The following is a 68,292-nucleotide window of genomic DNA, read 5'->3' as shown; positions in this document are numbered from 1 at the left end:
AACTGAGGAAACACTTTTTACACACCCAAAAAGTTCTTCTTCAGATAAAAGAATTTTTCTAAGAAGATACTACCTCTCCATGCAAGTCTTGCAGCTCTTTAACTACCAGAACTATGAAGGTATCATTATTACAGATAAATTCTTTTTATATTTCTGATGGTATGACTCAGGAAGTTCAGGATGTCGCTCCTGGCATTACAAAGTGTAATGATTCTGCTTGAATCTTTGCCATGCTGGATCTAAGTCACTTGGAAAATAGAAAGCAACAGCAGGAATTTCATAGTGAAGTTTTCAGAAAGTAATCTTAAACCCAGATTAAAAAAAAAAAAAAGCCAAAGCATGCATTTAGCATACAGTTGTAGCATGCATATTAATGGACACCTAATTTGTCCCTAAGCACAAAACTATTTCTGTTTATCAAGAACTATAACTACCAGTAATTATATGTGAGCAGTTACACAGCTTGATGCAGATTTTTCACATTCTTCATCTGAGTATTTTCCCAATATGTAAACCTGGCCTTGAAATTGTGCTCAGTTTTTTAAATCAAGATTTGTTGATTCCTAGAAACAAATGATTGACGATCAAGTGTTAATTTTGTATTACAATGTATTTACTTTATACAATCCACTCTGAAAAGGATTGCACTGATGACTGAAAGAAAAGACGGCTTTTGTATTTGGGAGATTAGATCAACATGCAGGAGGTTGGAATTATATCCAGACTTCCAAAAGATAAAATAATGTCTCAGGTTTTTAAAGTTTCTGGTGATGAGAAACACATGAAAACCATGAAGCTGGGGGGTGCACTTTTCTATCCCCCTTCGGGGCTATATGGCAATGGGAAGCAGGCACGCTGAAGGCTCCAAAACCCTCCCTTAGATGCCTCTGTAATTTAAGTTGGTTTTTCTCAGTTTATCTAAGTGATTATACTTGTTAAAAAATAACTTGCTCCCCACGCACCACCCATGCACACAGCCCTTCCGAAGGTGGTGGCTCTTGAGCAGCCTTTCACCAGCAGCAGGAACGGCAGGGCACTCCGCTAAGCACCAATACATCCCTCATCCTGCATCCTCCTCTTCCAGGAAAAGCCGGAGCAGAGCACAGAGCAGGGAGGCAGGTGAGCACACGGCTGGTCTGAGGGCAACGGAACACGCTGGCCTTGCACAGAACACAGAGCAAGCAGAGGCCGAGCAGGAATCCCTGCTGTCCCTGTCCTCTGATCTTCCCAAGACGCCTCCAAGCCCAGGTAGCCCTTCCGACCCCTGGCAAACTTTGGACTTTTTCAGCACTCCTTTCTGCTCCTGTTGCCCTGTTGAGCAACTGCCCAAACACTTCACCAGCAGTGCAGCCCTCCTGGCTTTTATCTCCTAAGCTGCAGGATTAGCCGAGGGACACAGGCTTTCGAGGACGCTGCTGCTCAAGTGGTTTCGAAAGGGACATGAACAGAGAGAGGGACGAGACAAAAAGCTAATGTAGATACAAGGGATTTTTGGACCAGAGCTTGCTGCTCTTTTGGGGCGAGGGAGCCTGAGAAGAGAGAAAGATAAATTTGAAGAAGTAAAGAAGTTTATAGTACAAAAACCTAGAAATGGAATAGGGTTTGAGGAGAACTACACAGATATTTGCAGGGAGGCCCCAGGCACCGGGTCTGTAAGACGCAACATGTGGAGCTGCTTCGTGGTGCCCTCCCCTCAGGCAGCTGCAGCCCTCAGTTACGGTGGAGGGTGGCATTTGGGCTGGCCATTAACCCTGCTCTGGCAATGGAACAACGTAAGGGGCCCTGTGTCTCTAATAGTCTTCATGAGAGCAGATCAGCCAAGCGCAATTGGTCTTACCGATATCTCATGAAAACTGATGCAGAAACAAGCACTCAGCCCGCAACATGAATTAACTTCTGGCCAGAAAAGGCATTCTCGAAGTGAAGGTAAATCTTTACTTCAAGATGTTCTTGAACTTTATTTAGCTTCGGTTTTGTTCTTGTGTGATGAATTTGATGCTGGTAGCAAGCGAGGAGGATGCTGAAACAAAACTTAGGAATCCAATCTCAGCTTCTAAGACTAGGGAAAAAGTAAAAAAGTCCTCTGAACAGGACTTATTTTTGTCACAGGAAAATTTACTAATGTTGCTATTAAAGAACAGGCCAAGCAGTCTGTTACAGATGTGCTGTTCTGCAATAAAGATCACTTTTATCAAAGAAGAGCATCCGCACAAGGGCAGGTTCTATTTCTGCAGCAACCACTCAAAACTGGACTGCAGTGCTACCCAAATGCCAGTTCTCGGCACTTTTTCAGCTGTTTTCCTCACCCTTTCTACACTCCATGCTCTGTGCGAATGCAAATGTTTGAGTTCATGAAGTAACCTGCAGGAGGGAACCAACCCAGCTGAAAATGAACCCAGCACAGAAGATCCTTTAGCCTCATTTAGCCTCATTAACCCCCTTGATGCAGCTCATAAATAGTCTGTTTGCATTAGCATACGCAGCTTCAAAAATGGAAGAGCAAGAAACAAACAAACAAAAAGAGCAGAAGGCAATGAAAATATTTTCCATGAAGTTTTGCAAGTTTCCCACCAATAAGGTCAAATTAGAAAGAAGTTTAATTTAAAAATAAATGAAGAAGCTGGGTACGGGCTTAGAGCAACGGGGTGACACATGCGTGTTCTTAACACACAGTGGCCAAACACCGGGTGAACTTATTCAATACTAAAATATCCCGATGGCCGTTTTGCTATAATTTAATATTTCAATAGCCTTTTCAGGCTGTTAGCAGCCTCCTGAGGCGCTGGGGAAGCTCTTGCGAAGCGGCCGCTCCGGCGGCTCCTCGGGGCTGCCCCGCCGCCCCCGCCGCCCGGTCCCGCCGCCGCTGCCACCGCGGTCCCCGGCGCGGGTGGCGGGGGACGGAGCCCCGCGGGGCGATGGCCGCGCGGGGCCGTGGGGCCGGGACGGGCGAGGCTCCCCCGCGGGGGCTGGTGCCGGGGAACCCGTCCGGCCGGTCGCGCGGGCGGGCGCGGAGGGCGGCGCCGCGGCACGAGCAGCGCCGGGCCGGGCCGGGCCGGGCCGGGCCGCCCCCCGCAGCGGAGCGGAGCGGAGCGGAGCGGTGTCCGCAGGCAGCGCGCGGGGCAGCGGCCCGGCCCGCCCGAGCGGCAGCCGGGGCTCGGCTCGGGGCTCCGCTCGGGGCTCCCCGCGGCTCCGCGCTCTGCAGGGGCAGGGGCTGCTCGGGCACCCCGTGCCGCTCTGCCCCGCTGCTCCCGCCGGCTCCGAGCGGCCCCGTCCGCGCGGGCAGCTCCGGGGGTTCCTGGCAGGAGGATCGCAGGGTTCAGCGGGGACCGCAGGGTTCAGCGGGGACCGCAGGGCTCAGCGGGGACCGCAGGGCTCGTGCTCCGTGTAAGTAGCTGGGGGGAACCGGAGCGCTCCGCGGCCGCTCGCTGGCCGCGCTCCTGTCCCGGCCCTGACTAGTCCCTCCTCAGTTCCTCGCGCTTAGCGCCTTGCCTAACGTGTCTGTGCCAGCTCACACTTACTAACAATTTTCTGCTCGGCTCTCGTGTTTTTTGTGGCTTTCTTTTCAAAGGGTATGGTTCAGACGTGTCAAGCGGTAGTAAAATTATTTAGTAATTAGTGGTAGTGAATTTGCATCAGCTCTGCTTTTGTGTGGCAGTTTGCGCTGCTGTTACGTAAACCCACATTAGAATACGGTTGTTTTGCACCGGTGCCAACCCCCTGCTTGCCCCTTTGTCAACTTCAAATACTGCGCAGCCCATTTTCAGTAACTCCCAAATTGTTCCCTTCCTGTAGCCCCCTCTCCTGAGGGAGTGTTCCCGGGGAATATGCCAGGCTCTCCTCTGCAGTTTGATGAATGCAATGAGCCACCTGCTTGCTTTGCATGGAAGGCCTTGATTTAAATCCTCCTTCAGGTATTTATGGTCTCCTTTTGCCCTTGCAGCTTTTGTTTCGGGGTGTTTTTGGCTGTGTTGGGCCCGAGGGCGATGCGCTGCCTCCGCTCAGGAGCGGAGCGATTCTGTTGTGGGGTTTTGGTGCTCCCGGGTGGGCGACGCTCCGGGTGGGCAGCAGCAGCCCGTGGAGCCGCGTGGCAGCCCCGCACGCTGTGGCCGTGTCCCCGCGCTGGGCTCGGCGCCCGCGGCCCTGCGCTCGCTCTCCCGGAGCCGCGTGCTCGGGGCTCTGCATTTTTCCCTCGCGTGTTGAGACATGAGTTAGAAGCATCGTTTTGATCTGAGCAGATAGGGCCGGGCGGGCTGGCGGAGGCCTCGGCTTGCAGATGGTGCAGGGCTGTGCACGGGGAGCTGCAAACAGAGCGGCGTGCGGAGGGATGAGCACCGCAGGGAAAACCGGGAACAAACCCCACGGAGCAACCGGGTCGCTTGGTGAAATAACTTTGTGCCTGAGCGTAGAAAGGGGAGGAAGAGTTAGCGTGAGAGTGGAAGAAGAGGCAGCACGAGAGCGTTCGGAGTATTTAATCAGGAATGTCTTTTTCTGTCTGCTAAAAAAGCTGTACGGGGAAGTTCACCTTGCTGTCTGCCTGAAATAATTTCCGTCACTGGTGGTGAGCGCACAGCCCCACGAGGCAGAGGTCCTGGAAAGCCCCCCATCTTCTGGGGGTGTCTCTTTTTATACCTAAAACACTTGCTGGTTTGGATGGGAGAGGAGAGCACTAGGCAAGAGAGTCCATGTGGAACTCCAGAAATCCTTCATCTCAAACCACGCAGCCCGTGCGTGCCCACAAATCCGGATCGCCTCCTCACTCGGAACCAACCCACGCTGCTTTGCGGGATGAACGGGGGGCAGGCGGTGGTCGCTGCAGGGTGCAGGTCGCAGCCGCCCCGAGGACGCTCGCGCGCGGTTGGACAAAGGTCACCGGTTGGTTAACGTCTCCAACAACAACCTGTCGTGACACGGGCTTTGAGGGATGGGAAGTCTCTGTATCCCTCTGTGATGAACCCCAGAGCAGCTAATGGGTAAAGTTACTGTTTTGTTTCTGCTTTTATCTGAATTTCTGCCCCGTCCTAGCTTTGCGTGATTCTGGCACGTGTTTTCCTGCTTCAGACACGAGCGAGTTCACAGACACGATGAGGTTTTGAGCGAGGCCATCGTGGGCTGCAGCGTGTTGGTGGGTCGCTGCGTTCGTGCCGCTGCTCTGCAGGTGCCTGTGCTGAGGCCGGGGTTCTCCGGCTTTTATCCTGGAGCAGAAAATCCACAATTGGTGATGAGGGGAGAAAAGGACAAAATAAAGTAGTCACAAGAGTTTGAGCTTTCTTCCTTTCTGGTGGGCATAATGCTAAGGTTATTGCTTATGCTAGCAATGCTATTTTGCTATTGCTATATGCTGTGCTATTTTGATTTTTGTGCAGAATGCAGTATTTTTAACTAGTAGATTCAACAAGATGCTAACATTACTGACACTAATGTTTGTGAAAAATGAAACAACCTTTCAGCTATCCAGGTATCTTGCACACGCTCTGTGGTCAAAAATTGCCTGAAATGGCTTTTTTTTTTTTTTTCATTTTTATTATTTAGAAATACTGTCTGTGAGACCAGGTAGCCTTGTGAATAAACTACAGAAACACACACATACCGTATGTGCACTGTGGATATATCCACACATGTATAAGCCGTGGGGCTGGGTGAACAACAGAAGCAGAGCGATAACATCGGAGCGGACTCGCGGGGAGACCCGTGGGCGCCGGAGCAGGTTTCCCGGGGCTCTCCGAGCCTGCAGCGACCGCCCGAGCGATCCTCCCTCCTGGCAGGATCCGGAGACCCCGGATGAAAAGGCACCTGCTCTGATCTACTTGTTCTTCAAGAGGTGTGTGCCGGTGGTTTTTAATACTTGGTTTTGTAGGAAAAAGAGATGCTACAAGCTTTCCTTCCTCGGAGACTTTTAATCCTTCTCAAGCATTTGTTCCTTTCTGTCATCAGTCTTTCATTAGTTCTTGTTATGCCATTAAACAGCATCTCATAGGTTTTCTTTAATTATCGTTTAACACTTTTAGGCAGAGGAAGGAGAACCCTATCTGGGTAATAAGGAATGTGCTAGCTTATCCCACAACAGGCTGGTCGCAGCGGGGCTCTCAGTGTCTGTCCCACTGCGGAGTCCTCCTGTTGTCAAAACAAGTGTGTTCAACACACAACAAAAGTGTGTTCTTTCAGGAGTTATTTTTTAATGTCTTGAGGATTTGAAAGGTTGCTTTGTTCAGAAGATTCCTCTTTCTCTAGTGTCCCTATATATTCCATACACACCTTGTTACTGCTAAAATTTCATACCTGATCTGAATAATATATGATCTTTCTCTCAAATTTTGGAAGCAAATCTAGTTTTATTCTCTCCCTGTTTCCTTGCAGAAGCTCTTATTACAGGTAGATTAGTTAATTAGTGCATTATTAATGAAGGGTGATACTTTGTTAAAGCATTTGGCTGGGATCGTTGACCAGCACGAAGTGAGCACAGAAAAACACCATCCTGTCCTTGAGGGGCGTCAGTGGTGACGGTGCCCCGAGCAGCTCCCAAGGGTCAGTGGTGACGGTGCCCCAAGCAGCTCCCCGGGGCAGTGGTGACGGTGCCCCGAGCTGCTCCCCGGGGTCAGTGGTGACGGTGCCCCGAGCGGCTCCCCGGGGGCAGTGGTGACGGTGCCCCGAGCTGCTCCCCGGGGTCAGTGGTGACGGTGCCCCGAGCTGCTCCCCGGGGTCAGTGGTGACGGTGCCCCGAGCGGCTCCCCGGGGGCAGTGGTGACGGTGCCCCGAGCGGCTCCCTGGGGTCAGTGGTGACGGTGCCCCGAGCGGCTCCCCGGGGCAGTGGTGACGGTGCCCCGAGCGGCTCCCTGGGGTCAGTGGTGACGGTGCCCCGAGCGGCTCCCCGGGGGCAGTGGTGACGGTGCCCCGAGCGGCTCCTCGAGGTCAGTGGTGACGGTGCCCCGAGCGGCTCCTCGGGGTCAGTGGTGACGGTGCCCCGAGCGGCTCCTCGGGGTCAGTGGTGACGGTGCCCCGAGCGGCTCCCCGGGGCAGTGGTGACGGTGCCCCGAGCGGCTCCTCGGGGGCAGTGGTGACGGTGCCCCGAGCGGCTCCTCGAGGTCAGTGGTGACGGTGCCCCGAGCGGCTCCCCAGGGCAGTGGTGACGGTGCCCCGAGCGGCTCCCCGGGGTCAGTGGTGACGGTGCCCCGAGCGGCTCCCAAGAGTCAGTGGTGACGGTGCCCCGAGCGGCTCCCCGGGGCAGTGGTGACGGTGCCCCGAGCGGCTCCCCGGGGTCAGTGGTGACGGTGCCCCGAGCGGCTCCCAAGGGTCAGTGGTGACGGTGCCCCGAGTGGCTCCCCGGGGCAGTGGTGACGGTGCCCCGAGCGGCTCCCCTGGGTCAGTGGTGACGGTGCCCCGAGCGGCTCCCCGGGGCGGCGCGGGCGCCGTGCGGGCGCCGAGGGCTGCCCGGGGCAGCCCGGGTTTCCTCGCGGAGGCCTCGTCACCGGAGCACAGAACCAAACGGTAAAGCCGAGCCTCGCGCACGAGTCAATGGAGGGCTAAGAGCTCCTGGAGGGGGCAAAACCTGCTCGGAATTGGGCAGCCGGTCTGTGTGTGCTGGTCAATTTGGCTGTTGGTGGGCACAAGAAAGGTAGTGTTTCAGCTAAGAGATCCGTGACTGTCAGCACGTGCTTTCTTAATGAAGCCCTTGACGGAAAGATGCTCTGGAAAAGGCAAAGCTGTGGTCGCGTGCGCTGCCTAACCCGGCGTGCTCCAGGTTGTTCTGGAAAACGGCAGGGCAGTTGGACTCGATCCAGGGCGTTGGCCCTGGTTTCTTCCCCCTGCGGCAAGCTCGCTCGCTCGCTCGGAGCAGGCAGGCACCCAGGGGAGAGCCTTGTGCGGGTGAACGGCCGGCGGTTCTGACCGTGGCAGTGACCGGTGCCGCCCGGGCCGGCTGCTGGTGACCCCACGATGAGCAGCCGCTCCGAACGCCGTCGGAGGGATGGGCCGCGTGCGAGCCGCGCGGTGCGGGCGTGCGCTCGGTACGGCCACCATCGCCCCGGGCTGCCGCTCCGCGCGTTACCGTTCAGCAGTGTCTGCTCCAGCGCTGTGTTCGTTTAGCAGGTGAGGGACGTTGCTTCCTGCAGCCTTTTCAGCTTGTTAAGAAGCGAGTTGAATAAATATGGAAAGCTTTTCAAATGTGCAGGTTGGTGAATGTAAAAAGTTTAATGAGGAGAGAAATTTCAAAAAAAAATTAACGTTTTCCTGTTATTTTGCAGTGATGTAATTCTTGCTGGCCATAAGGAAGTAGGTATCATTCAACCAGTTTCTTGCTGGAGCTCAAAGCAGAGTAATGACCTTAAAATGCATAATTAATGGGATTGCCCAAGCAGGACTTGAGCATGTTTTGGTCGTATGGAATGGGACATTTGTGTCAGCGTGTCCTGTCACCGGGGCTTTGCTGTTTCGTGAGCGGAGCTCCCTCCCCTCTGCGCTGCGTGCGGATGTGTTTCCCATTCCGGCAGGCGGGAAGCGCGCGGCTCCGCTGGGACGGCGTGGTCAACGCGGCAGGCGATCGGCGCTCAGTGATCCTGACCTCTCAGCACTCCGCACGCCTGCCCGCGGCCATTGGTCGCCCGCTGTTTAGATTTCCCCCGGGACCCCCCAGGCTCTGAGCCAGACTTCATTCGTGAGTGTGAACTGCAACACTAAACCTGGAGGGTTGTTTTGGGATTCTTGTGGTCTTTCTAGAGAGTGGAAACATGCAAAGAAATATCCAAAGATTAGGCTTCTCATCTATTTACTTTTTAAATACATAGTTAAACGTGTGAAAGATCTCCTTCCTGACCTGGTGGAGATCAGAAAGGTCTGTTGGGGCTTGGGTTTTTGAGGTGACTTTTTAACTCTTTTGACTCTACTTAAAATATTCTGTTTGAAATACTTCACTTACTGAAAATACTGCGTTCTATGAGAGCAGCAAGGCTCGGAAAGACGCGTGCCAAACACTGCTGCATATACGCTGCTCTTGTGCAGAGGGTGTCCCAGGGAGGCTGCGGCCCAAGGCGAGCTAGGCGGACTTTGTGAGGGGACTGGTGCTTGATTCCTATCTAGTTGTTGGGCTTGTTGTCCTTTGGGGGCGTCCAGCCAGGCCCGGCTCGCCGTCGAGCTGGGCTGCAAGGGCTTCTTTCCATGGTTTAATTATTCCCAGTCAGCTGGTATCGCCACAGAGCCAAAGCAGACGCGAGTCAAGTGACAAGGCGAGCTCTGTAAAATTCGTACCTGAGCTTTGGGCCATTTAACTAACTAGTTTATTGATAGTCTTAGGCAGGTAATGTTAGATGTGTGCTTAACACTGTTCTTCTCCTCTTTGCGAGGTGAACACCCAGCGGGTGCTAGTTTGCAGGTAGCTGACCCAGGCTAACTTTTGAGGACAGCCGGGCCATAGGGTGGGTTGCGCAGGGCCCAGACCAGGGTGTTTGTCACCTGTCCCAGAGGAAAGGGTGACCCGTCGGCCCCAGGTGACCCATCGGCCCGCGAGATCATCGCAGCGGCTGCAGGTCAGGGTGGCGCTTTGGATGCCAGGGCTCAAGGTTCCCGGGTCCCGATGGATGGAACCGGAGTTCTGCTTTCGTGGCTGATCTAAAACGGAGCAAAACCCCCATCTGCAGCACCGACGGGACCTCTTGCCCTGGAGTTTTATTGTAAGGCAGGGATTGTAGTAAGACCTGTATTTGGGAATGCAGAAGGTTAATTTTCCACTCTGTAGTTAGATGTTAACTCTGTCCTTCCTCATGCTAGGTTGTCTAATTAAAATAAAGTTATGAATAATAATTTATAGAAGAGTGGAAGATTTGGAGGTCCCTGTAGAAAGTAGGGAGTTCTCAGCAGCGCAGTCCAATCTCAGTAATGAATGGGAATGCTGCAGATGGTGTAGGAATTTATATTTTTAAGAAAGAGAAGACGGAAGACTCTTAAATTCTCTCTGTATTTTATATTGGTGGGAAAAGGGAAAAAAAAAAAAAGAACAGTCTGCTGGATACTTTTCCCAGTATGTTAACCATTAACTACCTCTTAAGTAATAGAATAGATTTTGTTCCAGTGTTACATGTACCTCACCTGCGTTTGGTGAGGAACAGGTTAAAATTAGATTGATGCTCTTCTGTGTATTCTTCCACCTTGTTGTTTAAAGAGAGGCTTTTTAAAGAGGATGCCTATAGCTGAAGTAGGTAAGGACTGATATCAACACCTTGTAGGAATTACGTTTTCTTGCAGTGTTTCCCTAATCTGTTTAAAGTTGCTTTACCATCTACCAAATCCTTCTCACCCAAACAAGTCCAACCTTTCCTCAGAGCTGTTGGCCTTTTTCCTAATTTTTTGTTTGTTTGCTAATATCACCTGCTGTTTCTGTAGTCAAAAATTTTGACAGAATACAAATGAATCGTCATGTTGGAAAATGGCTTTTGTCAAATCACTCATCTCTTTAGTTTTCTCCCCTTCTTCCTGCTCTTAAGTCGTCCTCTGAGCATGTTTGTTTTCTCTTCCCCCGCACATGCACCATGGCCAGACTATTCTGAGTAGCTTGCAGTGAATATAGTGAAGTATATCACATTTTGGGCAATGCTGATCTGGCCTCATGGGAGGAACTGTAGAGTTTTTCTCGTGCTCAAATTGGTTTTGCTGATTATTTTTCCTTCCCTCTGCATATTTCAAACAGAACTAACATTGGTTAAATCTAAGCTTGATAGGAGAAAGATGATGCTTCCAAAAAAACTTCTGAAACCTGTATACTTGTAGCCTGTTTTATCGGTCCCTTCCATGCAAAATCGGTAGAAGCCGCGTTCTTTGCCATTACATCCTTTTGAAAAGGGAAGGAGGTAGCATCTTGTTCAAAGCAGTTTTATCCCCAGCTCCAGCAAACCCAACTCTCTGCTTTCCTCCATGAAAGACCCTTTTGTAGGTGAATGTTATCTCAGCTGAGTCTCAATGAGTGCTGTGCGCATGAACACGGGGTTGTTTGTCTTGAACAACTTTTTTGTTCTCTGCTGAGAGCAGCTCCTTCCTGAAACAGACCTGGGCTTTTATTTCAACACTGGGAAAAAAAATCAAAAGCTGTACACATAAGTCTGCCAAAGATGATAGTCTCAAGTCCACCAGCAGTCTGCATTTGATAATTTGCTTTTACCTGCCTTTTTAGCCTTTTATTTTGTTAGGTGGTGACCCTTTTTTTTTCCTTCTTTGAATACTGGTTATTGGAAAAAAAAAAAAAAGAGTGGTGGCCTCGTATAATTCACCTCTTGCTTTTGCCGCGCCACTCCTCCCTCGTCCCAGCATTCGCCGATGTATTCACCTTCTCTCTTTCCCTCCCATGTTGGCTGCGTATTGGTTGACATCTCTGTTGTTCCTTGCTTTTCAGTTGGGCTCTTCTCCTCTTTCACCACCTAATCGCTCTCCGTCTTCCTCTGACCTTCTGACATCTCATCTGACCTTTTTCAGGCGGACCAGGTGACAAGAAACTTAACCCGAGAGCAATTTGTCAGGTTGTCACCGATGACTCCCTCTCCGCCGGCCCATTAAACACTGCTGTGCTCCGTGCGGCTCCTGCCACCCTGGCGATGGGCCCGGGCGCTTCCCGGGGTCCCTGCGGGGCTGGGACACGATGCAGCGCCCGCGTGCGGCACCGCTCGGGCGCTAACGCGGCCGCGCTGCCTTCCCCGCTGGGCTCGCGTGCTCCCAGCGACGCTCCTGCGTTCCAGGAAGCCCTGCGCCTTCTGGAGGCAGTCCCATAAATCCCTCTCCAGACCCGGGGCAGGAAAAGCAGCATTTTTTGTGGCTCCCCTAACCCATTTTGGCGAAGGCCTGTCCGTGTGTGGCCAGCCTGGGAGCTTTGTGAGCGAAGGGCATTGCTGGCAATGCTCCTGTGGCTGTTCCCATGTTGCCGGGCCGGAGCGCTCCCTTAGGTGTCTTCCCTGCTCCTGAGGACATTCCCTGTCCCTTCCTGGGGAAGGAGCAGCCCTAGGAGCTGGAGCAGCGGCCGTCACCGCGAGCAGCATGAGCGCAGGGCAGCCCACGTGTCTCCCGAGCCCGCCCGGCCCCGCGGGGCTCCGTGGGGCCTTTGGGTGCCCGTTGCACTGGGTGCTCTCGGGGTCACTAGAGGTGCGGGGCCGGGTGCTGCTCGGCCTGCGCCGCAGTGAGGGCTTCACAGCTCTCGTGGTCCTCGTGGGCTAAGGACCTGCTGCGTAAGGACCGGCAGCCATTCCCGGCCTGACACAGGGCAGAATCTCTGTCTTCAGCACTCTTGTAGTCTAAGAATATTATTCTTTTTTTCTAAAATATCAAAGAAAAATAATGGTTGGGATTAAGCATTACTTGCTGTTCCTCCTCAAAAGATGTTATCTAATGTTCAAGTTACTTGTGATTGAAAGCATAATCCTATGCTTTCATACATATAAATGTATAAATCAGGGATTACTTCTGCCTGAAGAGGCATGCAAAGAAAAGGGGGGGAGGCAAAAAATGTAAGCATCTTTTTAAAACCTGCTTCTTAATGAGACCCGTAGGTGAAGAGCTTGCCTGTGCGCACTGCACCCACTGCTAATGTTCCTCTGGCTCCGTGCTATTCCGAAGAGCAATGAATGCCGGATGATGACCAAAACGAGCTGCCGTGCTTGGGAATAGCTCCACGTGGTGGGCTGTTGACTCCAGGTCTGTGGATCAGAGAAAGCAGCCCAAGAAAATAACGTAGCTACAGAATGATAGAGGAAATTCTGCTGCTTCACACAAATAGCTACCAATGTATGCGTGTATCTTTTATTTCAATATTTTCTTAGTGCTTCTATGGTAACTATTGCCAGGGCTTCTTCCTGGAGTCTTTCATGATTTATTGGAACACATTTAGTGGCAGAGACGGTAACAGATGCTGGTCAGAGATAAATTCAGGAAGCTAGTTGGAATAAATATTTAGTTATATTGGATTTTTGGCCTCCGCTGGAAAGGCCACGCCGTGCTCCGGGTGCTGTGTGCGGCCCGCTCGCCGGCGCTGCAGCCGCCGATGCCGAGAGCATCACCGGAGTCATACGAGCTCCAAAGAACCGTACTTGGTTTAGTATTGAGGGCTAGGCTTTGCAAACTAAAAATACAGCAAACTTCGCCCACAACCAAGAACGTGGAAATGTTGGAAGGTGTGTCTAATTGCAAAGCAAAATGTAATACCGTGCTCAGCCTCAGCTTTCCTCTGGACTGAGGAAAGGACGGCTGATGAAAATGTTTGCCTTGGACTGGCAGGTGTAAATTAAACGGGGATCCCTCAGTGCATCATCTCATAAGGCTTCTGGGGTCCCACATTGAAATGGCTTCCCCCTCACCACAGGGAAAATGTCTCCTCGTAGCCTGTTGGTAGAAGAGATTGTAATAGCATCTCCTTAAAAAAGACAGGTATTGCTGATATTTCTATTGATGATACTGCTTTTGAGGACGAGGTATCACATACATTAAGAAAACTAATGTGCAGCAATCACGTCATGCCAGACGTGGTGATTTTCAGAGTGTGTTGGTTTCCTGGATTCCCCTGTCTTTCTCTTTCGCCTCCACACGTTCAGCGTTGCTGCCAGAGTGTGTTGGTTGCCTGTTACCTGGCCTGGTTGCTGATAAGCACTTCCCAAACTCCCTTTCAGCCCCTTAGATTTCCGAATCCTTTCCAGCCTGTGTGAAGAGGCCACAAAACGCTCGTCCCTGCCCCTTGCGCTGGCTTCCTGCTCCGGGAAGGGCTCGTGTGGGCCCTGTGGAGCCCACGGGTGACGGCCCGTGGGCCCGTGCGCCCGCTCGGCTGGGTGGCCCCGCGGGGCGGCCAGCAGTGACGCGCTCGGGTGCGCCGGGCCCCGCGCTCACGGCACCTAATGAGCAGGTTGCTGTGGAAATCGGGTTAGTTCGGATTTCAGGTGTGTGCTTCTCTTCCTCTCTAGGCCGGGTGAAATACGAGAGCTGGTGCCCATAGCTGTCGAGGAAGAATGATGGGGTAAAAAGAGGAGCAAGTGACCCAGAGAGCACAGTGAGGTGTCCAGCTCGGTGAATTTAGGCTTGCGTCTCGTTTCTCGGGTGAATCGCCGGGTTCCCCGCGGCTCAGGAGAGCTGGCGGCCTCTCCGCAGCAGGTTGGGGTCGAGGGCCCGGCGGCAGCGCCTCGCTGTCCCGCTGCCGAGCGGCCTCCAGCCGCTTGAGCGATCCAGGGAAGAGCTGCACCCACTCAGTCAACCGAGCTGCGTCCATGCGACTGCTGCGTTTGTGTCGCTTTATGAACCAGCAGTCCTGAAACATCAGCTTGTGGGGCAGGAGAATACTGCAATGCTGCAAATGATGAGAGAGCGTAGCGTGTTTGGGGCTTTTAGAAGACACTTGTGTTATTTGAGTAGCATATTAAGTACTCATTTAATATTTATATCTCTCTGCTAAGAGGTATTAGGGAGGGGACACCGTTCAGCTCTGTCAGAGCAGCAACGCGGGTGTGGGCAGGGTTTGCCGCCGGCCCAACCGCGGTGTTGGCGCTGCTGTTCCCTCCGAGGGACACGGACACGCACCTGGGAGCCAGCTCGTGTGGTGTTTGTCTTCAACAGTCCGTTCTGCTCCATTTTGCAATCGCTGAGGTTCTGAAGCCGTCCCTCCCACAGCAGTTTTTAATATTCCTTCAACTTGTGCAGTGCCGTGAGCTGACAGGACAGGATCTATGTGGAAATGTTGATCTGTAGAAATAGATGCAAGTAATGTAAGCCTCAGGAGACCTGACTGGGGTGCTAAACAGCAGGAGGTGAGCGGGGCTGGAGATGAATGAGTGCATGTGCCTGGCGCTGGTGCGTGTTTTAGTGGCACTGGTGCCTGCCTGCTCGCCCGGGGCTCAGATTCCCTCCGCTCTCGTCACCCTCGTGGGTTGCTGTAAAGACCAGTGTCATGGCAGCTGTTCAAATTCAGGTGCTCATGGGCTTGCTAATTTCTACCATCCATTAGAGATTTCCTACGTCAAGAAAATAGGATGCTCCTTTAATCTGTCACGTGAGCATTTATAATTACACATAGCAGAAAGTTAATGAAGGACTTGTTGTGCCTCATTGCTTTGAACTGTGTTTGAAAGGTCTGAGCTGCTCATGGAGACCTAGTTTTGAATGCGATTTTGCTGACAGATATTGACAGATTACATTTATGGAGACCTGGTTTCCACCACCTGCTACATGAACTCCTTCCTTTCCCTTCAGGAAAGGACCTTGGAGCGCCAGCAGAATGACCTCCGAAAGGGACTCGGAGACCACGTTCGATGAGGATTCCCAGCCCAACGACGAGGTGGTGCCGTACAGCGACGACGAGACGGAGGATGAGCTGGACGGCCAGCAGCCCGCGGTGGAGCCCGAGCAAAACCGCATCAACCGAGAAGCCGAGGAGAAGCGAGAGTCCCTTAAAAAAGGTAATGCTATGAGAGGCACCTCGTTTGGATAGAAAAGAGTTCTGAACTCATACGCCAAGCTGTGCACAGATCAATTTGGTTTTTGTATTTAATTTGTTAGAATGGGCTTGGAACGGATAGCTTACATAAACCTGCAGGGGAATAATGATGGTAATTCAGTGTAACACAGGTCAGTAAGCATATCAACTTATCTAGTCCCTAATGCAGACTGCGGGTGCCTGGAGAACTGCCTGGAGAGACCGTCCGTAGCCGTCTTCCCCACGGCCTGCGGATCCGGGCCTGCTCTGTTCAGTGCGCGGGTTTCCTTTTCCCAAGTCGTACACAAAGGAGATGTCAGCTCCATGCTAACCTCCAGCCTCAGGATTTCCTTTACCTGTAGGAGTTGCAGAGTAACAGAAAGTCAGACTGAGAAGGTACTTAAATCCACCAGGATCAGCCACCAAAAGAAGAACCAGGAGCCGGATCCCTTTGGCATGGCTTAGCCCTGCCATTCCTGACCTTTGTGCGGGAACAGTCTGCAACTTCCCTAACTGCTTTTTTTGTCCTTGTTCCAGTGCAGTTACTTTATTCCCTTTACATATGTAAGGATTCTTTCTTTCTGTTTATGTGCCAGTGGGGGACAACCGAGGACCTTTTGTTTTGTAACCACCTATTACATATTCATAGCCTTTTTTTTCCTTCTTTTTCTTTTTAAATTGAGGTGATCTAGCCTGTTGGATAAACACAACTTGTTTAGTTTATCATCACCTGGGCTTCTCCTTAAGGCTGTTGTCTTTTTCTACTTTTTGATCAGATACTTTACTTTGTGGGCAAACAGTAACCCAAACTATACTTTGTCACCTACTGTAAGCAGCAAGGGGAGAAAAAAAAAGGAAACCAAAATGCAACAGAACCTCCTACACATTTGATTTCTCTTTCAGAAGTCGAACATGCCCTTTCTCCTTATCCAAGTGAAACTGGAGAGAGTCTAAAGTCAATGAGATGAATTTTGATTCTACCCTCCAAAATTCAATCTAACCATAAAACTCTTTTATCTCTACAGTTAATCTGTTACCGAATTATTATCCAAAATAAGGAAGAGAGGTAGGGAGATGAGGATTCCCCTTGAGCTCCCAGGCTGGTCAAAAGCTTTAAGGAAGTAGGAGCTTTTTGCCACTCCATAAACCACTATCCTAATTATAAGAGTTTATGGACAGTTGGCAAATCTTTATTTTCTTGAGATTCTTTCTAATGTTCTTTTCTCTCTTTTCTCATTACTAGCTAATTTTCTGGCATAAATTCATAAATTGCAGAATTTTCAGACCCATTGACTGTTCAGTGGGTAGTTATCTTTAGGTAGCACAGCAAAAATAGCAGCCTGTTCATTCAGCCAAAATGATCTTCCCCTCATGTTCCTTCGAGGATGATGAATTATTGATCCATCTTCCCAAATATTGGTATTAATATAACTTTTAACTAGTCTAAAGTAATTTTGTGGGTTTTTCTCTATGGAGATTGTATTTTAAAGCTAATTATCTGCTTCTTGATTTGACATGCTGAGGTTTATCAATGCTGTGACATTTTTATGAACACTGAATGAACATTTTAAAGAAATGTTCTTGTAGCAGTTTCTAATATTCTTCAGATCTGCCGTTTTGGTAAAATTTAGTCATTTTTGGGTGGCCCCGAAGCGCTGCCCAGCCTGCAAGCAACGTGGCAGAAAGCAAGGTCGTGCCACGAGAGCCAAGGGCTTGCTCCTGGATCTGCCCAAAGGAACTTGCTTCGCCTGTTGGATGGGGGAAAACAACCAGGCTTGGCCCGGGCTGGAGGTTCCGTTCCCCAAGGCTGGGGGCAGCCTGTGGTCCGCTCCGTGCCGCAGGAGCGGATCCGCGTTTCCTTCCTGGGCGGAAAATCCTGCTCAGACAAAAGTCTCTGCATCCCAATAAACCCCATTTAAAGGCAGCGCTCATGGGACTTGCCCAAGGCACCTTGAGGTGGGGGTAGAAGGTTTGCTGGGAGGGTTTCCAGAACCATCCCCATAGGAATGTTGTGTGTCAAGTCTGGCCTTAAGTGCCAAATACTGAGGGGGCAGGAGGGGACGGGAGGGCTTAGCTGTTTCCAGGGGATTTTACAGCCCATGGTCAGGAACTTCTGAAGACTTTTGCTGGCATCGTTTGTGTAGTTTTATTAAATCTTGCAGCAAAATGCAATTCGTATTTCCATGCTTTCAAGCAATAGAACAAAATTGATGGCTGGGGAAATAAAACAAACTCTTTAGATTTTAACCTTTTTTGCAATTGTAAATGAAACAATTGCACAATAGGATTTTGCAATTTTATTTTTCCAAAGATGTATCCTTACATTTGAGAAAAGCCTGAGAAACCCTGTTTTGGGTACCTAGGGGCTAGCAGGTATTAACAAAAGCAAACCAGAAGAGAGGAAAGAATGGAATTTCATATGACTAAGTGTTACTCTGGTAACTTTTCAGTACCTCAGAGAACTTTCAATTTGTTATCAGTACCTGTGACTGTATTGTAGTTGTTAATAATTGTTAAGCATAATCGCTAATAATTGCTAAAGGCAACCTGGAAAATTCTTGAAAACCTTCTTTAGACAATGTATGAAAAAAGTAGGTAGTCTCATGTACTTTCAGTTGGAAGCGTCTTGCAAAGATGGGCTTTGAAAGGAAATCTAAAATGGGCAAACTTGGTTCGTTCTCTTTAGAGCATTGGGTATTATTGACCCCTTCTGCCTCGTCTCTTCCAGACTGCAGCTGGCAGGTTAGAGCAAACGATCGGCTCTTCCATGAGCAGCCCTGCTTTAAGAGAACCGTGTTCCTGTGCTTCAAAAAAAGCAAATATGCAGTAAGTTTTTTTATTATTTTAAGCTGATCGGGATGAATGCTTTGCTAATCTCCGTGTGGCGCTTTCAACAACTCTCGATTGGTTCAAAAACCACATTTTCCTCAGGTTTGCCACAAAGGTCAGGAAGCATTACTGATTTCAGTTTTATGAGTGGAAAATCAAGATGTCAGGGGAATTTTTTAAAATGAGACAGAGAGTTAGAAGCCAGGGTCTTTTATCCAAATTCTGAATTTTATCTCCTCAGCTATAGGTGTTACGAGCACCCAAATAGGTGTTTTCTCGTTATCTTTCATATAAAAATCTAACATTAATATTAAGCAGTTATCCTGATCGAGCTAGACTGGGAACAGTCTTAAAAATTGGGCATGTCCAGTCATTTAAACACAGTGGTAGCGTTCTGGTTTGGGTTACGTCCCCATTCTAAGGTCACCTGTTTATGATCAAGGCGACGTTTTTATCTCATCTCTCAAGACAAAAGCTTGTGTTAGCTTTTGGTTTAGCCTGTGTTTTCACGTGGTCCTGGCTGGTAGTGATGGGCAATAGCAGCGTGGGGTTCCCTGTGGCCCGGCCTGGTTTCTGGAGGCCACGGCGATACCTGCTCCGAGGAGCTGGAGCAGTGTGGGCTGCTTCAGGCAAAGGCCTGAACATTTAATGATAAAACTTGTACAAGTGCAGCTGTTCCTAGAATGGAAATCCCTTAGGCTTGGACTTGTGCCTTTGTTTCACTGAGACAGCAACCCACATTAAACTGTTCAGGAAAGGAACAACTCTAACTGTGCTAATATAGAAATGATTTGACGAGAAAAATGCATTACTTGGAAATAGGCATTGCACATTTGTGAAGAAGAATCAATTCATGTATCTCTGTTGTGAATGACATTTGATTTTCTTCAACAGGGAAACTCAATTAAGACATACAAGTACAACCTAATCACTTTTTTACCACTGAATCTGTGTGAGCAGTTCAAAAGAGCAGCCAACTTCTATTTCCTTGTTCTTCTTATTTTACAGGTGAGATATATTTTACATGGAGACATTTTTAAGAGTCAAGTGAGTTTGAGGTGCCTATATCCTAAGCTAAATACTTACGACACAATATGTTGCTATCCTATCATATTGCAAGACTCTTCACAGGGAACTGTATTTCAATATTGTAGAAATTAAGGGCATATTAATAAAAATCTGGAACATGACAGCTTTTATTCCTTACTTGTTTTTTTTTATCATATAGGATAAGCTATTTACATAGTTCATGAATTTTGTAAGGAAAAGATGTTCCTTTTGGTTCTTTCTCTGCAAAACATGATGGCTTTCAATTCCCATTAATGAATCAGACATGTCAACACAAAATGTAAATTATTACAATTATTGCATGGTCAAGCTTGTCCTGACAGGTTTGCGCATCTTCACAACCCAACCTAGAATTCTCTCTGATACGTTGGCTTTCTTTGTTGCAAGTCAGTTGACTCTTAATGTCTCTCATTAACATGATAGTAATCCTGTATTGAGCAGATTTTATTTATTTGTTTCTTGTAGACGATTCCCCAGATAACAACTCTTTCATGGTATACAACACTGGTGCCCTTACTCCTGGTGCTGGGAATAACTGCAGCCAAAGACCTAGTGGATGACATTGTAAGAAACGTGTTTTGTAAATATTACTAAAAGCAAAATAAACCTTTTTTCTTTTTTTTTTACTTTTTTTTCCCCAAATTGTGCTTACTGCACATGCAGTGAGTACGTTCTCTGCTCCTCCGTTTCAGGCTTGCCACAGGATGGACAGTGAGGTTAATAACAGGACGTGTGAAGTAATCAAGGATGGAAGGTTTGTGCTGTTCCCTGCAGGCTTCGCAATGGTGTTTGTTGCCCTGTTGCTAAGTTTCATCACAGATCTGAGCTATAGATGACTGAAATCTCAGCTGCTTTCTCCATGCTTCTGCACATGTTTGTGTGACAACTGGAATTGGAGGATAATTGCCTAAAAGAGTCATTTAAATTCAGTTCTGTGGCACTAAAGCTGTGCTAAGAGCAACTTTCTGGAGAGAAGGTTGTCAATTTACATGTATGTGGAAAGGGAAAATAAGATGTAGGTTTAGATCCCAACTTGCACTTTCCAGTAAGGAAAAACACAGCTTACACTTAAGATACAGTGTCTTGTACTAAGGAAGTTTCAAAATTTTAAGCCTTATTACGTGCGTATTGTTTTAGATGAGGCAGTAATGAACACTAAACTATCTTCGTGTTAGGTTCAAAAACACAAAATGGAAAGATATTAAAGTTGGAGATGTCATTCGTCTGAAGAAAAATACTTTTGTTCCTGTAAGTAGTTTAGACATGCCTTTGTCTTATGTTTCTACAGAGATCTTTGCAAATATTGACTTGGATTTGTTTGTTGTGTATTTGTTTGTTTTACTAGGCTGATATATTGCTGCTATCCAGCTCAGAACCAAACAGTCTGTGCTACATAGAGACAGCTGAACTAGATGGGTAAGGTTCTTTTTCAGGACTTATGTTTATTTTTGGCCTCTCAATAAAAGAGCAAAAAGTGTGTGTTTCAGAAATACGCAGTTTTAAAGCAGTGAAATTATTTTGAAGACAAAGGTACAATTATTTTCTTCATCTCAATCTCCATTGATAATGTCAGCCCCTAAGACTCTGTCCGATCTTCATGGATAATGTTAGTCCCTAAATCTCTATGCCAAGAAGCAATGAAGAGGTTAATGGCAAAGCACTGGTACGCGAGGCGAGTGGAATGAGGGACCCTGTGCACAAGCTGTGCCCCACGGGAGCTGGCTGGCAGCACTGCAGAGCCACTGCCAATCCTCTCCTAAGGGCTGTGCACATAGGGGAGTCCCAGGTGCCTGGAAAATGGGAAGTATTGCACCCATCTCCTGAAAGAGCAAAAGGAGGATGAGGAAACTGGAAACAAGGCGGCCTCACTTGAGTTCCTGGAAAGGTTATGGGACAGAGACTGTGACATTCCAAATTATGGAATAGTATAAATCTTCTTGTCTCTGTCAAAATGCTTTGGAATGTTCATTTAGTTCATGTTGTCAGAGAAGCTCCTCCTGAATTTCTTTTAGAAAAGTTTCTAATGAAACGGACTTCACCTAATGAGGTAAAAAGTTGTTTTTTTTCCTAAATGAGCAGTAACTTCCTCCCTTAGCCTTAATGATCTTACAGACTAACATAACTTCATGCAAAGCAAGGATCCCTTTGAGTTTGTAAATATGCTTGATCTTTACTGAGCTTTTAACAATGTCACTTATTAAATATTGTGTGGATAACCATTGCCTCAAACTTAAGTATTCCATTGGTAAAACAGTGATTCCAGGAAGCTTCACCTATTTCTGGTGAGCAGAAGTAAAGGTGTGCTGCACTGTAAGATTCCAGTTATGAAGAAAAACAACTAAACTATTTTAGAACTAATCCTGTAGTTCTTGAATGTTTCATATTAATAAATGATTGCATTTGCGAATGTATGACCTTGCCATTGCTTCACATTAGAAGGTTGTTATCTGTGGCATGTTGCTTTGCTGCTTAATTTCTTCTTATGTTTTTTCTCTCCTGTATCTGTATTTCTTATTGAAATGACCTTTTTATCCTTTCTTCTTAGTGAGACTAACTTAAAATTCAAAATGGCGCTTGAGGTAACGGATAGATATCTTCAAGAAGAAAGTGCAATGGCAGCCTTCGATGGTTTGTACAGTTGTGTTTTATGCTTACAGCTATCCAGATGTTGCTCGAGCACTTCATAGTACACGTACATGAAACATGGGTGCGGGTTAAGGTTCATGTGATCTGGAGTTAGCAGTTTCTTGCCATTTGTCACCATGCAGTGTAAATTATGCAAGGAAATTGTTTGGGTTGCTGGGCAAAATGCTCAACAAAATGCAGAACGTCTGAAGATGAGATCTATGTTGCCAATAGGCTCTGACACATTTTCCTATCTCTTTTCTTTGGAAAAGTGCTGTATGTTTGCTGCTCTCCTTTCCATGTTTACCATTAGCGTCCAGCCGCGTTCTGTGTGTGCGCTGAAACCTGCCAGGGAGGAATCCATTCTCCTGCTGAGACTGGGAAGAAAGTTTTGTCTCAAGATCATTTGTTTAGCAATCTTAAACTTAAAACCGCTCCAAAGAAAAGGAAAAAAAAGCTGTTGGGGAGCTGTGGCTGTTGAGTGGTCCTGTATTTTACTCCCTCTTGCCCATCCACCCGTCGTGATTGGAGACAGGGCTCTGGGCTAGAGAATCCACTGCTTTGACCTGCAGCTGCCATTCTGAGTGCCTCTGCAGCAACCTGAACTTCCCTTGTTGTTTTACCTTTTAAATGCTTTGTTTGTTTGTTTGTTTTTTATGAGATAGAATTTTGATATGACAAGTGAAGCTTGAACCAAAAATTTACAATGAGCTTGATTTTGGGAGTGTAAATGCAAACATATAGCACCAAGTGACCGATCTTGACAGTGGGAATAGTGCCAGTCCTAAAAGTCAAAGTCAAATGTCACTTCCTTAGCCAAAATATTCACAGATATCTGAATAAACAGCGATATATTTTATCAAGTTTGTAAGAAGGGTGGTGGAATAAAAGGCCAGCCTGGAACAGTGTGGTTTGGATGCTCTGTCCCTGTTGGACCCTTGTTGGTAAATCTTCCATGGCAAAATAATCTGGAATGCTGGTACTCCTGCCTGTGTGCAGGCCCCTGTTAGACTTGGGACCGTTAAGGGAAAGGTGTTATGAGTTAATGCTGTGCTGCTATGGTGCAGAAATGCATTCTTTCTGCTGTTCAGTCCAGAAAGAAAATACCACTGAAGATGCCATATTTAAAACGACAGCAACACAGTACTGAATATTTGTGCATCCCATTTTTCAATGGTTTCAAGAAATGGTTCATTCACAACAGTTGGGTTTTGCATGCAAAAATGCATGGAGTAAAATTCCTTGTATAGTAGGCACAAATTGATACAGTTTTATTAAATCAATGTATACTAAACATGATCATCTCCTGCAAATTTTTAGGTCTGATTGAATGTGAAGAACCTAATAACCGCCTGGATAAGTTTGCAGGAACATTATTCTGGAGAAACATGAGTTATCCGCTGGATGCTGATAAGATTTTGCTACGTGGATGCAAAATCAGGAATACAGACTTCTGCCATGGAGTGGTCATATTTGCAGGTATTTATGAAATGAACACCTGTAGCATTTCCTGCTGGAAGGGTGTCCTACGAAGTGACATGACATCCTTCACTTATAAGCCGTGGCTGTATTTTATGTCCCAGTCTTATAAGATAGTAGTAATAACACTTACTTGCATGCAATTTTATTTATTTTAGGCGCTGATACAAAAATAATGAAAAATAGTGGAAAGACCAGATTTAAAAGGACACAGATTGACTCCCTTATGAACTACATGGTTTATACTGTAAGCCTTTTTGTTTAAAATCCAGCTGTTTGAGAGCACTTTAAGTGAGCAAACTGAATGAACGCAAGTTGAGGAAACTTCCTTGGTTTTTATTTTTCGTTTGTTTTAGTATGTTCCCACTTTGTTTGAACCTCGGCAGCTGGGCTCAAGGACTCTCAAAAGCTGTGTAGCTGTTAGTGAAACCTGTGACCCTGCGCTGCGTGTGTAGGCCGCCTACACAGTGCAAATAAATGCTTCCAAACAGACTAGCAGGTGCCTCTCACTGTTTCCACTAAACCACTGGCTAAAGAACTGGACTTGGATCCTGTCCACAGACACCTTCAGCCCGGAAGGGTTTTCCTCCGGGACAAGCAGCCTTGGAATAGCAGTGTCCTCCAATCTGTGTCCCTTGTGGGAAGTCACACGTGAGAATGAAGTGATGCCCGGGGACGGGGAAAGAGGAAAAGCAGCCAGAGTGTCACCAAGGCCTGGGATTAGCTCAGTTGTCACTGATTCTGCCCCTGCTCCAAAGACATTCACGTACCCTGTGCGCTGCCTGCCTAAATACGTGTAAAGAAGTAAATGTAGTTTGCAGAATGGACTAAAATGAAAACCCTGTATGAGAATATTGTTTGGGGAAAATTTTCTTCCCTTCTATTTACTTATAAAGAAATTGAATATTTTATCTTGAACATGAGATTGGGAATTAGGTCTAGCCGACGTGTTGGGGTGTCACAGGCTCCCTCCGTGTGTGTGTTGCAGATTTTTGTCTTCCTCATCCTGCTGTCTGCTGGCCTTGCCATCGGACACACGTACTGGGAGCAGCAGGTTGGCAACTCCTCCTGGTACCTGTACGACGGGGAGGACTACAGCCCTCCTTACCGCGGCTTCCTGAATTTCTGGGGCTATATCATCGTTCTGAACGCCATGGTTCCCATCTCCCTGTATGTGAGGTACGTAAATACCATTGCCTTTAAGTAGCTGACTTGATGAGAGTTGAATTAGCTTCAGACAGAGCTTCATGTTGGTAGGAAAGCAGTTAATTCTGCCTTCACTTAATGCCCTGTAATGCAGTTTTACTGGAAAGTTGTTGAATTTGCTCGCTGTCTTTACTGGAATCTCAGAAGGTGAGCTATGCTGTATTATTTGTTTGTTGAAAATCATGATCCTTGGCTCAGAATTTAAGGATATCAAGCTGTTCTTACAATGTTGAGTGTATTTGTTTTATACTTTGAATAGTGAAAATTTGTTGACATCAGAAAAAAAAATGCAGGATTTATCCTGTCACTATTTAACTTGTTTAGTTTTACGGGCAAGCACAGAAGAAACTACGTTTAAAATAAAATTAAAATGAAACATCATATAGTCACAGTCTATGTGTCAGAGGAAAGGCCTGCCTTGCTGTCCTGTCAAGGTCAGCAGCATTTGCAGCAGGATTGTGTAAATGGCACTTTTGCACTTGCTCTTGCACGTGCTGGTGCTGCACCGTCGTTCCCTTGCACTCGCAGGGCAGCTGGGGCTGTCACCAGTTACTGCACTGTGGAGCTGCTAGTTTGAGTCCTTAGTTCAGCCCGTGCAGGGCCAGGCTGCTCTGTAACGTCATGGTCAATGTTACCTTAAATACCTGGGCTACGTAAGCAATTTGAATCCCTGAAAATGCAGTCAGAGCTCCCTGGATCTGATAGAGTGCAATTATTTTGAAACACAAGATGATGTGGGAAGTAAGAACTTTGTTTTGTTTCATTTAGCGTCGAAGTGATTCGCTTGGGCCAAAGCTATTTTATAGACTGGGATCTGCAAATGTATTACCCCGAAAAGGATATAGCTGCAAAAGCCAGAACCACCAAACTAAACGAACAGCTTGGACAAATCCACTACATATTCTCTGATAAGACAGGAACACTTACACAGAACGTCATGACATTTAAAAAATGTTGCATTAATGGACAAAGATACGGTAAGTCTATGCCACGACGGCAGCGCTCTATAATAAAAAAAACAATTTTCAATTTCAACAGCAAATACCAAGTGAATTCTGCTGCTAGCAGCATGAGTGAATTGACACTGGGATTCCCAGTGAGCCAGGTGAAGCTTTTCTCTTCTCTCAAACTTGCGTGTGGATGCAAAGCACAGGGGAATGTCAGCAGCGACTGAGGGAAGTGGAAAATTGTCCTGGTTTTGCTCTCCTGGAGAAAGGAGGAGGCAGACACCGACCCTCTTAGGATGTTCCAGTGATCATAGGAGGCTCTGCACTCGTGTCCCTGGCCCGAGTGGCAGCTGGGGCAGAAATGCTGCCCATGTGAGTTCTCATTTGCTACAGGAACGTATGCTGAAACCTTAAAAGTTCCTACATAGCTTTGCTGGCAGCCTCTGAGGCGTTTCTCATTTTTAGCCTAAAAAAATGAGTAGAAATTTAATTAACGCCTGTTCAGGAGGAGTCTATATGTGAAATGAGGTATGTGTGACTTCAGTTTCAGCTCAGCTTCCATGGAAGCCCTCAAATGAATCCAGATAATTAAATCAAGGTGTTGGCTTTCCACTGTTAGCCCCTTTATAAAGGGCCCGATGGGAAACCTTCCAGGAGAAGACTTAGAAATTTACACAGGGCTTTCCCTTTGGAAGAAACCCTCCTCGGCCAAAAATGATTTAGAAACGAGCAAGAAAGGATAATGAGAGCTGGCTTTTGTTTTGGTGTTTTAGTTCTATTTCCAAGCTGGTTTGGTTTTTAGCATTTAAAATACACAGAGAACATACTTCAAAACTGCACTGTAGGGCGATCAGCGCAAACAGCAAGGAACGCAGTGTGGTAATGACACGTTTTTTCAAACAACCTGCCTCTGAAGACAGAGGTTCAGCCTCTGACAGTGAGAATTGCCCTAGAGCAGCATAGCTGTTTTATGACAATCCACACGCTTCCTGTGGAGGGAGGTACCCGAGCATGGTGAGTACCTCCGCGGTTCAGCTGGGGTGCCCCGGCGCGGAGCTCCGCGCAGGACCCCAGGGCGCTGCTGCTCTGTGTTGCAGGGGACGGCCGGGACGCAGCGGGGCGGCCGCGGGGCCAGGCCCAGGTAGGTGCGGGCTCCCTCCCCGCGCGCGGCCGCGGGAGCGCCCGGCACGCCGCCACTCGCCCTCCCTGTGCTCCTTCTGCCCAGCGAGTCGATCTCAGCTGGAACGTGTATGCAGACGGAAAGCTCTCCTTCTACGATCACTACCTCATAGAGCAGATAAAAGCCGGGAAGGATCCCGACATTCGGCAGTTCTTCTTCGTGCTTGCCATTTGCCACACGGTCATGGCTGATGTTTCTGATGGTGAGTATTTTCCTGGGGGAAAGGGAAACAACAGTCTGAATCCAGGTGCACATGCAGGAGGTCAAAACCGAATGTGGATCACAGGGGTGGGAGGGAATGTTAGGCTGTTCTTTTAGATTAAACAACAGCAAGGCCCAGCGGAATTCCCTGCGATGAATTTATCTGCCTCGTTACGGTAGGAGGACTCTCTTTATGGCGATCACCATTTTGGTAAATATGTATCTTAGCAGCAGACTTAGAAAGGTAGTGGAGCTGCTTATACAGAGGTCCTGTATTTTCTGATTTTTAAACCTCTCTTTAAATATGGATCTGCTTAGAATCTCAAAAGCATGAACCCTGAATAAAATGAAAATGCCCCTAGCATAACCTTTCATCCCACAAACCCTTGTTGCAAGTACTTTTGGAGACCTGTTCTTTTCAGCGTGGTGAAAAGAAGTGTTTTCAGTGTGAGAGTTTCGTGCAGTTACTCGTTAAGTGCTGCTCCACAGACATGTGAATTTGTGTATGTCTGTTCTGAGAGTATCTGCAACAGGTTGCCAAGCTGAATAATGAAAATATGACAGCAAGTAAATGTAAAGGTGAGCAGCTAGGGGAGAAGGGTGAGAGTGGAAGGATGAAAGATTCAGTTAAAACATATTGACACAAGGGAAGCGGAGTATCGTTTTGGGGGGTTCTTTGGCTGTCTTTTTGTGAGATCTTTCTGAAGCCAACATTTCTTCTCCTTTGTTGTTCCTGCGTACTTTTTTCTCCCCACTCTGTTATGTTTGGTGTCTGTGTCCAAGGGTTCGTGTTTTCAAGTTTCCTTTCAAAATGCTTACATGAAGGAACTGAGCCGTGCAGACACCCAGATGGTGGTTGTGATGGAGGGAGGAGTTGGTGGCCTGGCCGCGTCGCGGGCGCTGGGCTCCGTTGCCCCCGCGCTCCGTTCCGCTGCTCCGGACGGGGAAGCTGGGCGCTGCGTGTGCAGCACACGGGTATTTTGGGGAGTGAATCCGGAGCTCTTGCTGAGCGCAGCAGCCCTGTCGTGCTCCAGGATTCCCCGGCTCCCTTCTCCCTGCGCTCTCTCCATGACACAGGTCAGCTCAACTATCAAGCAGCCTCCCCGGATGAAGGGGCCTTGGTTACAGCAGCCAGGAACTTTGGCTACGTTTTTCTTTCACGAACACAAAACACCATCACTATAAGCGAGATGGGGGTTGAAAGAACCTACGATGTCCTTGCTATCTTGGACTTCAACAGCGACAGGAAACGAATGTCTGTCATCGGTAAGTTGATTTATAAGACCTCTTGCAGAAAGGTTTGCAGACTAGTTGTGCATTGTGATCATCTGGGGTTTGACTCCTGTGTGTCTAACCCGCTCAGCTGGCCACTGGGAGGCCACAGCCAGCCACGTGTCAGCAACGGGCTCGTGTAGCTCCTTAGCAGGGGTAGAAATTGGGGGAGCCGAAGGCGATGCGCATTTTGTAGGTGGAAAAGTAAATGCAAGGAAAGGTGGGGTCGGGTTCTGCTGTGTGGCATGGGCCTGCTATGGATTTTAATCTGCATGGATGTGGTTGGCAAAAGAGGCTTTGCAAGTATTTGGGAATGTGTTTGCTATCCTGTTGGTGATCAAGCATGGCCTCTGCTGAAGACAGCCTTAGGTCCCCTTAGGAGCATGAAGAAATGTGTCCCCTTTCCCCCAGAGGACAAATTGCTTGTCCATGGTGTTTCCTCTAGCTATAGCTATAGGAATTAGGTTTGTAGGCTGGGGTGTGAATAGCTTTTAAGTTTTGGTTTTAATTACTGTTAAAGAACTCTATCTTGAATCAATTTGGGATGGAAACGTTTTCATTATTTCATTTTGCACCACCTCTCTAGTGTATGTCTCTCCACAGCTTTTGTGGGTGAGATGTTACTATTACATGAACCATCATGAAAAGCAAAATTATTGAGAATTCAAGCATCTTTTCCCCTCCTGAAAAGGAAAAGGATGTGTAGCTGAACTCTGTTAAGAGATGATGCACTAGAAAGGAACAGGATCTTGTGGTTTTGATATTTAACAACATGAGACTAGAACATCTAACTCCAAACAGTTGCTCCATCTAGATTGCTCTAACGTTTTGTCCCACTGCTTATATTTTACTCAACAGTAAGAGAATCTGAGGGGAACATCAGGCTCTACTGCAAGGGAGCAGATACAGTCATTTACGAGCGCCTGCACCCGAGGAATCTGAAGAGAGAAGTTACAGAAGAAGCGCTGGATGTATGTTTGCAATTTATATGCTGTTTTATAATAACATCTTGAATTCGTTTCTAGCCATAATCTCATTTTATTCATCTCATTTCTCTAAGCCACTAGAACAAATGCAGGCCCATAACTGCTAGTGGCAAATACCCCAAATCACTAAACTTTACCCTGTTTCTCACTTCTCTCTTTAATCTTTCAGTTCAGGCTCCCTTGCACAGTTGGATGTGTTTGATCAGACTCTCCACTAATGCTTGTTATCTGAACTGTGATGTTTGGTTTCAAGGTGAAGGGGTTTGTTTTGTGGATGTGCTTTTTTTGTTCCTTCTCAGGTTTTTGCAAACGAGACTCTTAGGACACTCTGCCTCTGCTATAAAGACATTAGTCATGATGAATTTGAAGCGTGGAATAAAAAGTTCCTGGTGGCGAGTGCAGCTATAACTAACCGGGATGAAGCTCTGGATAAAGTGTATGAGGAAATAGAAAAGAACCTCATTGTAAGTAAAACTTTGGGGGTCTTTTGTTTGTCTGTTTTCTTCTTACATTAGCAGAACAGATGTTCTGAGAATAGATTTGTGTTGCTTTTTGATTGAGGTCTTTTGAGTATGTTATTGACCACATCAAACTCTAGAGAACTTAACAGAATGAAAGAAAATAGGATACTTTCAGCTGATTAGGTATTTATTTATACCATGTCTTGCTCTTCTCTATTATTCTTTAATGGACAGGTTCATTTCCAGGCTATGACAAGATGTTTTTAGAAAATAACAAAAACAAAAAACTTACTACTCGTTTGCTCAGGCCTGGGGTGATTTTAGTAAGCATTTCTGCTCTGAGTCAGCTCCCGTTTGCCACAGGGTTTGTTTATTTCGTTTAAAGACTGAATATAGTGTCGTGCATGATACAAGAGTGAACAGAGCAAACAGTGTGATCCAGAGTAACAGATCCTACAAAAAACACAGGTTTCCTATATTGGTTACGTTTTGATAAGCAAAACCTGTAAAACCACATATTGGTGTTTGGGAGTAAAGCTGTCTTTTAACTGCATCTAAATTAAACTTTTCCTGTTGAGAAACCCCCTGCTCTGAACCGTATCCTGTATAGGTGCCTGCTCTATGGTGTTGAGAGAATTGTGCTCAATATTTGAGAGTGTTTTGGTGCTCCTAAAGAAACGCTTATCCAGTTTATAACACTTTCTGCTTCGATACGGAGCAGTTTCATTCACCTCTTTATCTGCAATCAGTTTTGTATGCATGCTTCTTCTACTAACTGTTGTGCTGCATCTAACTGACAGCTCCTTGGAGCGACAGCTATTGAAGACAAACTGCAGGATGGAGTTCCAGAAACAATTAACAAGCTTTCCAAAGCGGGCATTAAAATCTGGGTGCTCACTGGCGACAAAAAAGGTGGGTTCACTTACTGCCAAAGAGCTAGCAAAAGCCACATAATAGCTAGAAGATAAACAATTACAAAATGGAAACAAGGCTTTTGTTTTTAGAAAAGCTTTGTATGAAAGTAACTGAAAACTGGAGGAATTTCTACAGTATGTGCAGTATTTCTTGCCAGGGGTTCCCAACCCAGAGCTTGCTAGAAGGGTGTCCATGTAATTCGTGCTCCTTCAGCATATCAACCCAGAGGGCTGGTTTTGTGACTGTTTTCTGCAGGGAATACCCAGCCATAGCCCTTCCCAGAGCGGAATTCCCACAGGACACCGTGCCTGCAGCCCCGGGCCTTTCCCAGAGCGGAATTCCCATGGGACACCGTGCCTGCAGCTCCGGGCCTTTCCCAAAGCAGAATTCCCACAGGACACCGTGCCTGCAGCCCTGGACACGCTGGCCCTGCCGCCGGCAGCGCCTCCCTGCCCACGCGGGTGAAGCCAGGGCTGCCTCCGCACGTCGCTCCTGTTCCGTGCGCTCCGTGCTGCTGTGGCCCTGGAACCTCTCTGACTCATGCTGTAAATGGGGATATTTTCCTTTTAAGCTGCAGCTCAAAGCATAAAATCTCTTTAAACACAGGTCTTGTTCTGCTGGAAAGAGCTAACAGGTGCTTCTGCTGAACAGATTTTTATATTCACATGATTTTTATATTCACCTACACTGTGGAAATGGAAGGGAACTCTTCATGCTTAAGCACAAGTTTAAAATCTACTTAGGTACTTCCAGCTGCTCCCAACAGTAACTCATTACAGAATTTTAAGTAGATACTTTCTCCTCTTTCTTCATTTCTTTAACTGTAGAAACTGCTGAAAATATTGGATTCTCTTGTGAACTCTTAACAGATGAAACAACAGTCTGCTACGGAGAAGATATAAGGCAAGTGAAAAGCCCAAAGGATTTCTCATGCGGGAGCTAAAAATGTTTGATTTTCAAAATCATCCCAATAGCAACATTGGTTCCTCATGCAGTGATTCTTAGTGAACTGAACTGCATTTGCAGGCGGGTGTCAGGGGATAGACATGGAGGGGTGGGCAGGGTGCTCAGCCCAGGGAAGGGCTCCCACGTGGGAGAGGAACGTGTGTCACAAACGGCCCTGACCCGTTCTTTAGGAATGGCAAGTGACTGAACTCTTCCTCATTTGAAAAACAGCAGAGATACTGATTTGATGTGACTCTCTCTTCGCTGCTGCTCTGGCACTGCCTAGAGTTATCACATAATAAATAGCAAAAAGTTCTTGTAGCATTTTTTTTTCTTACAGATTTCTGGTCTAGAATTGACCTATCCTAGTTTAAAGTTTATCCTTGAATTTTCTGTGATGGTGTCTGCCTCTCTTTGCAGCGCCCTTCTTCAAACAAGGCTGGAGAACCAGAGGAACAGAGCAGGCTCCAGCACCCATTCCTCCCTGAGGATGAACGAGCCGTTCTTCCAGCGCGGCAGAGATCGGGCTTTGATAATCACTGGCTCCTGGCTGGTAGGTGTGAAAGAGGCTCTCCCGTGTGTGGGCATTGGGGCCAGGAGTGGCAGCGCTCACAGTGCTTGGCATGTGCTTGGCATGTGCTTGGCATGTGCTTAGTGCGGTCACGCTGCCCTCGGGACAGGGGACATAGACAGCGAGGTTTTAAATATCAGAATGTTTTTCCAAAGTGGATGAGCTAATTCACTCATCTCCTCTCAGAAGAGCAGCTCTCAGAAGAAACTCAAGCTCTGTGAGACGTGTAGTGATGCTCAATACAGTTGATTTGACAACTTGATTTTGTTCATCTCAGCAATACATTTTGTTCCTTGCTCCTTTGCTCTTTGTCGTTCCTCTGCACGAGCACATTATGAAAATGCTAGAAAGGGGGCAGAATGAACCGAAATGTGTGTGTGGGGCTGTGTGTGTTAAGGCAGTGCTTAGAGAGCCATTTGAAATGCAGCATATTTCTGTCTGGGGTTCCACAGAACGAAATCCTGCTAGAGAAGAAAAAGAAGAAAAAGAAACTTAAATTGAAATTCCCCAAGACAGCAGAAGAGAAATACAAGCAGATGGAGAAGAGAAGAAGGGCTGAGGCTAACAAGGAGCAGCAACAGAAGAACTTTGTGGATTTGGCGTGTGAGTGCAGGGCGGTGATCTGCTGCCGAGTGACACCCAAGCAGAAGGCCATGGTGGTGGAGCTGGTGAAGAAGTACCAGAAAGCTGTGACCCTGGCTATTGGCGATGGTGCCAACGATGTCAACATGATTAAAAGTGAGTGAGCGATGAAGTTTGTTTCCGTGGGAAACATCCTTTCTGGGAGCTCTTCTGCAGTCTTGCTGCCATTAAGGTGTTAAGGAGAAACTGGAATTTACCTCCCTACCCGTGTTAGCTTTACTGTGTGTGCTCTGCGGGTGTGTGTGCTTTCCCTTTCTGAGGAAACCCTCTGTTTTTACTGAAATGCTGACATTCTAGCTTTCTCTGTAGACATTCCCCGAGAAGGGACATGGGGCATCCCTTGCTGTGTTGTGGGTTACCAAAGCGTAATGGAATAAAAGGCAGAACAGGAGCTTTGCCGTCCTGTGCTCAGAGGCATTCTCCATGCTGTGCTGCAGCTGGTGCCTCTGGAAACGCTCCTTGGAAAACCATCCATTGACAGGGAATGTCTATCCGTGAGCTGCCTGGTCAGCTCGTTGCGGGGGTGCAGTCTTGTCTCGTCCCTTAGTGCTGTCAGTCCCATTGCCCTTTCTCTCCTTCCCTTGTCTCCCACGTCCATTCCCATGCAGCGAGTGTTCAGCCAAGGGCTCCGCGTGGCTCCCTTGTCCCTCGTGTGTCCCCGCTCATTGCCCTGTGTGTTCCCTGCCAGCTGCGCACGTCGGCGTGGGCATCAGCGGCCAGGAGGGCACGCAGGCCGTCATGTCCAGCGACTACGCGCTGGGCCAGTTCCGCCACCTGCAGAGGCTGCTGCTGGTCCACGGCCGCTGGTCCTACATACGGATGTGCAAGTTCCTCAGATTCTTCTTCTACAAAAACTTCGCCTTTACGCTAGCCCACATCTGGTACTCGTTTTTTAATGGCTTTTCTGCCCAGGTAAGAGACATACCCATGTTTAATACCAACGGGCAGATCTTCCTTTTGGCCAGTGCAGAATAGCAAAAGTTTAACCTGGGGAGTGATGGGAGCCTGAAGTTGACGTGAACAGACTTAAAGCCAGGAACTTGTGCCAGAGACTAGGTAATAACTGCTAAACCAGTTAGGGGTCTTGTGGGGAGTGAAGCAGTTTAGTGCAGATCAGAAATGGCTTTCCCAGAACTCGGGCCTTGGTGCTGCTTGCCTTTTGGGGAAGCATTGAGACGGGTAATTTAATGCGGTTCTAGAGTGTGGATATTCTCAGGAGTTAGAAGGAAACAGTGTAATCAAAAGGAAATAGCGAGCAGTGGAGTTTCCCTTTCTTGCAGACAGCCTATGAGGACTGGTTCATCACGCTGTACAACGTGCTGTACACGAGCCTCCCCGTGCTGCTCGTGGGCTTGCTGGACCAGGTACGTGCCACGCTCTCGGGGTGAACGCAGGGCATCCAGTGTTACGCTGCAGCCCAGCTGCTTGCCTTGTTTCACATACAAGGCTTCCTTTGGCTTTGCTTGTTTAATTTTCTTTTAAAAGTATTCCTCTTGCCTCCTCAGCATGTATGGTCACAAAAGACAGCAAGCAGGGGACTGCTGAAATCCCCCGAGTGAAGCAGTCAGAGGTGGTCAGTGCTACCACTGTGTGTTAGGAATCCTGGCACTTGCCTGCCGTGTGGTGTGGAGGCTCCTGGGAAGGGCAGGGCTGGCCCTGGTGGCAGGGAACACGCTGCCCGCTCGCCCCGTGTGCCCGTGCAGGCAGTGACAGCCGTGGGTGCCTCGGGGCTGCCGGTGCGTCCTGGGGCGCCGCGCTGGGTTTCGTTCGGTGGGACACGTGCTGGGGCCTTCGCTGCTCCTTTTTCCAAACGGGGCTTGCCAGCTGATGGGGTGATCAATGTTTCTGCTTGCTTGTGGGATTAAAGCTGCAGCAAATCCAGCAGTGCATTAAGCTGTCCCCTGGGCGTGCGTTGGAGACTCCAGCGCGGGTGTGCAGTGCCAGCACGAGCATTGTGCTCACGGTGCACGGGGAGGACCTGCACAGTGTGTGGCTGGAAGGAGAACACGGCCGTGATGTCCTTGTCCTCAGATAGCGAGTTAAAAACCCAGAAACCGTGGGAGCAGCTCGTTCTGTGGCCTTGGCTCTTCCTGGGAGCAGGATCTTCCGCAGGGTAACGCGGGCAGCCCCAGTGCTACCGGGAAGGGGACGGAGCCGCGTCCGTGGGGCGCTGCAGCTTCCAGGCCGCGCTGAGAACCGGCGAGTTGTGTCGTCCTGGGAGCCCCGCCGGGCTGCAGGGCCCAGCGGTGCCGCGGGGCAGCCGTGACCCGTGGCCTGGGTCCTGATGGCACCTCCTTGTGTTCCTCCTGCTCAGGATGTAAGCGACAGACTGAGCCTTCGCTTCCCTCGGCTCTACGTTCTGGGGCAGAAGGACTTGCTTTTTAACTACAGGAAATTCTTTGTGAGTTTGATACACGGAATTATAACTTCACTGATAATCTTCTTCATACCGTATGGAGCCTATCTTAAAAGCATGGGACAAGATGGAGAAGCACCTTCAGATTATCAGTCATTTGCTGTCACAACAGCGTCTTCTCTTATATTCGTCGTCAATTTTCAGGCAAGTAAGGTTGTTTTTGTGATCTCCGCTCTGAAAACACCTCTGGTCATGCTTCTGAATGCTTCTGCTGCAAATGTATCATATGCACAAAAGCATGGAAAGGCAGAGCCTTTGCCTTCTCTTTTCTCTTTTAAAGCTTTCTTTTTCAGACGGAGGGGTACTTGTGTGAGAGAAGACTTGACCAAAAAGTTGGCAGTGTGCAGAGTAATTGACATATGTTTTGGATCAATTAAATTATTTCTTCAGAGCATTTTTTTCCTCTTTTTTAACTTTCAGATTGGTTTGGATACATCTTACTGGACTTTCATTAACGCTTTCTCGGTGTTTGGGAGTATTGCCCTTTACTTTGGTATCACGTTTGACTTTCACAGCGCTGGAATCCATATTCTCTTTCCTTCTGCCTTCCAATTCACAGGTCAGTCATTATTTTTGGCACATCTTCCTGTCTCAGACAGCTTGGAGCACAACTGCTGCCAAAAGGTCATGGCATGAACTGCTCCCTTTGACAGTGGATGGTGGTGAACACTAACTCACTTTAAAGGAAGGATGGGGTTGATGTTTGGGGCCAGGTTGCTTTACTGGAGTAAACCTTTTCTTTTAATGAAAGTGAGCTGGGACTTGGCACAGCAGTGGGAGCTTGCGAATGAAAATCGAGTTAAAATTGGTGGGACAGCCTGAAATAAAGGGAGTCTGATCATCTCAGAGTAACTTGGTGACATGTGAAGCACATACCCTACCTGGCCCTGGCAGGTCAAAGCCCAAAGCAAAACAGAGCCAAATGCCAGCGAACGGGCACGCGAGGTCCCAGGGGAAACAGATGTGGGGTTTAGGGCGCTATCTATGTTTTATAACTGGTTTACTTGACCCTATCTTGTGTAAACTCCTAAACTGTTCTCTGCTCCTGTTCTTAGGAACTGCGCCCAACGCTCTGAGGCAGCCCTACCTTTGGCTGACCATGATTTTATCAGTTGCTGTTTGCTTACTGCCCGCTGTTGCGCTGCGTTTCTTATCGATAACAGTCTGGCCTTCAGAAAGCGATAGAGTAAGTGAAGTCCTGCGGCGCTTTGGTTAATTCGGTGTGTGTTTCCTCACGGGGTCCACTATTAGGGCAGATATTCAGAAACATTAAATAAGTGACTGTGCTCTAGGGGAAGTCACCGCGGGTCTGGAGGATTCGGCTCCTGGGAGCGGGGCGGCCCTGCCTCCCCACGGCCCGCAGCCCCCGGGGTGTTGTGCCCTGCAGAGCGCAGGGCGCTTTGGTGTGTTCATAGCCCGGGTACCCGCGGGCGGCTCGCTTCACCCGGCCACGCTCTGCTCTGCTCCGCAGGTGCAGCGCAGCCGCCCCGCGCGCGCGGCGCAGCCGCAGCAGGAGCAGCAGCAGCAGGAGGAGCAGCAGGAGGAGCAGCAGGAGGAGCAGCAGGAGCAGCAGCAGGAGCAGGAGCAGCAGCAGGAGCGCGGGCAGCGGCCGGGCGCGCTGCGCCGGGGCACGGCGGGGCGCCGCTCCGCGTACGCCTTCTCGCACCAGCGCGGCTACGCCGAGCTCATCGCGTCAGGACGCAGCCTGCGCCGCCGGCGCCCGCCGGCCCCCGGCTCCCCCGTGCCCCCCAGCGCCCTTGTACCCCCCGGCTCCCCCGTGCCCCCCGGCTCCCCCGTGCCCCGCAGCACCCTTGTACCCCCCGGCTCCCCCGTGCCCCCCGGCTCCCCCGTGCCCCCCAGCGCCCTTGTACCCCCCGGCTCCCCCGTGCCCCCCGGCTCCCCCGTGCCCCGCAGCGCCCTTGTACCCCCCGGCTCCCCCGTGTCCCGTGCACGCTGAGCTGCCCCGTGTGAGCGCGCAGGGAAACGGCACTGAACAAACTCAGGACTTGCTTTTTAACCAAAGGGTGTATGAAGATTTATTCGTCTATGGAGACTTATTGAGCCTTATCAGAGAAATTCTTGGTTTTGGACTACTGGAACCGTAGGAATGGCAGGATTTTTCGACAGCGCTCCTTCTCCTGCGTGGCCGTGTCTGGTAAAGGTGTAAGCGCAGGCTGGTTCCGCCGGCTGTGGAGCGCAGCGGCGGCCCTTCCTCAGCGCTGCCTGGAGCTGCAGCCCCTTCACCCGCTCATGCTGTATCGCAATAAAGCTGCAGCTCCCGTCACGGGGCGGCTCCAAGCGCGGCCGGGGGCAGGGACGGGAGGAGCTGCCGTCCCGCAGCACCGCGGTGCTCCCCCGCCCCCGGGCCCGCGCGTGTCCCCGCCCGCCCGTGGGGCCGCTTCCTGCGCGCGGGGGCGGGGCGGGGCCCGGGGGCGGGGCGGGGCCCGGGGGCGGATCCCGGGGGGCGGGGCGGGGCCCGGGGGGCGGGGCGGGTCCCGGGGGCGGGGTCCCGCGGAGGGGGCGTGGCTGCCTCCCAGCCCCGCCCGCGGGCGGGGCGGCTGATGCAAGCGGCGGAAGTGGCGTGCGGCGCTTCCGGCGGCGCAGGATGGCGGGCGTGGTGCTGGGCAGGACGGCGGCGCTCGCCATGGGTGAGCGGGCCGGGCCGGGCCGGGCGGCCCCGCGGGGAGGCCGCGGTCAGGCCGCGGGCGCAGGGCTCCCCGCGCAGGCCGCAGCGCTCCCGGAACGGCCCTTCCCGCCCGGGAGAGCGGGGCGGCCCCGCGGCAGGGCGGCCGCGCGCTCCGCGCGGGCAGGAGGAGGGCGCGGGCCGGGCCGGGGCTCGGGGCGGGCGCAGAGCGGCGGGGCCGCCCCCGGGCGCTGCGGGCAGCCGTGCGCTCCTGCCGCAGGGAGGATGCGGAGGGGCTGGAGCGCGGCCGAAGGAGGGCGGAGGGGCCGGCGCTGCAGCGCGGAGCTCCCGAGCGGCGGCCGCGGGGCTGCGGGCGCTGCGGCTCTGGGTGACCTCCATAACTGCCGGGAAGGAGGCTGCAGCCAGGCGAGGCGGGAGCCATTCCCTTCTCCACAATAACCACCAACGGGGCGAGAGGAAACGGCCTCGAACCGCACCAGGGGAGGGTCAGGCTGGGCGGTAGGAAGAATCTCTGTCGGGAAGAGCAGTGAAGCCTTGGAACAGGCTGCCCGGGGCCGTGGTGGAGTCCCCGTCCCTGGCGCTGTTGAGGAATCGTGTGGCTGAGGCACGCAGGGACATGGTTTATGGCTGGACTCGGTGATCTCGAAGGTCTTTTCCGACCAAAACGACTCCGTGATGCTTGGCCATGTGTCAGACAGCTGCTGGGCTCAGCTGTCCGAGTTCCCTCAGCTCCTCACGTTCCTGCTTAGCTAGTAAAACAGGTTTCCATGGAAGGCTTTTTCCTCATGGGCTCCTGTCCTGGAAGTCCCTAAAGCTTTGGCAGGATTCGCTCCCCGCATGGGCTGCCTTTGGAAGTGCAAATCGCCGAGGGGCAGAGCCGGGGGTTCTGCTGCCCCACAGAGCCGGGGCTCCGCGGGGCCCTCCCGGCCGCTGCGGGTTCCCGGGGGTTCCCTCCCCGCGTGGCCGGGTGCCCCGCGCTGAGCCCGGCCGTGTCCGCGCTGTGTTGCAGAGGAGCTGTACGTGTCCGAGCGCGAGGGCAGTGACTGCACGGGGGACGGCACGCAGAAGCAGCCCTTCAAGACCGTCCTGAAGGTGGGTGCAGGGCACGCGGCTGCGGCTGCTCTGCTGCGCTCACGGCCCCGTTCTCTCGGCTGGGTTAGTTGCTCACAGCGCGTTCGTTCTGCCCCTTTTTCCCGCTTTTAGGCTCTAATGACAGCAGGAAAGGAACCGTTTCCCACCATCTACGTGGATTCCCAGAAAGAAAACGAGGTATTGCAACGCTGGAGCTTCCTTCTGAGGAGCAATCGCTCCTCCGTGTGAAGGGATGCAAATGTGATCTCTTGCTTTGTGTTGTCTCCCTGCATCCATCCAGAGATGGAGCATTATTTCCAAGTCGCAGATGAAGAACGTCAAGAAACTGTGGCACAGGGAGCAGATGAAGAACGAGGCTAAGGAGAAGAAAGAGGTAGGTTGCAGCTGGTGCCGGGCTGGAATCGGCCCGCAGCCTTTCCTTCCCGGCCTCCCGCCCTGGGGAAACCTGCCCTCTGCTCCCCTGGTGTGGTTCTCTGCTGTGGGTGGGTGTTTGCCTCTTGCCCTTACTTGGAGGAGGACAAGCAGGCGGCTGAAGCTGGATGAGTTTTGTGTGATTGCAGTGCGTTGCCTTTAGACCTCCCAGAAAAGTACAGCGTGCTGCTGTGCGTGGTTCCTCACCGCGGCTCGGCGGAGGGTCCCGCGCAGGGCCAGGCCCTGCAGGGCCACGTCAGACCCTCGTGGGGCACGTGCTGTTCTGTGTTAGAGTCTGCGGGAGCTGGGAGCTTGAGAACCTTACACAGCAACTGGCAAGCAAGCAATTGTTTAATAGAATTTTAACAACCAGGCAGAAGATCTCTTGAGAAGAGAGAAGAACCTAGAGGAAGCCAAGAAAATTGTTATCAAGAATGATCCTAGCCTTCCTGAGCCAAAATGTGTGAGTAAGACCCAGTGTACTGGTGCATGGCCTCGGGCACAGCCTCTCCTCTCTGCAGACCTTGCTTCCCACCCTGCGTGGTGGCAGTGGCCAGTCTTGGTGCTAACCAGAAACGTCATCTTGGTTTTCTGGTTGCCTGTGTCTTGTCAGCCAGTTCATGGACTTCGTTGTTTTGTGGTTTTCAGTTGGTTGTGGCTGTGGTGGACAGTGACAAAGCACAGCCCGTTGGTAACACGAGAGCAGCCCGTCAGGTCTCACCACCTCGCGGGTGGTTTCTGCCGCCCTCGTGGCCGGGCCGTGCAGGCCGTGGTCCGGGAGCAGCGGTTACGTGCGCCGCTGCCTTGGCGGCCCCGTGCAGCCGAGCGCTGCATCGTCCCCAGGGCAGCCCTCCCTTCGTGTGTCCTGGGGGTCTGGTAATGCCTGAGCTTCTGCTCCTCAGGGCTGCTTCGTGTTGGGCGTCTCTGGTTGGCCCAACGCAAAGCGGGTTTCTCGCCTGGCTGAGGGCATCGCGGTTCCTGCTCCGTGTGAAGGCTGCAAGGGTTGTCTGAACGTGCTGCTTTGGTGGCACTGCATAAAACGCCCTTCCCTCCTAAACAGCCCTTCTGTGTTAACAGCTGGGATCAGATTTTGAATGGAACTTGCCTTCAGGTGTGGGGAGGAGATGTTTTGGGGAAGGAAATGCCGTGTATACCCGTATTCCAAGCATCTATGTGGAAAACCTCACCTAAGTGCTGATCTGCTGTTCTCCAGCTGACTGCTTTTGTTGCTTGCTGCGCAGGTGAAGATCAGTGCTCTGGAGGCCTACAGAGGGCAGCGGGTGAAGATCTTTGGCTGGATTCACAGGCTGCGCAGGCAAGGTAAAGCACCAGCGCTTGGGCATCGTCAGCCCTGCATGATAAAAGGGAACAAATTCAGTAGCTGTCAAACACTGAAACTTAGTGTAAATGCTGTTTGATTCCTCCTGAGGTTTCAGATGTCAGATATTCCTCCAATGCACCACTGAAATTCTGCATAATGTCTGAATATGCAGAGATTTCTTAGTTGTAGTGTATGGGTGTGTGCAGGCTTGCTTGCTTTCAGAACGATGGGTATCCTGGTTAGGAAGGCGGCATCAGCTGGGGACGGGGAGGCCTGCAGAAAACTTCCTGGTACAGGGCCAGAAATCTCTAAGCTGCTTTTTCTGTTCTCTCGTGATTAAAAATACATAAATCTGGAAGCTGTGACAAAGCTGGTGCTGGCTTCATGCTTCATCCTTGTTCACTGAGGGACTCGACCAGGCGCTCGTGCGTTTGGGTGCCGTGAACAGCTAATTGTGTTTCTGCTGCTCTCTGGTTTATTTTGGTTCCTAGTAAGAATAATTCCTTGCCATGGCCCCTGTGGCGGTGTGGATGAGCGGGGTGTCGTCCCCGCTCCCCGTTAGCTGTGCCCCGTGCTGGTGCCTCCTTGGGTTGGTCACAGACCCCCCGGAGCCGAGCGTGTTTGCTGGGTCGTGGCGCGGCAGCGCGATCCAAACCCCTTTGGATTGGGGGAGCAGCCTGTACTTCGGGATTTCTTGGAGCCTCTCAGCTCACGTTATGCAAAATGCAGCTCTGTGAAGGGCGTCTGTAACTGAGCTGCTGCTTCAGGGTTTACCTGGAGCATCTTTGGTTTGGGTTTCTAACGGGATCACGGTCTTTCGGTAATAACCATGGGCTGTGTTGGGTCTGTTCAATGGCTCAGTGAATAAATCTCTGGCTCTCTGCATTTCTGTTCTGTTTTTTAACTAGGAAAGAATTTGATGTTCATTGTTTTGAGAGACGGCACAGGATTTCTGCAGTGTGTCCTTTCAGATGAACTGGTAGGTTGTGGTGATGTAATTCTGTTCGTCTGCTTTGTCTCTAAATTAATAAATGAGGAGTTCACACCTACCTATTTTTCTTCTATATGGACTTTTGGAAGCTTTCTTAGACCTATTGATTAAATCCTAAATTTTAAAAACTTACATCTCCTCTCAGTACAGTTTTTTGTAAATGGGAAAGCTTCCTCAGAAGTGATTGAGCGTTGTCTGTGATTGCAGTAGACGCCCCGGGCTGGTGTTCAGCTCCCGGTGTCCTGACCGTGTCTCCGGCTCTCTTCCCCGCAGTGTCAGTGTTACCAGGGGCTGCTGCTGTCCACGGAGAGCAGCGTCGCGGTGTACGGCGTGCTCAGCCTCCTGCCCCAGGGCAAGCAGGTAGGGCTCGGCGCTGGGGGATTCTGTAAAAAACAAACAGAAAAAAACCCAAACCCAAAGCTGCTGCTGTCACCTGCAGTTCTGTGTGTGTGAGTTTGCACGAGAGAGACAAAGTGACTCTTGTGCTTTGCCTTTTGTTTGGAACCATTTTCCACTGATGCATCCTGTAGATGTTTTATAGGATATACCAGTGTAAGGGGATGTTAAATAATGACATGGTTTTCTTTTCTCTGGGAAAGGTAGTGAATAAGCGTGGGGTTGCTTTGATGTTGTTGACTTTGTTTTGTTTTTCTAATGACATCAAGAATTTGGGCTTAGCACTTTCTCTTGAGATGTGCTCATAGACTCCTCACCATGCTGCTTGTTTTAAGGATACTCTTTTGTCCCCCAGCACAGGAGTACGAGAAAGGGAGTCTGTTAACTTTGCAACACCTTTATAACGGGGGTCTCAGGTGGGTGGCTGGGCAGATGTGTTTTGAAGCCTCAAATTGTGGTGGTGCTTGTGCTTCATACCTTTCTCCTAGTTGAGCTCTCCAAACTGTTACTGTTCGGAAGCTTGTGTGGATCAGGAGTTAGGCTAAAGCCACGTTAGGAGCTTTCTATGAAGAGTGACTCCTGAGAAGGTTTCAAATGGAAGGCAGCAGAGAAGCTTTCAGCAACCCAGTAGCCATGTCAGAACACACAGGCCTTTGTCAGGTTGTTTATTCAAAATTACTGTAAGGTTTCTGTCTTAATAACTGACCAAGGGGTGACTAAGACAAAAGTAAATGTGCATCTGTGTTGCAAAACTTAACTTGTGATGCAGCAGCAAGAAAGCTGAACACAGATTTGTTCTGTTAAATCTCAGCAGTCTTTTTTAAGAGATGGACTTTGATAGCCAGTTGTAGTGATTTTTGGCTTTTGTTTTTGTCTGAAGGAGAGTGCAAGGCAGTAATGTCGAGCTTTGCAGAAAGATGTACATTTAACCTGTTCTATAAACTTACCCCTTCCTTCAGGTGTTTGCTCAAAGCTGTCGTCAGCCAGAGAGGTGAGAATTTGTTTTCCTCTCTTGATGATCGACACTGTTCTCATGTCCTTTTGAGTAAGCTCACTCACTCTAGGAAGGTAGTGGAGCAATATATCTGAACAGGAATGTGTCTGGGAGCATTGCTGCATTTCAGACAGGTAATTGGGTTGTCTTTTAAGACACAGGCTGTTGGCCATCACCAGCAAGCCTTCCAAGTGGAACTGGGCCTTCATTTTTCTCGTTCTCCCTGCTGCTCAGATCTGTCCCCAGAAGCTCTACCTAAGGCTAGAGTGACAAGCTCAGTTAAACTGCAGGCTCTTGGGTCTGTTCTCTTGCTCGTCGCAGCAGTATAATGAGGCTTTCAGTGCTTGGAAACACCGGCTCTGTGCACTGTTCACAGCGAGTCCAACAGCTGGTGATTCACATTTGTAAAAATGCATTTATTGCAGCGCGGAGCGGCCTGTGATAGCTGGGGGAGTCTCACTGCTGCTGCGGGGCTGCAGGGAGGTGCCTTGTGCCGACATGAGCTGCCTGGAGCGGGGCTGCCCGGGGTGCTGGGGGCCTCTCCAGGACATCTGCTCCAGCCTGCTTGGAGAGGAGCCAGCGCGAGGCCAGGGCGCCCGGGGCCTTGTCCCAGGGAGGTGGTGAAACTCTCCAAGGACGGGGACCGTGTGGTGGCTCTGGGTCCATGCGGGACAGCTTGTCTGCCCTTGGTGTGACTAGCTTGTTCTTCATACCCCATTGAAGCCACTTGCCACAATTTGTGAGTGTTGTCCTTTTGCCGGAGCCGTCCCAGAAGAGTCTGACCGTCTCCCTTGTAGCCCCGCATGAAGGCCCTGCCGCTCAGGGTTCCCTCCTGCTGGAAGAGCCCACGTTTCTGCGGTGTGTCGTACCTGAGTTTCTCATTTGCTCTGTTCATCCTCTCATTACCTGGCAGCAGTGCTCAAGCCGAGCGGCGCTTTCCAGGGGCACTGGGAGCCACTTGGTGTGACTCAGCTGTGAAGCAGGCACTTCCAAAATAGCTGCCTTCAGAAGGGCTTGAGCATCTTGGGTTTGGCATCTCTGCTGAGATGCCACGTGGTGACATCCAAGTGGCAAAGAGGGGCCTAAAGTCGTTGTCGCTCTTCCAACCGCAGGCCCCGGGCGGCCACGAGCTGAACTGCGACTACTGGGAGCTCATCGGGCTGGCGCCGGCCGGCGGCGCCGACAACCTGCTCAACGAGGACTCGGACGTGGACGTGCAGCTCAACAACAGGCACATGATGATCCGGGGCGAGAACATGTCCAAAATCTTCAAGGTGCGCTCCATGGCAGTGCAGGCCTTCAGGGATCACTTCTTTGCCAATGGATACTTCGAAGTAAGTATATTTTTCTTCGCAAATGACTTCTTTAGTCCCCTTTCTTGAGAGCCATCTTGGTCTTGGAAGAACTTTATAGACTGTCTGGTAGACCTAAAATGAGCAAAAGAAAAAAAAAGCTTGTTACGAAAGTCTTACTTGATTGTTTTTATGGACATAGCCTGAGATCTCCAAGGATATGTAGACGTTTCTGGGACGTATAAACAGTACAGCATGATTCAGAAAAACATATTCACTTCTTTTTGGTACCTCACTGCTCTTGGGTGTTGTTGCTGTCATTGTCCCCAAGTCATGCCAGTCCCGCTCTTCCACAGGTGACACCTCCAACGTTAGTCCAAACGCAGGTTGAAGGAGGCTCCACCCTGTTCAAGCTGGATTATTTTGGGGAAGAGGCCTACCTGACACAGTCATCCCAGCTCTACCTGGAGACCTGCATGCCGGCACTAGGAGATGTTTTTTGTATTGCTCAGTCGTACCGAGCTGAGCAGTCCAGGACACGCAGGCACTTGGCAGAGTATGGAGAAAATACACATTTATTATGTATGTATAAATGGAATTGCAAGGCAGGGAGGCAGCAGAGAGTTGGATGGTGGAGTGTACGGGGAGAACATGGCACTAGGGGTAGGGAAGGACTTTGGGGCAGCGTCTTGTCTCAGTGAGTGGGCAGAGGGTCATAACATGTTGATATTTACTGAATGAAGGCTTGGGCTAAACGGATCTAACAGATAAAACTTATTAAAAAAATCTATTTAGAAAATACAGCTGAAGGAGCTGTTTCATTGACAGTATGTTTACCACCTTATTTTCTTTGCAATTTAGAAGTGGGAGAAATGAAGAAGGGGATAAGGAGGTTTGTTCTTCTGAGGGTTTTTTCCTAGCTGAAGGTAACCTGCGTGTGTGCGTTTGCCATGGTGTGACCCTGTGTTTCAGGTACACTCACATTGAAGCGGAATGCCCTTTTATAAGTTACGAGGACTTGCTGGACCGTGTGGAGAAGCTGGTGTGCGATGTGGTGGACAGAATCCTGCGGTCGCCTGCCGCAGATCTCCTGCACGACCTGAACCCGGTAGGCAGCGGTGGGGCACAGCCGTGAGCGGCTGGAAACGCTGGTCTGCAGCGGCTGTGATCAGCCTGCCCGTTGTGTGGAGTTCATTTCCACGTTGCTATCAGTTAGGAAACACCTTGTGCAGAGACAGGCTGCTGACGGCGTCGGTGTGTGCTGCTGCTTGCAGGGCTTCGAGCCGCCCAAGCGGCCGTTCCGCCGGATGAACTACAGCGACGCCATCGCGTGGCTGCGGGAGCACGACGTGAGGAAGGACGACGGCACCCACTACGAGTTCGGAGAGGTGCGTCCTGGAGGCGGCGGCACGCGCGGGCCGTGGCACGGCAAACGGGCACTGGCCTGCGTGGAAAACGAGCAACCGGCAGGCGCGGCTGCCGGTTGGGAAAGCTCCAGTGTTCAGAGCTGACCTGGAGTCTGAGAAACGCGGGTAACCGTTGGCCGAAGGGGGGCCCTCCGGGGACCGGAGGAGTTTTTAACACAACAAACAGCATTTGAGGAGCCGTGGTTGCACGGTCACCAGTGCTTTGTGTCTGTGTAACTGGTGTCGTCCGTTCCACGTCCCCAGTTTTAAGCACTAAAACTGCTGGTTTTATTAAAACAAAATTTCTGATTATAGACTTTGCTAGGTGGTTCACAGTTTATCAAATTGTGTTTGGAAAACTTAAAAATAGTCTCATGGCTGTAACTAATTGGTTGAATTCATTAATAAATAACCCTATATACATAACAAGGAAGCGCTTAAATGCCAGTTTTAAGGTTTATGGAAAACACTTCTTGAGAGGAAAGAATTTAGGCTCTTCCATGTTTATTAGTCATTTGGAAGGTCTCCCTTCAGGTTAGACTTCTCATAATCTTTCCGTCTACAACACTGGGATGATTATTATATAAAGTTTCTTGAATTCCTCTAAGGTAAGTTTGACTAAGAATTGACGTGCAGCAGGTGAACGTGTGGGTGTACGTGGTCTGAAACCATCTTCTGTCTTTCCTGCCTGGTGTGTTGTGGGACTTGAGGTTTTGTAGTGCTCCTAATTTTAGATAATAACAGAATCTCCCTTAATTGTAGGATATTCCTGAAGCTCCCGAGAGGTTAATGACAGACACCATCAACGAGCCCATCCTGCTGTGTCGGTTTCCCGCAGAGATCAAGTCCTTCTACATGCAGCGCTGCCCTGAGGATTCCCGGCTCACCGAGTCGGTAAGTCGGGGTTTCACCTCGTGCTACAGGCTCCTGAGCAGGGTGGGGGTGTCTCTGTGAAGGAGCATAAAATGAACGAGTCTGACTGCAAAAGATCTTGAAGCCTCCGTGGACAGCGTGTTGCTGCTGGCTTGACCTCGTGCCGTGTTGCGTTGCAGGTGGATGTGCTGATGCCCAACGTGGGTGAGATCGTGGGAGGCTCCATGCGCATCTGGGACAGCGAGGAGCTGGCCGAGGGCTACAAGAGGGAGGGCATCGACCCCAGCCCCTACTACTGGTACACTGACCAGGTGCGTGAAACGGCCCTGCCGCCCGCGACGTGGGGCCTGAGCGTTTCAAAACTCCTTTGAAGGTGACGAGGAAGTTTCCAAGTCTACATTGGAAGCACATTTGATGGCCAGGAGTCGGTGGCCGCTTGGGCGTTTGCCAAACGCAGCGGGGAGCAGCCTGGGCTGCGCTGCGGGTCTCTGCCTGCTTGGGGTGGCCCGTGGTGGAGGGTCCTGCTGGCTGGTGCCCGGGGCCGTGTCCTGCGCGCGGGGCGCTGCCTTGGGAGCCCCCATGTGAGGACCCTGGGGCCCTTCAGCCTCCAGCAGCTCTGCCTGCTGTAACGGGAGGAGAAGAGGGAGAGCCTGAAGAAGGTCATTAAGACTTTCTTTTTCCCCTTCCTTTTTCTAGTCTTCCCCTCAGAAACTGAGCACATCTCACCTGGCAAGACCATAATCCAGTTTCCCTACCACTCATTCAGAAAATGATTATTTTTTGCTGCTGGTGTTACTTAGCTTGTTGTTTAGGTAATAACTGCGTGCTTCGGTCTCCTTTCTGCTTCTCGTTTCCCAGAGGAAATACGGGACCTGCCCGCACGGCGGCTACGGCCTGGGCTTGGAGCGCTTCCTCACGTGGATCCTGAACCGGCACCACATCCGCGACGTGTGCCTGTACCCCCGCTTCGTGCAGCGCTGCCGCCCCTAGCGCCGCCGCCAACGCGGGCGCTCGCGTAGCGGGGAGGGTTGAGTAACTGGAAGGATTCTTAGGAAAAACATTGCTAGGTGCATATATGCTCTCAAGCCACCCTAAAACAAAGATCCTGACCAGCTGGCGTTTAAAACAGAAGACCTGCTTTGCCCTTTCATTTTAGTGATTTATGAATAAAATACTTAGGGCATTTAATTGTTTTCTCTTTTATGGTTTCTTGTTGGAGAAATCAGAAGATCAAGCTCTTTAAATTCCCAAATGCTTTTGAGACTGTTGCGAAGATGTTATCTATACAGCTCAATGGACTACAAAAACCAGGATAAATATATTAAGTATTGCACTTTTTAGCTCCTACTGCTTTTAATGAAAGTTTCCTTTGAGTTTATTCGGTAGCAAGGTACGTGGTATGAACGTAAAATTCCGCTGCAAAAGAGATGTGCTGCTTTTTTCCAATTCCCGCTATTTATTGAGGCCGAAGGTGAGGCGCGCTGTGCTGGCAGCGCGCTGCAGCGGGACCACGCTCGCCACCCTGCTGAGTTGTGGTGTGGGGAGGACTCTTGGCTCGGGGGCACCTCGTCCTGGTGCTGCCTTCGAAGCCAAGGTTCTTCCCTCTGTTTCAAACAAGAAAGGGCTGGTTGAAGCCCCAAAGAGCCCGGGAGCTGGGAGGCAGAGCTGCTTTCCAGCAGATGCCCAGTGCTCTGTGAGCGGTGGTTCAAGCGGAGCCCTCCCGTCCGCTGTGAGCGCAGTGCCGTGCTTCCCAGCTGCCCCGGGCTGCTCTTCTGCTACTGCATCTGGGCAGACTCTGCTGGAATCAAGCTACCAACAGAATTACGCATTAAGTCTGCGGAGTCATCTGAATGCTTCTTAGCCATAAACAAGCTCAGACCTTTTGCTACAGAGGAGGGGGAAAAAAAAAATGGGTGCATCGTTTGCTGCTGCACGGGGCTTTTACCTGGGTTTGCCATTTGTAGTGCTGCTGTTGAGCTGTGACTTCCATGTTTGTAGTAAAACATTGGTTTTCTTCTCCATCTTGCATGTTACATACACAAGCTAGTCTAACAATCAATAAATTCATGGTTATGTGGAAAAGTATGTGTGCAAGATGATGGTTTTTGACCTGTCACGGACGGCTTTTTGCCTCAGTTTATCTTTCCCCGTCTCTGGGCCTTGCATGTGCCCTGCCTTAGGCAATAGCCGCGTGGGGAGAATGTGAGTTGAGAAGTGCAGTAAATGGGTGTTCTGGAGAACACGGGCCCAGTCCTGTGTGGGGGCGCGTTGGGCTGTGGCCTTGTGAGCTGTACGAGTTAGTGCGCAGGTTTCCTCCCGCACCGTTCCCCCCGCGCGGTGCAGAGGGTGAAGGGGGAGGTCGGTGTGAGCAGCGCGGTGCCCTGGCCCCGGGCTGGATGCGCTGGATGTCGGGACCCATCTCCAAAAGCCACCACTGCAGGCGGGAGGATGGAAGTTGTGCCTGGAGATGCCCTTCAACAGCCCCAGTCCCTGCCCTTCCAGGCTTCCTCTCGGGCGTCTTTGAAGAGGGGCTCTGAGGAACAGGCACTTGGAACATGACGAGATGCTCTAAGAAATGAGAGTTGCAAGGACAGTTTTTTCTTTTTTGTCTGTGTTTGTCTGAATTTACTCTTTCACCTGCTTTCCCACTGCTTTTGCAGCCTAGTCTTGTTCCAACAGAAGCCTTTAAGAACTGCTACTTGAAAAGGAACGTGCCTTAGCTCCATCTCACCTCCGTCCTCCTCTGTCTCAGTTTACAACTAAAGGTTGACTTTATTTTATTTTTTTTCTAGTTATTACAAAGGTGTGGTCGACTATAATTTTCCTTGGATACAGTTGCATATGTGTAAAGTACATTACCTGGAGGAAGACAATAAAAGCGAACAAGCTTGACCGCGTTAGAACAAAGCCCCAGCAGTTTCCTACTCGCAGACTTACGCACTTGACAAGCCCAATAGCAGCGAGCTGGGGAAAAAGCCGCCCCGCTCCAGCTGGTCAACACGCTCGTGATAGTGATCTTGCCCTGGGAGTTCCTTTCTGTTGTGGAGTGTGCTCAAGAGGCCTCTGTAATTCAGAATTTGAATAGATTTAAGAATTTATGGATATAAAGCTGTGCAGGCTTCTATCAGCAATCTTTGTTCGAACACCAGGCGTGAGGGGAAGGGGAGCCCGCGAGGGGCGGCCCTGGTTCCCCTCGAGGCGGTGTGAGGACATGAGCGGGACTGGCGGACGAGGAGTGGGAGGTGACCCGGCCATCGCGCTCCTGTGCCGGAGGTGCACGGTCTGCGGATGCAGAGGGCCTGGCACCCGCCAGGAGCAGCGTTCTGGGTTTGCAAAGGGTCCCTAAAGACCCATTTTGTACCCATCACTAAAGCTAACAGCCAGGCGGAGGCGAAGGAGCAGCCGCTGCCCCTCTTGGGCCACTCCCGGGAAGCCCTGCAGAGTGAGCTCAGTTTTCCGTCCCGCGGAGCCCTTGGCCACGGCCGTGCTCCTGCCTCTCGCGTGCAGGGAGGGCACCTGGTCACAGGGCTCACAAGCAGCTGAGGAAGCCCTGAGGACATCTGCTACCCCGTGCCCGGCTCCTGGGCTTTCAACAGACTCGTTATAATCAAACTGCTAGATTAAAACGTTAGATTTGTATCCCGCATTCCCGAAAAGGCCGGCACTGCCCGCAGCGGGGGCAATAGGCCGGGCCACAGGGAAGGTGGGTGCCCTCACGGCGGGAATCGCTAGTGCCAAGAGGAGCCTTGCGGCGAGGGCGATGGGTCAGCGTGGCAGAACCGCCGCAGAGCCGCGCGAGGCGCCTCGTGACCCAGCGCGGGGACACGGCCGTCCCTGTGTGGCCACCCGCGTCGGCGCAGCCGCTGGCTGAGCCCTGGAGCAGGAGCAGCTCCCGCGCGGAGCGAGCGCCCGGCCCGGCCCGGCCTGTGCTCCCTGCACCGCTCACCCTGTGCCCGGCCTGCGCTCCCTGCGCCGCTCACCCCGCGCCCGGCCCGCGCTCCCTGCGCCGCTCACCCCGTGCCTGGCCCGCGCTCCCGCACACACAGCTCCGCGCAGCTCCTCTAAGAGCCTCTGCTTCTGCTGAGGTTTCGCTCCCACCCCTGTGCAAACAGTGACGGCCTAAGAGTCAGCTCTGGTTTATGTTTGCAAAGAACGCCTTGAAAATGTAGCCTGGGTATAACGTAAAGGATGCACATTGAGAGACTTGCCTTATTTTTAGCTTCACAACATAGATGCTAGGGTGTTTTGCCTAGTTTGGGTTCAATCATGTGGTTATTTCTTTTGGCAATGACCAGTGAAAGCACATTAAAGCACTGAACTTCACAGAATGAAAATGGCAAGCTCAGTGATGCCTGGATCTAACAAAGTTACACCGCAAAATGGCAAAAAATGCCTCAAGTTTGGTAAGGGCAGGATTCTGGAGCAGAAAGTAAACGCAGGAAGTCGCATGGAATAATCCTCAGTGTTATTTAGAGAGATGAACGATGTACATACACACACAAATAAATACACGTGTGTGTTGTATACATATATATACACACATAGCTGTGTGTGTGTGTGTATGTAAAAATAAAGGGATGTGTGTGTCAGCGGGGAGCCCCGTGCCCGCAGGCCTGCCCGCCCGCTGGCCTGGCTCTGCAGCTTGCCCTCCTCGACGGGCATTCCCTGAGGACAGGGAAGGAGCAGGGCTGCACGGAATCACACCTCGGCATTACGGCTGCGCACACGCGGAGGCTCCTGTCCCACGTGTTTGCCGGAGTGGCTCTGAGGGCGGATTGAGCGCTCCGCGAGGCACCGGCGCTGCGTCCACCCTTGCTGAACACTGCCCGAACCTGCGTGGCCGTTGGGACCAGTAAACACCCCCGTACACACACCTGTGTGGCCGTTGGGACCGTTACCCCTGTACACACACCTGTGTGGCCGTTGGGACGGTTACCCCCGTACACACACCTGTGGGCCTGTTGGGACCGTTACCCCTGTACACACACCTGCGTGGCCGTTGGGACCGTTACCCCTGTACACACACCTGCGTGGCCGTTGGGACCGTTACCCCCACACGTGTGGCCTTTGTGGGCTGTTACCTCCCGCTCCCACTACATGCACGTGGCCATTGGGACTGTTACACCCCCCAAACCCCCACATGTGCGGCCGTTGGGACCGTTACACACCCCCAACCCCCACGTGCGCAGCCGTTGGGGCCGTTCCACCCCGCACCACGTGTGCAGCCGTTGGAGCCATTACACACCCCAAACCCCCCACGTGCGCAGCCGTTGGAGCCGTTCCACCCCGCACCACGTGTGCAGCCGTTGGGACCGTTACACCCTGTTCCCCACCCAGCACGCGTGCAGCCGTTGGGACCGTTACACACCCCCAAGCCCCCGACGTGCGCAGCCGTTGGAGCCGTTCCACCCCGCACCACGTGCGCAGCCGTTGGGGCCGTTCCCCTCCCCTCAGACCCTCCCGCCTCACGCCCCCTGCCGGGGCTCCCCAGCGCCCCGCTGCGGCCACCACCACCCCCCGCAGCAGGAGCCGCCCCGCGGCGGGCGGAGAGCGGCGGCCGCGCCCCGCCCCCGGGGCCGCCCCGAGCCGCGCCGGGCCGTGCCGGGCCGTGCCGTGCCGTTCCGTTCCGAGCGGCGCGGGCGGCCGCGCGCGCGGCGGGGATGCTGCGCGCGCACGCCAACATGGCGGCGGGCGCGGCGTGGCGCGGTGAGTGCCGCGGGGCGCGGGTCGGTGCCCGCGGGCGAGAGGCGCCGCCGCGGCCGCCCCCGGCGCGGGGAGAGGCGCGGAGCGGAGCTCCGCTCCGCTCCGCGCCTCTCCCCGCGACGGGGGCGGCCGCGGCGGCGCCGCCGGCAGCGCGTTACACAACGCCCGGGCAGCGCCTTTCGTAACGGCCCGGGTGGCTCCGCGCCGCTCGCTGCATCGTCGTGGCGTATCCCGGGCGTCTCGTGTTGCGGTGCGGATGGAAGGACGCGCAAAGTTCAGCCGCGGTGGTTACGTAAAAGAAACGGCGGCAGCGGCCGTGTGCGGGTGCTGTTGATCATTCGGGGTGATGTTTGCTTGTGGTGGTGTTTATTGGAGCGTTGATCATCTTAAGAGTTGGAAGCGGAATATAAGCGCTTGAAGAGTGAAAGAATCAGGCAGCAGCAATGCTGAAATGGCCTGAAGTGCCTTAGATTGCAGCCTTTTATAACTGTGCGGGCACCGGCTTCCCCAAGTGCGCGCTGCTGACGCCGGGAAAGACGCTCTCGTTCCAGGATGCTCTCCGTTTTCATTGATTTCAGAGGTCTGGAGGGTGTTCAGCGTCTGCTCAGCATCCTATTAGAGGACTGTGAGTCACAAAGGATCCTCCTGGCAGGGTAAATTGCCCCTGTGGATTTCCGTGCTATTGGGGCTCGGTTGCTGCTGGAGCTCCTGCAGCCTAAGGAAGACAGTAATCACACCGGAGCGCTGCTGGGGAACACAATCTGCACGATTGGGCATGGTTTTTTCATCTTGGATAGTTAATATTATTGTTGCACTTAAAAATATGCTTTAATGACTATGAACTCCTGAAGACGAGGAAAACATGCTCCAAGAAAGCACGCTGTAAGCAGCGCATGAGAAGCAAAACGTCCTCTTGATTTTAAGCCACATTTTGGCTGAGACAGGAGTCCAGGAGTGATTAAAATGTTTAGTTCAAGTGCAGAAAAGAAGGTTCCCCACATCGCTGGGTAAACGTGTCTGGACTTGCTGCTTCGTGTGTTCAATACGGGCCCAATGTAAGGATTGTGTATGGCCCATGGTGCTCCCTGGGCTTGCTGAAACTTTGCTGAGGGCTCCAGCTAAGTGAAAGTCTAATGAGAGGGGGTCTAGATGTTCTCGGCCTGTTTTGAGCTGCCTTAGGTATCTTTGTACCATGATAAGTTGCATAGCCCCACACACTTATTTCCTTTCCCTAATGCTGGTAGCTCTTGGTAGTTGCTGCTGTGCTGTCACACAGTAACTCATGGTTGCAGCTTAAAAATGAAGCTTTCAGGGAAGAAAAACAAGGATGTTGTTTCTTTTTAGGTTATTGCCCAGTATCTAAAAAGCTATTAGTGCACGCTATGTTTGAAGGAGGACAGAAGCTTGCAATTTTACGGAGTGTTTTGATTCCAGCACCTGGAGTTTAAAGGAGCAGATGCCCGGGCGCAGCACGGCCGGGAGCGCTGCGGGGAGCGGGAGCGCCCTGACCCCGTGCAGCGGTAACGCGGTCCTGTTCTCTCTCCCGCAGTGGTGAAGGGCAGCTGCCGAGCGCGGGTCCCGGTGCGATGGAGAGGCCAGGCCGCGGCAGCCACCGCGGCGACCAGCACCGAGCCCCGGATAGAGCCACAAGCGCGGTGAGTCTGCCGGGGCACAGCTGGGTGGGTTATCAGTGCCCTCTGCCCCTCTCCGAGATGCTGCGCCGCTTCGGCGGGCGCCTTGCAGAGCGCAGCAGCCAGCGCGCTCCTCTGAGGCTGCCCGTGGCTTTGCTTTCCTTTCTTTTCTTTTGGCATTGCCGTTATCTGGCCCGCTGTGTTTCCCCCCTCGTAAGTCCTGTGACACAAAGATGGCCTTGCTTGTCCTCTGCAGAGGAAGCGAGGCGCTGGCCCGTGGTAGGAGCCTGAGGCAGGGCAGAAATGTTTGCTCTTTCTGTTATTCTTTGAGGTTCCGCTTCCTGATTTTTATTCAGCAACGTCTTAATGAACGCTGGGGGAGGAGGGAATGGGCGCAGGTTGCTGCTCGGTGGCTCGGCCGTGGGCTCCTTTGCGTCCCTGTGCACTGGCCAGGCTCCTAGCCCACAGCAGAGCGCAGCGCTCCCCGCTGCAGCCCGGCGCCAGCCGATGGCTGTGACACGCTCCGGAGCTCAGAGATCCCGGGGGCTGGAAGCCGCCGGCCTGCGGAAGCGTTCTGCCTGGAATCCCCACGTCCTGCGCGAGCGTCCCGGCTAGCGGCTGTTTGTGGAAGAAGGTGACGACCTCCATCTGCTGCTCCCTGCTGAGACAGAGCTCCCCTTGCTAAGTCCTTGTCAGAAGGACGGTGTCCTCAGGCGAGGACTCGGAGCCCGGTCTGCGCAGAGCGCCCGTGCCCCAGCACGGGAGTGTGAAATGCAGGAAGCGCCCTGGCGCTCAGCGGGGTTGGCTCTGCCTTGGTTCCTGGCTTGCTTTGTTTTCTGCATCAGCTCTCTGTCTGCCCAGCATTTCCACAGGCACATTGTTCCTCGCCGTGGAAATCCACTTTCGGGGTCAGGTGTTACAGCACGTAACTGGTTGCTGTTTAAACCTTCCCTCGCTAGGCAGGACTTTGTCTGTCCCCTGCCATCCCTGCCGTTCTCTTGGGCTGCAGTATGTGGGCACTACCTAGGCATCCTTCTCGCTTTCAAAACCGCGGGAGGGCTCGGATATCTCAGTTCCAACTGGTCTGTTCCCTGCATGTGTTTTCTCCTGCTGCTTGTAAAGCACCCTGTGCTGCTGGAAGGTAGGCGCGGGTCTGTTGGGTGCTGTGGTGCCCTGGCAGTTCCCTTGCTCTTTCTTGGCATCTCCTTGCAGTCAGGGTGCAGCGTGTGATGAACGCAGGGCTGTCACACTTGTCTTGGGGATTTTTCCCATTCGTAGTGTGCTGGCTATTGAAGCCTGGTTTTGGCTCTCTTTCCCCTTTTCAACAGTGTGTCAGGCCTGTTCACAGGCCTCCTGTGAACAAAATAAGTAAAGATAAAATTATTTGATGTGTAGAAAGAATCCTCACTTCTTTCAAGTGATATGAAGTCTTTCTGAAGTAAAGATGAAAAAAAAAAAGACCCTGCATATCTCATCTGTTTTCTAAAGAAACATGTATTTAATTTGGTTTAAAATCTACAGCTGGACTGACCTGATTGTAGTTCTTTGGACCTTGTTTTATAACTTCCTTAGTGTTCAACTGCAAAGAAAAAAAATTCTCGATCTACTTCTGATTAAGCTCAGTATTTTATGATAATTACTGTGCACTGGCTGTTCATGCTTATAGTTCATACTTTTGATTAAACAGGGTTAACTTTGAGATACTTCCGCAAGAGACACAGGTAGGAGGAGAAGCTGCTTATCTTGCAATTTTAAAAAAGCTGTACCTCCTAGCATCTGAAATGCCTGTTTTGTTTTGCAGGAAACCGAAAACAGGAATCTTGCTGTTGAACATGGGTGGTCCAGAAAGGCTGGATGATGTGCACGACTTCCTGCTTCGTCTCTTCTTGGACAGGGATCTAATGACTCTTCCAGCACAAAAGTAAGAAGTGGTGGGATCTTCTGTGCTAGGGTCTATGCTGAGTGCTGCTGTCTTAGCTGTGTGCTCAGACTTTCGGGAGCTTTTATGCACACCAATATTTCTTAAAAATGAGCATCTGTTTTAATTGTCTTTTAATTAGCACAAGAAAAAAGCATTGTGATCCTGTGGGAGTTGTTGAAAATTTTTGAACAACATTGTCCTCTTTCTTCCAAATGCAAAGTGTGTTTTACTGTATAGCTTACTCTGGTCAACTAGTAAATCTGGGAAGGGTGGTGGATTGGAACATTAAACCAGCCACACAGTTAACGACTGCTTGCAGCTCCTGGGCTGCTCTGGTTTGGAGAGACGACGAAAGAAGCCCCAGTCCATCAGAGACCTTTAGGGTGGCGGGAGGCGAGCGGGGTCCCGGTGCTAACGCGTCGCTTTAACCGCTTTAGCAAACTGGCGCCGTTCATCGCCAAACGCCGCACGCCGAGGATCCAGGAGCAGTACAGCAGGATTGGAGGCGGGTCGCCCATCAAGAAGTGGACGGCCGTGCAGGGAGAAGCCATGGTGAAGCTGCTCGACAGGATGTCTCCTCACACGGGTACGGCCTCGCTGCGCTCTCCTCTCCTCTCCTCGATAGGAACTTGCTTTGTCTCAGGTGCTGCACGCGTGTGTTTGCAAAGCAGCTTTTGCTGCTTGCTTTTACTGTGAGTGTGAGCGGTGCTTTCTGTCTGTCCTAGATGTCACAGTAAAGACATTGCAGAGGTGCTTGCTTTTCGAAAGCTCAACATATGCAAAGCACAGGGTCCCCATGCATGCAAGGGCGTTTTGGTGCTGTGGTCGCCTCCGTGGCTGCACTGGAGAGCAGTTAGTTTTGCGCAGGAGGCTGTCCTGGGTGCCGCAGTCCAACCGCGGGTGAAACGCTCTGCTCCTCCGCAGCTGGTGGCTCAGGTGCCTCCGGCACAGACCGGGGTGGCAGCTGGTTTAAAAGCTGCCTTGGTTTGTCCCTCCCGCCCCCTGGGCACACCTCACCGTGCGTGTGTGCTGCCACTGCGCGGCTGGGTGTCCCGGTGCGGCTGGATGTGGAGCAGGGCCGTGCCTCGCTGCGCAGGCCCTGCTCGAGCTCGGGAGAGTCCCAGCTGCTGCTGCTGCTCTAGGCTTTCTTGGTGGCCCGTGTCCTGTGCACGGAGGGTATCCAGCTCCTAGGGGGGTAGCTTCCATCCCCTGGAAAAGGCCCGTGTGCCTCCTCGTGGCCGTTTCCTGCAGCGTGGGCCGTTCTGCGGCCGCACAACAGCAGCACCCGGCGGTTGGGGCGCGCCGTGTTCCCTACCCTGCCGTCCCATCCCGGCTGTGTTCCCAGCACGGGACCGGCCCAGCTGGGAAGCTGTGCAGCGACTGTCTTACATAAGGCAGCTCTGATGCCAGGGCTTAATTCTCTAAAGCCCCTTGTATTTGGCTGTGTTATGTCAATGTGAGCCTAAGGGATAAGTAGCTGCGCGGGAGGGTGTTAGCAGCCCCAGATATCCTCCCAGGACGCGGATCTGGTTTTCATTCCTTTAAAGCGTCCTTCTGCAGCTGCTGCTTGTGCATATCCCGAGTTCTCGAACCTTTGCCTGGGTTTGTGCCCGTTCATAATGAACCCAAGAAAGGAGAGCAGGTAGAGCTGCCTGCAGGGCAGGGATGTGAGTGGGGAGGAAAGATACCCCTGCACGGCCGGAGCCGCAGGGCTGGGCGAGCGCTGCGGCCAGCCCCTGCCCAGGCCCGGGCTGCAGATAAGGCTGGGGCTGCGTGGAGGGAGATAGGGTCGTGGCTGCTTCTTCCTCGGATATGAGGGAGGTTGGAAGGGGAATAAAATTTCCACCCCTCAATCAAATTCACCGAATCTCTTTGGACTGAGGCTCCTCGCAGCCCCGAGGTGCAGCTGTCGTATGGCTTAGCCTGTGCTTAGGCACTGGCATAAGGGAGAGCGCCGGGGCTCCGGCCCTGTCACCGAGGCTTCATTCCCGCCTTTTCTTCAGAAGCGATAGACATTTACCTTCCATGCTATGGTTTCCTGCCGCATGCCTTTGAAATCATGGTATTAATAAATAGTGAGCTCTTGGATCAAACCGCATGTCCCCAGAGCAGCTCAGGGATGGTGGCCGTCTTCTGGCACTTGCGCTCGCCCAAAAAGACAGCGGATCATCGTCACATTTTGACAGAGCCAGGAGCAACAACGGTGTGGGGTGGTCCTGGTGAAGTGACCTATGTGCGGGTCACCGCTGTTGTAGGAGACTCTTTCTCTGCGTTTTTGTAGCAACAAACTACCTGAAAAACTCCTAGGCGGGCTGGTGAAGTGAGGGAAGGCGACGGAGCGAGACGTGGCCGTGCTCCGCGCGGCTCTGCGGCAGGCGCCGCTGGGCGCCCCGTTCCCTGCTCGGCCCCTGCTCATGCCGCGTGCCAGGGAGCCCTCTCGTTTGGCACTGCACGTTAGCTGCTTTCAGCTGTTTTGCAGTCTTTTTAGGACCTGCTTCAGACTTGTGTGGGAAAGGATTAGAAACAGAAGGTTAATAGAAGGGTCTGGAAGGTGAAACAGTAGAAGTCTTTGAAGACTAGGACCAAAATTCTCTCCTTTGCTCATTCACCACGCAGCTGTCACAGACTCGTTCATTTGGGTCACATTCTTCATCTTCTCCCTCGCTCCTCACCCCAGAGGCTACTGTGTAGTTTGCTTAATTCCAGCTGCAGCCCTTGGAAGCGCAGTCACAAGCAGCACCCTGTCATGGCATCAAACCCAGGAGTGTTTTTACTCAGAATAACCGCTGAAGGGCCAGGCTTGCAGCAGGTTCTGCAGATAAAGCTCAGCAAGCCTTATCTGCCTTTGCCCCAAGTACCCCTCCCTGCTTTTGTTCAGTTGCTGTTTTTCCCAAGTCCCATCTGCCTCTATCTGCTGTTGCAGTTTTCACATCTGCCCTGATATGATGCTTAAAGACCTACCTTGTTTTCTCCTGGTAGCTGCAGTTTCACAATTCCAACGTGCTAACAATTTTCCTGAGCAGTTTTTGCTGCGATGCCAGCTCCTGTGTTGCCTCAGAGTGGAACAGCTTCCAGGCTGGGCCTGCTGTTGTGCAATGTCCTGTGTTCACCTTTAGCTCTGAGCGGGACCACAGATAACAAGCACTGTTAATGTGTAACTGGCAGGTTGTAGCAACACATCAAATGCGTGGCGAAGGAGAAACGCTTTGCGTGCTTCTGTTGCCTCGATCTGGATTTCAGTGGCTTATGTATTTACAATTTATGTATTTATGTGTTTATGTATTTACAATTGCTGAAGACTCTATTTTAGACAGTATCAATAATGACCTATAAAGTTTCCTCTTCTATTACTACAAGTCAGAAAGTTGATTTATTTATATGTTTGGTATGTCCCATTTTTGACGGTGGGACAAACAGCCAATAAATAGCCTCACCCACATCATTTGGGTGGAAACAATCAAATTGTTAGAAGGACTTTTATTGTTAGAGGCAGCTGTCTGAAAAAATAAACAGAATTATCTCATAACGAATAAGTTGAGTCTCCTCAGTCTGAAGTCTCCCCCGTTACTGAGCTAAGCGAAGCCAGAAGTGTAATGATTCCTGCAGAAACAAGTAACAGTATAAATTCCCGCTAAATTCTATCAACAGAGCATGTTGGCCAATGAAAGATGTTTTTAAATGACAGCAGGTTAGGAAAAACAGCCAGAGAAGCATCGACGGGTTTATTTGAGCATTTTAGGTCTGTCTGAGTTTGTATTTGTTGGTGAGTGAAGAGATCAAAACTCAGCAACTGGTCGGACTCTTTTAGCGATTTGGCTGGGGGGGCACGCTGCTGAGTAGAGATGATCCATGGCACTGAAAGGTGGTGTTAAAGGTGCTTGGTTGGGGTTTTTCACCTGCCGCTTCCTCCTGTGCTTTCCTTGGCAGCGCCTCACAAGTACTACATTGGTTTCCGCTACGTCCACCCTCTGACGGAAGAAGCGGTCGAAGAGATGGAGCGAGACGGGGTGGAGAGGGCGATCGCCTTCACGCAGTACCCGCAGTACAGCTGCTCCACCACGGGTGAGGGGGCCCGCGAGCCCCGCGCAGCGCCGCGTGCTCCGGCCCGTGCTCCTTTCCTCGTGGCTTCATTGCCCACCCAAAGCTTTCTGTATTCTGTTAAAGTTGTTTGTTTTGCTAAGGATAACTTTATTGTAAGCTAAAGTAAACTGAGGGCCCAGGAACACAACTGAGTAAGCTTTCTCCATGGAAACTACAGCAATAATGTGCTTTAGTTAAAGTACTTAATAAGTTGGTCTTGGCTTTAGCATTATTTGGACTTATGAGATAATCGTTCCCCTCTGATGGTCTCATTGCAGTTGTTTTTTAAATATGTAACATTTTAAAATATTAAAATGGTTTCCCTCAAAATTCATTTCACAAGCTATTAATGCTTTGGATTCATTTATGCTCTTAATTCTCTGTATTTCAGGAAGCAGTTTAAATGCAATTTATCGCTACTATCATAAAAAGGGGGAGAAGCCAAAGATGAAGTGGAGTATAATTGACCGCTGGCCCACACATCCCCTTCTTATTCAGGTACGTGTTTGTATGAGAGTCGCTGAAGCTGGTGACCAGAACGAGACAGGTAAATGGAGCTGTTTGCATGTGGGGACCCTGAAATATCCTTTCAAAGTGACCGTTCCAGCCGCAGGCACAGTGAGGTGTACCTCAGCCTGCAGGTCGGGGCACCCTTTACACCCTGGCATCCTTTGGATGTGGCGTCGGGGTGACTTTCCCTGGCGTTTCCTTAGCTTCCTTAATGTGGGAGGGACTTGATTTCTTTGCACTGACCTCTGGCTTTAAAACAACAAAGAACTCTCACAAAGTAAATACAGATATCTGAGCGTTCCTTTTAGAAATATTTGCTACTGGGGAAAACACTGAATAATTTTACACAACAAAATTACTCCGACGAATCATTTTTTTAGGTCAAATCTTAGTTTCTAACAAGACCCAAGAGGCTTTCAGCCGTAGAATATCCTAAAAGGAGACGAATCTATTTTGTGATTTAGACTGTGTTTTTGTTTTGTTTTTAATGAGGGGGGTAAGAATAAAAAGAATGCTTCAGTTTGAAGTTTAGTACATAGTAGTAGAAGTTTAGTACAATATTTCATTGCTGTATATCTCTGTCCAAAATTGCAAGAGATGAATGTTTCATGCCGGATGATGGGACAAAGCCAGCATCCTGTGCATCGTGTTTTAAAGCCCCAAAATCATGCCGTCACAGCTGAGGTGACTGAGGGGCCTCTGGAGGTCATTAGCCCAACTTACTGCCATGCTGGATATGCATGCAGGTCACATCTGCTTGTCACATACTCACGTGGCAGCACAGATAGGGAATTCTGTCATTCCAGCCACAACAGTGACTGTGGCGGGAGCAAATAAGAGAAACCCTCGTGCTTCTTAATTCCTCGTGCAGAGAAAATGGCATTTTTTTTTTCTTTGCTGGAGAGCTCAGTGCTTATTTTCTGGCTTGGATTTTGCCATTTTTGTGGCGTGCTGAACAGACTATAAAAATAACCGAAGGGCAGCAAACCTGCGGAGCTGGCCGAGCGCTGCTGCGCCGGGGCTCGTGCCTCCTGAAACGCCTCCGCGGAGGCCGCAGCCCCGGCCCGTTCAGCGCGTCTGCAGCGTGGGCCTTTCCATTACACCCGCCGGGTACTCGCACAACCTTCTTTTTTAGTAAGCCGACCACTGTGTATTTCCTTAAGCCCAAGGGAGGCTGTAAGTGGCTGGCTGGCTCGGTCCCTGGTTATAAAATTGAGATGGAAATTAAATTTTAATTTTTAAATGTTTCTGCCCCATTTTTCACTGTGAAGTATCTAAAAAAGACCAGACAGGCAGCTGCTTTGCGCCGGTGCCGCACCGTGTGCCAGCACTGGTGGCGGCTGCTTTCCTGTCTGTATCCCAAGGATCCATGAAGCAGGTTCTTCTCTGAGCTGTGTTTACGTATTTGCTTTAATCCAGTTAAGTGTAATGAGGCTCTTAAAAAGGATGGTTCTCTCTGCCCCTGTTTACCCATTTCTCTATCTTCTCTTGCCCTAGCAGTTGTATTCTTGTGGCCTGCCTGGTCAGGGTCTCATTCTGGGGCCAGATAAGGGTAGTTTGGTTTAATTGGCTATGTTCTTTCGGTTTATTACAAACATCTAAAAGCATTGGAATGATCAAAAGCTCAAAGGGGCGTTTGGTGGTGTTGGTTCTGGGCACTGTGTCTCACACGAATGTGGTCCCTCAGCGTTTTGCAGCTCGAAAGGTGAGCTGGAGCCCAGCAGGTGCTTGTCTGGAGGCGTTTGGGAGCGTGGCATTTCCTGATTCGCGTCTCTGCTCCCCTTTCCTGCCAGTGCTTCACTGATCACGTGCAGAAGGAGCTGGATCTGTTCCCCCCCGACAAGAGGAAAGACGTGGTCATCCTGTTCTCGGCGCACTCGCTGCCCATGTCGGTGAGTTCCGCGAGGCTGTTTCCGAGCCCGCCCGATCGCGGTCCCGCTGGCCGAGCCGCTTCGAGGGCTGTGCAGCCTGCGCGCCGCCCCGGCGCATCCCGTGGCCTGTCCTTCCCTCCACGGGGCTCCTTTCCCGGGACGTTTGCAACGCGGGGCAGGCAGCACAAGCTCCCTGTAGCCGACTTCAGTGGCATTTTACTCCGTTTCATTTTAGCCCAAGACTTAAAACTCTTTTTTGTGCCTTACTCTCCTCTGGGGTATAACGTGGTTATGTAGTAAGTTCTGCTGATTTAATGGAGGGGCTGGAATAGCGGATTCCAGGGCAGCATGGGAGCCCTTCCTGCCGGAGCGCTCTAGGGGAGCCGGCCTGTGTCGGGAAGAAGGGGCCGGTGCAGGCGGATTCTGCGTCTCCGGGTGCCCGGGGGTCCCCGCTGGCCTCGCTCACAAGGCCCTGCTGCCACCTAGCGCCTGGCGCTGGCCCTCGGCGTCGCTCCCGGTGCCCCGCGTGCGCCCGGCGCGCTCGTCCCCAAGGAAGGTGTCCGAGGGCTGCTCCTCTGTGCTAGGTGGTGAACCGCGGCGATCCGTACCCTCAGGAAGTGGGAGCTACTGTGCAAGGCGTCATGGAGAGGCTCAACTACTCCAACCCCTACCGGCTCGTGTGGCAGTCCAAGGTGAGTGCTGGAGAGAGGCCCTGCGCCGCGGAGCTCGCCGGCTGCTGGAGTCCAGCCTTTCCCCAGCTCTGTCATCACGTCAGAGCCTTCTTGCTGTACTCGGGAATAGTTCTGCTGTAATAGATCCCTGAGCTTTTGCTTGGCTTTTCCAGATACTCTTTTTCCACAGATTCTTGGCTTGTAGAAATATTTTGCATCATTTTGTGTCATTTGATGTGGCTGCTGGGAAATCTATGATCTCATAATATTCAGCTAAGCATTTTTCTTTATCTGTCAGAAAGAAGAATCAAGTACCATGGGATTTCTGTGTTGCTTTTTGAGGATCTCTGAGCAATATTTTCAGAAGTCGTCACTAGAAATAGACGTTCTTAATAAGAACAGGTCTTATTATTCTTGGAGAAGAATGCTTCCATTACTTTGTTCCTATTACTACTGCAAACACCAAGGAACTTTGTTTCATCAGAGTTATGTAGTACAAGTAACTCCTCCCTCAAGGCATTGTGCCTAACATGCCATGGTTGTTTTGTTCTGGAGTTGCATGTTACAGTATGTCAACACCAAATGCTTTAAGGATAGCAAAGCGATGAGAAGAGTTTCATGCATCCAGAAAAATGCTTACTACTTTAGAGACAGGTAAAACCTGTGCAGTAGCAATTAGGTTTTTATTAAACGGAAAGCAGCTTTCATTCATTTTTATACAAAAATCTCTTTAAAGCCAGCCCAGACACTTTGGGGGTGTATAGATGGGAACTTAAATATGTCTTCATAAAAATATAACAGGTAAAGTAAGAGGTATTGTCGAAAAAAAAGACAGTTGTGCTTGTTATGAAAAATAATCTAGTCCATGTTGAACTGCTCAGGAAAATAAATGTGAAGAAAAAAAATCGAGAATGATCAATTCTCTTTCTCCCTTCCTTACAGGTTGGCCCAATGCCTTGGCTTGGCCCACAGACAGATGAAACCATTAAGGGACTGAGTAAAAGAGGAAAGAAGAACCTCTTGTTGGTCCCAATAGCCTTTACAAGTGATCACATTGAAACACTTTATGAACTAGATATTGAGTATGCCCAAGTTTTAGCAAATGAGGTAAATATTTTTGTGTTACTCTTTGCTGTGAGATTTGGGACGAATTTTCTTTTTCTGGCAATTCAGAATTAATCTGAACTGGCTGGGCTCAAATGAGTTTTTATCAGCCTGAAAAAGGTGGGAATTTGTCTTATATTGAGCTATTTAAGCCACTTCTATCCTCAGTAAAAGGACTGGATATTTGTCAGCAAGGTGAATTTTTGCCTTTAGTCCTTTATTTCTGTTGAAAAACAAGATAGTGAATTTAATTCAGTCATTTTGGGGCCAAATCTGAATAAAACAGAAGAGAGGATTTTGAAAGATAGCTAGTGCAGTTTCTAACAGACTTAACCTTTATCTTCTTTCTTGTGTTTGATTCAGTGTGGAGTCGAAAACATCAGAAGAGCAGAGTCTCTTAATGGAAATCCACTGTTCTCCAAGGTATCTTGTTTGGTGTGATAATTGTAGAAGTTATAAAATGTGTTTCCTACTAGATTACGGGTGTCTTTAAATTGTTTTATAGTATTATAGGTTTAAGAACAAGAATAGAAATCCCTGTGTTTAATATGTAAACTGCAAATTTTTCCTTAACTGCAATTTTTAAAAGTCTAGTTCAGAAGTTTGATTTGGCAAAAGAAAAAAAAATCTATTCATTTGTGGCCATCTTTTAACAAAATATTTATTTTAAGATATGATGCCAATGCAGTTCTGAAACTGGATCTTTCACTGAAATGCATGGAGACAGTGCTTAAAAAGCAGAGTGCAGTCTGACGCGTGCACAATTTGGCAATCCCACTGGTCACTAACATACATTAATGCATTTTTTGATTTTATGCAGGTAGATTTGCTCACTTCCAGTTTTTAATGAACTGTCTTTCAGGCTCTGGCGGACTTGGTGTGTTCACACATCCAGTCAAATGAGATCTGCTCGAAGCAGCTAACCCTGTGCTGCCCGCTGTGTGTGAACCCCGTGTGCAGGAAGACCAAAGCCTTCTTCACCAGCCAGCAGCTGTGACGGGCACCCAGGAGGGATCTGCCGTGGAGCACGCGGGGAGGCTGCCCCAGGGCTGCTACGGAGCGAGGGAGCTCCTCGACCCACCTCTGCTCTCCTATGTGCTTAGAGCGGTGGGCTCACTGATGCCAACCTGATTTAACAGGGAGGAAAACTTGACTTTTTTTTTTTTTTTTTTTTTTTTTTTCCCCTCTTATGGTTTGTTTGTTTGAGAGTGTTTGTAGAAAGTAGAGAAATAAGGGCCTGATCCTGTGAGATGTGAAGAGACCTCATCTTGTCTAATGCTGATGGGACTTAGCATGAGCCCAGTGTGCACTGAAAAAACTCACAAAGCTTTTTATATAAATTAGCTTCTATCTACTTTTCAGGGAAATTGGCTTCTGTCTACTTTGCAGGGATTTCTTTGTGCGCAGTTTCATCAGGGTTGCATTAATTTCAGCTTTCCAGGCCAAGTGTACAATTACTTTGTTTATGCTTAGGGGACACCGGAGTCACCAGTTGTCTCTTCTGAGAGTGATCTTTTCAGATGGACTTTGAAGATCAAGTGACTTCTAATGCTTTCTAAAATAACACGTATGTATTTTTAGAGCTTAAGGATAACATTTTGTTTTGTTTTCTGCCAGAGGCTTCCTATGAAAGCTTAGCTAGGATAGTAGAAATGGCATGGTTTGTTTACTCTTTCTAGAAAAATATTATCTTCAGGAAGGCCCTGTGTTTGGAGAGCATAAAATGAAAGAAAGAATCTTGCTTGGGGAGCATGCTCGGTTGAAACGGATAATCTGTGTTTCAGATATAGCCATCAACAGCACATGTTGGAGCATGTTCGCTCATCTTTTAAGCTAAACAGTTTTTTTTAATATTAGAAAGGGCTTTATCTAGCTACGCGAACTTGGGAAGCCAGGCGTGCTCTGCAGAACGTGTATAGATTTGCTGTTTGCTGCTGTGTCACGACGCTGTGGTTTTTGTGGGATACCTGCGGAGCGGCGTAGGTGGAATAGATGTAACTTAATTCATGTTGTCATTTATAGCTGAGATGATGAATTGGCAGTAAATTACATTGTAGGTGCCTGAGAGCAGGCTGCCCCTCATGTTGGAAGCTGTTTATGCTTTTGCATCCTGTGCTCTGGAATGGAAATCTGGGAGATTCCTGGCACTTACAGGGAGCCTGGAGCCCATAACCCATTTAAATTGCTTTTTTTGTTGTGTTGTTTTTGTTTTGCAAGCAAACAAGTGCTAAATCCCCTCCCAAGTTTCACAGAATGGAACAGCCTTTCCAGGGCCGTGCTGGCAGCGCCAGGCCGGATGTGGCGGTTGGGACACGGAGGAGCTGGTTTCGCAGGGCGGTCGCCGCGGAGCGTTTGTGACTTGAAGCCGTGGTGCACCTCAGGGACTGCCCCTTCCGACGGAGGAGCAGAGCTGTGACCCGTGCCGAGGCCCCGAGCGTCGCGCGCGTCGCCTCGCGGGGTCCGTGTTTACACTGTGTATTTAGCACTGAAACGCCCGGCCCGTGGCGACGCAGGCTCTTCGCAGACACGACTTGCCCTAAATTGGTGAACCAGGTAACCGTAAGATTTCGAGAAGCAGAGGTCATGCTGCTCAGACAGTCTTACCTGCTTATGTAATTAGGAAGTCTGAACAGCTCGAACCTCTGATCTTTTAATGGCAGGGTTGTTTAAAAAGAAAACAGGCCCCTGTTACTGCGACAGGGGCTCGCTAACTGTAGGCAAATGATTCTTTTGTTCTAAATCATATTAAAGGAACGTAACCTGGGATAATGAATCGGTGGGTGCTGTGTTGGTCATCCAGGGGGCCAGATAGTCCATGGAGCGATGCGGGTTGTAACCTGCTGCCTCTGTGGGACCCATGGCCTGGTACGTCTTGGGGGTTGGCCGGAGTGTCCGTGTCGCGTCCTGCAGCTTCCGAGCACGGCTGTGTGAGACGGGCCCGAACCCCCCTCCGGTACTGCTGTCCCGTGCTGCTCTAGCCGAAATGAGTCTTCCTTGAGCCGTGTGTCCGTGCCTGTGCTCAGCACCAGGGAGCCCAGACGTGGGGTGGATCTGCGGGAGCCGGGGATGGGACGGTGCTGCCCGGCCTGGGCTTTGCTTCCAGCCCTCGGGGCGGCCCGAGCGCCCTCCAGCTGCCGGAGCTTGGTGGCTCTCGAGCAGCACGAGAATCTGCAGGGCAATTTTCCCTCTTTTGAGGACGCGAGTAACTGAGCTTGTGAATGCATGTGCTGAGCAGGGCCTGGAGCACGATGGCGAGATATTATGTAGCCAAAACAGCCTCCCTCCAGGAGCTTCAGTTGCCTTTCAATCTTTGGCTTCCAGCTGGAGCCTGCTCTCCCGCAGATCTCGGCGTGGAGGGGATCGGGGTCTCTGCTCTACACTTAAGGGTCAGTAGCAAAGAGACTTTTCTGTAAAATACGCCTACTAACATCTCTCTTTTTTGTAACTTGAAGAGTGTATTGACCTTGAAATGCAGGTTGTGACCAGCTCATTTAGAAGTCTGGCTGAAGCTGGAAAAGGAAGGTTAATTTTATATGAACATTGTGATGCCATTAATATGGATTGGCTTTTTATTTCTGTCCTGGAGATAGGAGGGGAACTGTCAGCTGGCATTAGTTATGAGGCATTACGTTTGTCCTTAGTAATAGAAGGTATTTAAAATTCACTTTTAAAGTATGCTAACCACAAGTGAGGTAATTACAAGGCCCGCTTAGGCTGTTGTTACTGTTAGACCATAATGTAGAAATCACTTAATTTTCCAGCTCTTAGCAGATGGCTCACGTCTCATCGAGGTGGTGGGGTTTTCATTTTGCTGAGCAGTGTATGATATCACTCTGTCCGCCAAGCAACAAAATGTAATTTAGTCTCAATTCACCAACAAAAAGCCTGTTGAAAAACGACCCTAGCAAGTGACCTAGCTGCTCCACTGCTTATTGATAGAAACCTGTTTTTCTTCTTTTGCACTTAAAAATTAAATCAAAAAATCAGAGACACTGATAACAGTGAGAATTCTGTTGCCATTGAAATCTGGTGATCGTGGGTTTTCTGCTTGGGAGCCCTGATGGCTGTGCTAACACACACCGAAATTCATTTGTCCTTATTTTAGCCGCTCACAATGCGGCAGTCGGTGTCTGAGCTCGTCTCCTAGGTCCTGCTTGTAGCCAAAGAGCAGCTTTTCCCGAGCAGCCCTGAGGACGGGTTGGTTTCCCCTCGAGGAGGGC

At 50.5% G+C, this 68,292-nt stretch overlaps 3 protein-coding genes across 3 annotated transcripts; all 3 read left to right on the top strand.

The window, feature by feature from the left end:
- Positions 1-15,220: 15,220 nt before the first annotated feature.
- ATP8B1 (ATPase phospholipid transporting 8B1) lies at positions 15,221-37,118 on the top strand. The gene is made up of 27 exons (XM_088527893.1): positions 15,221-15,401; positions 18,147-18,244; positions 19,142-19,255; positions 19,781-19,879; positions 20,008-20,069; positions 20,491-20,563; positions 20,661-20,731; positions 21,861-21,943; positions 23,261-23,419; positions 23,578-23,666; positions 24,408-24,598; positions 25,394-25,602; positions 26,670-26,713; positions 26,798-26,954; positions 28,031-28,219; positions 29,084-29,196; positions 29,511-29,675; positions 30,473-30,584; positions 31,415-31,490; positions 31,953-32,085; positions 32,556-32,841; positions 33,434-33,657; positions 34,026-34,109; positions 35,060-35,305; positions 35,582-35,720; positions 36,217-36,347; positions 36,717-37,118. Exons 1-27 carry the CDS (start codon positions 15,221-15,223, stop codon positions 37,116-37,118), a joined length of 3,930 nt encoding a protein of 1,309 aa, XP_088384019.1.
- A 646-nt stretch (positions 37,119-37,764) lies between these two features.
- On the top strand, positions 37,765-47,572 carry NARS1 (asparaginyl-tRNA synthetase 1). Its single transcript, XM_088527866.1, has 15 exons — positions 37,765-37,809; positions 38,815-38,897; positions 39,009-39,074; positions 39,178-39,270; positions 39,682-39,771; positions 40,550-40,628; positions 41,538-41,608; positions 41,894-41,980; positions 44,123-44,344; positions 44,659-44,858; positions 45,275-45,410; positions 45,577-45,690; positions 46,471-46,602; positions 46,761-46,892; positions 47,440-47,572. The coding sequence occupies exons 1-15, from the start codon at positions 37,767-37,769 to the stop codon at positions 47,569-47,571; spliced, it is 1,680 nt and encodes a 559-aa protein (XP_088383992.1). The 5' UTR covers positions 37,765-37,766; the 3' UTR covers position 47,572.
- Positions 47,573-53,841: 6,269 nt separating this feature from the next.
- Positions 53,842-65,069, top strand: FECH (ferrochelatase). The gene is made up of 10 exons (XM_010218759.2): positions 53,842-53,939; positions 55,717-55,836; positions 56,274-56,422; positions 59,764-59,898; positions 60,308-60,414; positions 62,220-62,318; positions 62,882-62,989; positions 63,911-64,075; positions 64,436-64,495; positions 64,935-65,069. Exons 2-10 carry the CDS (start codon positions 55,748-55,750, stop codon positions 65,067-65,069), a joined length of 1,047 nt encoding a protein of 348 aa, XP_010217061.2. The 5' UTR covers positions 53,842-53,939; positions 55,717-55,747.
- The last annotated feature ends 3,223 nt before the right edge of the window (positions 65,070-68,292 follow it).

This window comes from Tinamus guttatus, unplaced genomic scaffold (genome assembly GCF_059628265.1).
Source record: "Tinamus guttatus ecotype Peru unplaced genomic scaffold, ASM5962826v1 Tinamus_guttatus_pri_ptg000293l, whole genome shotgun sequence".
Taxonomy (NCBI): domain Eukaryota; kingdom Metazoa; phylum Chordata; class Aves; order Tinamiformes; family Tinamidae; genus Tinamus; species Tinamus guttatus.
Note: the sequence above shows the minus strand (reverse complement) of the source record. Positions and strands in the feature narration are given on the sequence as shown.

What these genes read in the sequence shown, in the direction of transcription:
- FECH (XM_010218759.2), top strand. Translation starts at nt 55,748, where the DNA reads ATGGGTGGTCCAGAAAGGCTGGATGATGTGCACGACTTCCTGCTTCGT. An exon ending in CAGGATGTCTCCTCACACGG is followed by an intron (nt 56,423 to 59,763) that starts GTACGGCCTCGC and finishes TTTCCTTGGCAG; the next exon opens with CGCCTCACAAGTACTACATT. An exon ending in CACATCCCCTTCTTATTCAG is followed by an intron (nt 60,415 to 62,219) that starts GTACGTGTTTGT and finishes CTTTCCTGCCAG; the next exon opens with TGCTTCACTGATCACGTGCA.
- NARS1 (XM_088527866.1), top strand. Translation starts at nt 37,767, where the DNA reads ATGGCGGGCGTGGTGCTGGGCAGGACGGCGGCGCTCGCCATGG. An exon ending in GCCTTCCTGAGCCAAAATGT is followed by an intron (nt 39,772 to 40,549) that starts GTGAGTAAGACC and finishes CTTGCTGCGCAG; the next exon opens with GTGAAGATCAGTGCTCTGGA. An exon ending in ATTCCCGGCTCACCGAGTCG is followed by an intron (nt 46,603 to 46,760) that starts GTAAGTCGGGGT and finishes GTTGCGTTGCAG; the next exon opens with GTGGATGTGCTGATGCCCAA.
- ATP8B1 (XM_088527893.1), top strand. Translation starts at nt 15,221, where the DNA reads ATGACCTCCGAAAGGGACTCGGAGACCACGTTCGATGAGGATTCCCAG. An exon ending in TCGTGGGCTTGCTGGACCAG is followed by an intron (nt 34,110 to 35,059) that starts GTACGTGCCACG and finishes CCTCCTGCTCAG; the next exon opens with GATGTAAGCGACAGACTGAG. An exon ending in GGCCTTCAGAAAGCGATAGA is followed by an intron (nt 36,348 to 36,716) that starts GTAAGTGAAGTC and finishes GAGCAGCAGGAG; the next exon opens with GAGCAGCAGGAGCAGCAGCA.